General features: G+C 46.7%; 2 protein-coding genes, 1 long non-coding RNA gene and 1 other non-coding gene across 9 annotated transcripts; all 4 read left to right on the forward strand.

Moving 5' to 3' along the window:
• The first annotated feature begins 15,060 nt into the window (after window positions 1–15,060).
• SRCAP (Snf2 related CREBBP activator protein) lies at window positions 15,061–47,686 on the forward strand. 5 transcript variants are annotated; one of them, XM_028499860.2, is made up of 34 exons: window positions 15,061–15,899; window positions 17,050–17,123; window positions 17,693–17,955; window positions 19,144–19,395; window positions 20,696–20,881; window positions 21,120–21,260; window positions 22,379–22,601; window positions 22,717–22,994; window positions 23,638–23,731; window positions 23,870–23,959; window positions 24,450–24,638; window positions 24,728–25,056; window positions 25,525–25,702; window positions 26,595–26,731; window positions 26,958–27,127; window positions 27,235–27,427; window positions 29,179–29,315; window positions 29,404–29,590; window positions 31,119–31,288; window positions 31,700–31,965; window positions 32,177–32,464; window positions 32,997–33,161; window positions 33,436–33,621; window positions 33,840–34,106; window positions 34,453–35,960; window positions 39,102–39,367; window positions 39,504–39,706; window positions 41,946–42,115; window positions 42,265–42,461; window positions 42,553–42,667; window positions 42,876–42,995; window positions 44,106–44,300; window positions 44,455–44,538; window positions 44,642–47,686. In XM_028499860.2, exons 3-34 carry the CDS (start codon window positions 17,902–17,904, stop codon window positions 47,333–47,335), a joined length of 9,732 nt encoding a protein of 3,243 aa, XP_028355661.1. In that variant the 5' UTR covers window positions 15,061–15,899; window positions 17,050–17,123; window positions 17,693–17,901; the 3' UTR covers window positions 47,336–47,686. The 5 variants fall into 5 exon arrangements, with proteins under 5 accessions (XP_028355661.1, XP_054945950.1, XP_007107464.2 ...); XM_055089975.1 differs by lacking the exon at window positions 33,436–33,621 and having other exon boundaries at window positions 44,642–44,689; window positions 45,460–45,678; XM_007107402.4 differs by lacking the exon at window positions 33,436–33,621 and having other exon boundaries at window positions 15,061–15,605.
• Window positions 23,417–23,547, forward strand: LOC112064880 (small nucleolar RNA SNORA30/SNORA37 family). Its single transcript, XR_002891732.1, has one exon. It is a non-coding gene; the product is annotated as a small nucleolar RNA SNORA30/SNORA37 family (small nucleolar RNA).
• A 69-nt stretch (window positions 47,687–47,755) lies between the features above and the next one.
• Window positions 47,756–51,309, forward strand: TMEM265 (transmembrane protein 265). Of its 2 annotated transcripts, XM_028499864.2 has the most exons (3): window positions 47,756–48,342; window positions 49,397–49,567; window positions 50,844–51,309. In XM_028499864.2, the coding sequence occupies exons 2-3, from the start codon at window positions 49,400–49,402 to the stop codon at window positions 51,003–51,005; spliced, it is 330 nt and encodes a 109-aa protein (XP_028355665.1). In that variant the 5' UTR covers window positions 47,756–48,342; window positions 49,397–49,399; the 3' UTR covers window positions 51,006–51,309. The 2 variants fall into 2 exon arrangements, with proteins under 2 accessions (XP_028355665.1, XP_054946620.1); XM_055090645.1 differs by lacking the exon at window positions 47,756–48,342 and having other exon boundaries at window positions 48,349–49,567.
• Window positions 51,310–55,748: 4,439 nt separating this feature from the next.
• Window positions 55,749–58,975, forward strand: LOC129392759 (uncharacterized). The gene is made up of 3 exons (XR_008619226.1): window positions 55,749–55,813; window positions 56,150–56,262; window positions 58,839–58,975. It is a non-coding gene; the product is annotated as an uncharacterized lncRNA (long non-coding RNA).
• The last annotated feature ends 524 nt before the right edge of the window (window positions 58,976–59,499 follow it).

Here is a 59,499-nt window from a genome sequence, read left to right on the forward strand (position 1 = left end):
CGATGCAGGGGACGCGGGTTCGTGCCCCGGTCCGGGAGGATCCCACATGCCGCGGAGCGGCTGGGCCCGTGAGCCATGGCCGCTGAGCTTGCGCGTCCGGAGCCTGTGCTCCGCAACGGGAGAGGCCACAACAGTACGAGGCCCGCGTACCACAAAAAAATAAATAAATAAATAAAATAGACCATTGAGTGTAAAAACAGAAAGTGAGAACCTGAGGACTCCTACACCATGATAACCTTTTTTAAAAATTCAAAAATAACTAAAACTAAACAATATATTGTTTAATCATCATAGATAGGACAAAACTACAAAACTACAGGCAAGAAAACAATAAACACAAAGTTCCAGACAGTGGTTTCCTGGTGTGGGGAAGGGGAAGCAGCTTGAACAGGACAAAGGTAGAGCCCATCAGAAGATGGGAATTATTGTCAATATTATTGTAATATTAATAAGTAAATATATAAATAGATGAATAAACAAAAACATAAAACAAGTGGATAAAGAAATAAAAGAGGGCTATAAACAGATAATAACAATGTGTTATTAAGGATTTTAATTAATCCAATTCTTAGTACCTGAAGTCTTTTCTAAAAAAAGCATGTACCTTACGCTAAAAAACACTAGTGGGGAAAATATTCATTCCCTATGCACAGAAATTTTTATTTTTATACACCAGCCTTTCACAGGGTATCTGGGTTGGTTGGGGTAGGAGGGTCATATAGGGAGATTTTCTCTTTACTGTATACCTTTGTGTACTGTTTGAAATTTTTGTTTTACTTTGTGCATAGAATGTCTTTTCAACGAGGGTTTGTGTCAAGATGAAAAAATTAAAATAAAAACCAAACTTTTTATTCGGTAGAGTTGATGTTTCACAGGAGATGTTTTAAAAGCCTGCTAGGGACTTTCCTGGTGGTGCAGTGGTTGGGAATCCGCCTGCCAATGCAGGAGACACAGGTTCAAGCCCTGGTCGGGAAAGATCCCACATGCTGTGGAGCATCTAAGCCCGTGCGCCACAACGACTGAACCTGCGCTCTACAGCCCGTGAGCCACAACTACTGAGCCCACGTGCCACAACTACTGAAGCCTGAGCGCCAAGAGCCCGTGCTCCACAACAAGAGAAGCCCGCGAACCGCAACGAAGAGTAGCCCCTGCTCACTGCAACTAGAGAAAGCCCACGTGCAGCAACGAAGACCCAACACAGCCAAAAATAAATAAATAAATAAATAAATAATTTTATTTTAAAAATAAAATCCTGCTAATTAGTGATATTAACGAGGGAGGGGCAAAGGGGCACCGTTCGTACCCTGTTGGTGGCACTAGAAATTAGTGAGGCACCTTAGGAGGGCAATATTTAGTAGTGTCTATGGAAATCTTAAATGCACATATTCTTTGACCCAGCAATTCTCTTCCACTTTAAGAATTTACCTTATAGATTTACTTGTACAACTCAAGATATAAACGTACAACATGTCCATCACAGCATGGTACAAAGTTAGCTAGACATTATGTTATATGCACACAATTGACGGGCAGCTATTTAAAAGTAAGAGATATGGACTTCCCTGGTGGCGAAGTGCGTAAGAATCCGCCTGCCAATGCAGGGGAGACGGGTTCGAGCCCTGGTCCGCGAAGACCCCAGACGCCGAGGAACAACTAGGCCCGTGCACCACGACTACTGAGCCCGCACACCACAACTACTGAAGCCCACGCGCCTAGAGCCCGTGCTCCGCAACAAGAGAAGCCACCGCACTGAGAAGCCTGTGCACCACAAAGAAGAGCAGCTCCCGCTCGCCGCAACTCGAGAAAGCCCGTGTGCAGCAACGAACACCCAACACAGCCAAAAATAAAAATAAAATAAATAAATTTATTTTTAAAAAAGTAAGAGATAAGTCTGTATGTATTGATGTGGAAAGATGTTACACATATATTAAGAGTAAAAAGGCACGATGTAGAACAATATATACAGTATGATATCATTTCTAGGTATAAAAGACATACTCATGGAAAATTTCTGAGGAAATACAAGTAACAACACTGATTACCTCTGGGGAGTGGAATTAAGAAGGTGAAGGAAAGACATACCTTTTGGTTTATACTTCAAAGTACTGGATTTTATGTTTGACGAAGAGCAAACATTTATTACCGCGATTTAAAAAAAGACGATTTTAAGAGTTCAAAACACAATGTCAATTATATCTCAATAAACCTGGGGGGGGAGTAAAGTTCATAAATTAAGAAGAAGCAATGTATGCTCATTGCAAAAAAGTTTTTAAAGAAAATAAAGAAGAAAAGATCAACAGCTTTTGCCTTCTCATCCTCAACAAGATGATCACATTTAACAGTTTGGTATATTCTTCTAAAAATTTTTGTCTGCTTTTTTGTTTGCCTATTTAGATTTAGTTGTTTTTATGAAATGGAATCATATTACATATGTTGTTAGTCTTTTTTCACATTTTATCATATTAATAATATATACCTACAGCATTGTTTCCAAAACCATAAATAATTGTACTTTTTTCTGACTGTACAAGTGTGATTCACAAACAAAATATCTCTATAACTGTGTTGCTAAATAAGAAATGCAGGGCTTTCCTGGTGGCGCAGTGGTTGCGCGTCCGCCTGCCGATTCAGGGGAGCCGGGTTCGCGCCCCGGTCTGGGAGGATCCCGCGTTCCGTGGAGCGGCTGGGCCCGTGGGCCATGGCCGCTGGGCCTGCGCGTCCGGAGCCTGTGCCCCGCAACGGGGGAGGCCGCAGCGGACGGAGGCCCGCATACCACAAAAAAAAAAAAAAAAAAAAAAAAGAAATGCAGGTTGTAGAACAATAGGTACAGTATCCTCTCATTTTTGTTAAAAAAAGAAAAAGTCCGGAGCCCGTGCTCCGCAACGGGAGAGGCCACAACGGTGAGAGGCCCGCGTACCGCAAAAAAAAAAAAAAAAAAAAAAAAAAAAAAGAAATGCAGGTTGTAGAACAATAGGTACAGTATCCTCTCATTTTTGTTAAAAAAAGAAAAAAGAAAACGTGTGTGTGTAAGGTCTGAAAGAACAGTCGAGGAGAATAGTCATTAAACTCTGTTTAGAGTATTTATGTATGGGAGATTGGATTGAGGTTGTTTGGATTTTTATAGCATGTTGCTTTTATAATGATGATACATGCCTGTGATCAAAATTTTTTAAAATTCAGACAAACTCACAAAAAATTGAAATTATCCCAAATCCTACCACGCAGAGATAACCCCAGTCGACACATTGGTGAGCATGCTCACATTTCCTTGTCTGCCTATACAAATATATTCATCCTCTCAATTTATAATTTGCAATTATACAAAATGCACTACTCTGTACCCTGCTGTTTTCAATATGTTCCATGTCAGTACATCATTCTAATGATTGCACATTATGCCATGTAACAGCTACACTGAAATTTAATCAAGCAATCCCTCGCTGTTGAATTTTTTTAACAAAAACTTTTAAATTGTAAAATACAACATACATCAGAAGAATGTATAAAGCGTACGTACTTCTTACGAAGTAATTATAAAGCAAACATTAGTGTTACCTCTATCCTAGACACACTTAAAAATTGTTTTTAAGTTAAAAAAGAAAACTAAAACAAACACCTGTGTACCATCTCCTAGAATTAACAAACACACATTTTGTTATTTTTTTGCTTCCATTAAAAAAATTTTTTTCACTAACAAGACAACAAAATAGGATTATTTTATTCTATTCACCCTTTTTAAAGATTTCAGAACTTTATGTTCACTCTTCTGTGAAGACTTCAGTGGACCAAGCCCAATACTGACCTCAGCCCAACAGGTTTTTTTTAGGGTTTTAATGGTCTTAGCATTGGCCAGTGGGAGCCCCTTTGTCAAGATTCTTGTCTTTCCATCAAGACTGTGTTAATCTTTGAAAATGTCCTTGCTTCCTGGCTCTACAAGATGTTCCAGGCTCATCTTGTACCTTTCAGCCCTAGACACAGACTTGGCCTTTTCTGCAACCAGCCCTAGTTAGAGACCATAATCTGGGTGCTAAGGTGCATTGTTGGGGTGCAGATTTGTTAAATAAAATGCAACTTTACAGGTAAAGGCGAAGTCCTCTTAGTTCTGTGAAATGGTAATGTTATCACTTTTACATTTCCCTGATTATTCATGAGGGTGACCATCTTTTCAATATATTTATTGGTGATTTGACTTTCCTTGTCTCCCAACTACTTCTTCGCATACTTGTCTTTTTTTTTTTTTTCCTCGCCTTGCGGTTTGTGGGATCTTAGTTCCCCGACCAGGTATTGAACCCAGGCCCCAGCAGTGAAAGCTCCAAATCCTAACCACCGGACCGCCAGGGAATTCCCTATTTTTCTTTTGTTGAACCTTTATGTCATATCCAAATTTTTTTGCTTTTATAAACAACGCTGTGATGGACTTCTTTGTTCATGGATATTTGGTCATTTTTCGGATTGATTCCTTAAATAAATTTCTAAAAGTGTAATTTCTGGGGAAAGAATAGTGTTTTTTTTCATTTTTAAAATAAATTTATTTATCTATTTATTTTTGGCTGTGTTGGGTCTTCGTTGCTGCGCGCGGGCTTTCTCTAGTTGCGGCGAGCGGTGGCTTCTCTTGTTGCGGAGCACAGGCTCTGGGCGCACAGGTTTCAGTAATTGTGGCGCGGGGGCTTAGTTGCTCCTCATCATGTGGGATCTTCCCGGACCAAGGCTCGAACCCGTGGCCCCTGCATTGGCAGGCGGATTCTTAACCACTGCACAACCAGGGAAGTCCCAGAGAATAGTTTTTAATTTTAATACTTTTATTTTCTTTTTTAAAAAGCAGTCTTTTTTAAAAATCCAAATCGGGACTTCCCTGGTGGCGCAGTGTATAAGACTAAGCGCTCCAATGCAGGGGGCCCGGGTTCCACCCCTGGTCAGGGAACTAGATCCCACATGCATGCTGCAACTAAGAGTTTGCATGCCACAACTAAGGAGCCCGCGTGCCACAACTTAAGAGCCCATAAGCCGCAACTAAGGAGCCAGCGAGCCGCAGCTAAGACCTGGTACAACCAAAAAAAAAACCCAAATCAAAATGATTGTGCCCATGTACACTCCCCCTGCAGCATGTGAGTGCCTGTCTTCACACCCTTCCTAGAACCAGGCATCATGATTTTAGTTTTCCTCTTTTAGTGTTGGGGATGCTTTTGATTGCTGTGCTAACTTAAGATGTGCTGGAATCAACCCATAAAGTCTCTGTGCTTGGCTGTGTTCTCACAAGTTCCCAGTCCTCCCAGAGAGGAGAGAGGTATTCTAGCAGTTTGCCACCCTCTCCTAGGCTCCTGGGACCTCACCCACTGCACAGCTGACTTCTGGAGGCTCTTCTGGGAGGTCCCCTGGAGGAATTATTTGCTAAATCTGGCAACCCTATCCCTGGGTTCCCATTCTACTTAAACATTTTGGTGTCCATCACCTCTCACCTAGGCTACAGCAGTCGCCTTCTAATCTCACCCCTATAATCCATTCTCAACACTGGCTTCTGCTCAGAGACCTCCTGCTACACTTATAATTCCATCTAAACTTCTTCAAAACCCTACTAGATCCAAGCCTGAACCCCCTCTCCGGCCTCATCTCTTACTGTTCTCCTGTCCCCTGCAGCCTCCTGAGCCTTCTGGTTGTTTCCTGTCAGGATAAGCTGGGCAGCCTCTTTGTACTAACTTACCTTCGCTTAGAATGTTCTTCCCCCAAAGCATTCTCTGTTCAAATGTCAGCACACCAGAGATGCCTTACCAGACCGCCTTGTCCAGAAAAGCACCACCCGTGCCCCTCACTCCCTCTCCCCAACCCCGCTTTATTTTTTCATAACACAGATTACCTACCGTTATTTTATACTTTTACTTGCTTATAAATTTGTTTTTTGTTTTTCTCCAACAGGAATATCAGCTCAATAAAAACCTGAATGTTGAGTTTTTTACTGGTTTGTTTTTTCAATACTATCTTCCTGGTGCCTAGAATAATACTTGGAGCTTCATAGACCTGGATTTGTTAGGCTGTGTTGCACAGCAGTTCAGGGCACACACGTGAGCCAGTCTCTCTGGGTTCGAGTCCCTGCTCTGCTGCTTCCCAGCTCTGTCACTTGGGACAAGTTAGTTAACCATCTTTTTTTCTTACCATCTGTAAAAACGAGGATGACAATCTACTCAATAAGGTTTTGTGAGAATTAAGTGAATTAATTTGTGTAAAAACACAGGTTGGTGCTTACAGTGTTTGTCACTGTTATAAGTTTTGAGTGAATCTCACATATGTGGGTCATAGAGACAACAACCTGGCTTCCCTGGTGGCGCAGTGGTTGAGAATCCGCCTGCCAATGCAGGGACACCGGTTCGAGCCCTGGTCCCGGAAGATCCCACATGCCGCGGAGCAACTAAGCTTGTGCACCAAAACTACTGAGCCTGAGCTCTAGAGCCCGCGAGCCACAACTACTGAAGCCCACGCGCCAAGAGCCCATGCTCCGCAACAAGAGAAGCCACCGCAATGAGAAGCCCACGCACCGCAACAAAGAGTAGCCCCCACTCGCCACAACTAGAGAAAGCCCGCGCGCAGCAACGAAGACCCAACCCGACCAAAAAAAAAAAAAAGAATAAATAAAAAACAGAGAGACAACAACCAACCCCTATCCATTGATATTTAGTATGTGACTGTCACTCTTCCAGACAATGGGTATAGACATGTGCACATAAGTGAACAAGACAGATGTGACCCCTCTCTTGCCATGAGCCTTCAGGAAGTCGAGTAATTATTTCCAGTGTTAAAGTGCTGAGAGGCAAGAAAAAAAAAAAACACAGAATGTTATAGGAGATATAACGTAGTCTGAGAACCAGGGAAGGATTCTGGAGGCAGTGATGTTACCCTGTAAGCTTTGACTGGGTGGAAAGGAAAGAGAACCATGTGTGAGAAAGCCCAGAGTAGAGAAAGAGCCTATAAAGGGACACGAGTGGGAAGGCCAGCGTGGCTGGAGTGTGGAGGGCTGGGAGAGATGAGGCTGGAGGATTTGGCAAAGGCCACCCAAGCAGGGCTTTGTGGGTCTCAGAAAGGAGTTTCATGGGAACCATGAAAGGACTTGAAGTCGAGTGACTGTATCAGCTTTGAAGTTAGAGAGGTTTTCCCTGGCTGCTGTGTGGAGGAGAAACCTTCAAGTCTCTGTTCAACTGCCACCTCACCAGAGACTACCTCATCTAAAATGGCATTTCCCAGACCCTCCATCTCTGCCCCTCTCCACCTGCTTTACCACGTTATGAAGCCCTGACATTGTACTACACTCTCTCATGCCTGTTCTCTGTTTACCCCCATTGGAATGGAAACCCTGCCAGAGCTGGGACTTTAGCGGGAGGAGAGACTGGCCACAGGGAGACCACTCAGGAGGCTGGTGCAGACAGCCCAAGCCCTAGGAGGGTTAGGAACAGCTGTCTGGAGGAGGGTTAGGAACAGGAGGGTTAGGAACAGCTGTCTGGCTGGTAGAGAGCAGAAGGCTAGAGGACTAGACTCCCCTAGAAGCTTCATTTGCATATCACTTTACATAAGAATGAGAAAACAGTCATTGTCCATATCAAAGAATGGGGTGGGGAGGCAGTTAGAGATTGGTAGTGGGGCAGGGGAGGACTAAAGTCCCTGCAGTCCCAACAAGCCAGTTCTTGGTACTGTCACTGATTATAAGTCATCAAGGGCTAAGAATTGGGTGTGGGACTGGAGGGAAATGGGTAGAAATATCCATTGGAGAGAAATATTTCAGATGTAATGGAAAAGACTCAGTGGCTTGATGTGAGGTGTGAGAGAAAGGGAAGGTTTTGCCTTCCATTCTGGTTTGAACTGGGTGGATAGTGGTGGACTGCAGAGCGGATTTGTGGTTCAGATCATGAGTTCAGTTTAATTAATTAATTTATTTATTTTTGGCCACGCCATGAGGCATGCAGGAGCTTAGTTCCGCAACGAGGGTTCGAACCCGCGCCGCCTGCAGTGGAAGCCTGGATGGAGTCTTAACCACTGGACCGCCAGAGTTAGTTTTAAATGTATGCATACAAAGTGCCTGGGATGCCTGCAGGAGGAATCCACGAGTTAGATGGGAAACCAAGTTCCAAGCTGGGAATAATCCTTGCGAGTCCTTGGCTTAAGAGGTGGTCATTGGACTGCATGATGAAATCATGACAAATTACTGGAGCCTTAGGGATTAGTGTCTTTTTCTTCTCTTTAGGCAAATTATCAGAAATGCTTACGTGCAAATGCTTTCGGGTTGCAACCTGGCTTTCCCACCTCACCTAGACTGTTCTATAACCCCCATATACTTCGAATAATGAAGGGTCCCTGTAAGGGAGGGGTCTTGAAATTTTGGGGTACCTGCCTCTGCCCTTGAGAATGTGCTGGATGAGAGAAGGCAATTGAGGGAAGTATGCTGAGGACCCCCTACAATTGATGGAGGTGTCCAGGAGAAGTGGCCTGTAAGCAAGACTGAGAAGGAGCGTCCAGGGAGGTAGGAGGTAGGAGGAGACTGGGAAAGGCTAGCTTCACAGAAGGCAAGAGGAACTGCTGTTTAGAGGATCGTTATCACTAGCAATCAACTGTCTGCCAAATCCTGCTAATTCTTCCTCTGCAGTCTCTCCCTCCATATCCACTGCCACCTGCTGGCCAGTAGCCCCCATTACAACTGGGTAACAGCTCTGGCCTCTCTTATCTCCAGGCTTACAGCTATCTTTACAGCCACCCCATTCATTCTGTTAGGTTGTCCTTTGGAAAGTGGAGTCTGGACCATGCCAATTCCTGCTCAACAACTTTCAATAGCTCCCTGTAACCTCTGAACGAATCCCTTACTACCTAGCGTGGCATGCTGGGCCTTTGGCATTCTGGCTCCAGGTGACCTATCTGTCTCAATCTGTTCCCTTATAAAGAAAATAAGCTGATCTACTCACTGTCCCCCACAACCCTCAGCTTCACTGAGCCCATGTCATCTTCTTGAAGTGCCTACCCTTCATGCCTAAATTTTTCAAGGTCAGACTTGAAACGACAACTTCCCTTGGAAGTCCTCCCCACTGGATCTGACACGACCCTTGACCACTGTGGCATCAAAACGCTCTGCCCTGACTTTTTACCAAGCTCACAGCTCATTCCGCAATGAGACTAAATTCTTGAGAGCAAGGGCTATGTCGTCTTTGCTCCCGTCTCTCCCACTCACGTGTAGGAACAAGAAGTTGCAGATTCAACTGCCTTCAGGAGCCAGGCAGATATGACGAATGTGTGAGGTTGCCCAGCAAGACAATTAGAAATGGTGGGGCTTATGGCAATTAAGAACCTTCATTCTCCTGCCTAAAGTATTAATAATACTCAGAATATCAAAACATGTAAAGCACATCTGAAGGCTAAACTTGACCTGAAGATCATGAATTTGAGACTCTGAAATAGAGGTTCAAAATACACCCCTGCATTCAGCTGGTTCTTTAGAGCTTTCAAAGCAATTTTACATCAGCAACTCTATCCCCACTTTACAGATGAGGAGAGAGAGGCTCAGAGAGGTGAGGTGAATTGCTCAAGGTCACATAGTAAGGAATTAGTAGTACAAGGCTATGTTCAATCCATTCAGACTCTGGCTTGGCCTCGTCTTCTGAGGATGATGGGAGGAGGGTCTAAAAAGATGGGCATCGTTCACCTTTTTTTAAATTAAGACTTTATTTTATTTATTTATTTATTTATCCCGCTTGCGGGATCTTAGTTCCCCGACCAGGGATAGAACCCAGGCCCCTGCAGTGGAAGCACCGAGTCCTAACTACTGGACCGCCAGGGAATTCCCCACGACTTTATTTTTTAGAACAGTTTTAGGTTCACAGCATTGAGGGGAAGGTACAGAGATTTCCTATATAGCCCCTGCCCCCACACATGCATAGTATCGCCCCATTTTCAACCTCTCCCATGAGAGTGGTACATTTATTATAATTGACGAACCTACACTGACACGTTATCACCCGAAGTCCATAGGTTACATTATGGTTCACTCCTGGTGTGCATTTTATGGGTCTGGACAACTGTATAATGACATGTACCCGCCAGTAAGTATCATACAGAGTATTCTTTGCCCTAAAAATCCTCTGTGCTCCTATTCGTCCCATCTCCCCACCCCCAATCCCTGACAACCACTGATCTTTTTACTATCTCCATAGTGTTGCCTTTTCCAGAATGTCATATAGTTGGAATCATACAGTATGCAGTCTTTTTTTTTTTAATTTTAAAAATTCATTTATTTATTGGCTGCATTGGGTCTTTGTTGCTGCACGGGCTTTCTCTAGTTGCGGCGAGCGGGGGCTGCTCTTCATTGTGGTGCGCGGGCTTCTCATTGCGGTGGCTTTTCTTGTTGCGGAGCACGGGCTCTAGGTGCGTGCGCTCCAGTAGTTGTGTCGCGCAGGCTCAGTAGTTGTGGCGCGCGGGCTTAGTTGCTCCGTGGCATGTGGGATCTTCCCCGACCAGGGCTCGAACTCGTGTCCCCTGAATTGGCAGGCGGATTCTTAACCACTGCACCACCAGGGAAGTCCCAGTATGCAGTCTTTTCAGATTTATTTTTTTCACTTAGTAATGTGTTTAAGATTCCACCATGTCTTTTCATAGCTTGATAGCTCACTTCTTTTTAGCGTTGAATAATAATAGCCCATTGTCTGAATGTACCATAGCTTATTTAATCATTCACCCATTGAAGGACATTTTGGTTGCTTCTAAGTTCTGGCAGTTCTACATAAAACTGCTGTAGACATCCATGTGCAGGTTTTGTGTGGACATAAATTTTCAACTCCTTTGGGTGTTTAAAGGGAGTGATTACCGGTTTGTATGGTAAGAGTATATTTACTTTTGTAAAAAACCACCAAATTGTCTTCCACAGTGGCTGTACCATTTTGCATTCCCACCAGCAATGCATGAGACTTCCCACTGCTCCACATTCTCATCAGCATTTGATGTTGTCAGTGTTCTGGATTTGGAGTATTCTAATAGATGTGTAGTGGTATGTCATTTTTGTTTTAATTTGCATTTCCCTGATGACACATGATGTGGAGCATCTTTTCATATGCTTATTTGCTATCTGTGTATCTTTTTTGGTGAGGTGTCTGTTAAGGTCTTTGACCCATTTTTTAAAAATCGGGTTGTTTTCTTATTTTTGAGTTTTAAGAGTTCTTTGTATATTTTGGGTAACAGTCCTTTATCAGATGGGTCTTTTGCAAATATTCTCCCTCTGTCTGTGGCTTATCTTCTCATTTCCTTGACACTGTCTTTCACAGAGCAGTTTTTCATTTCAGTGAAATCCGGTTTATCAATTATTTCTTTCATGGATCATACCTTTGTTGTTGCATCTGAAAAGTCATCTTTGGACTTCCCTGGTGGCACAGTGGTTAAGAACCCGCCTGCCAACTCAGGGGACACAGTTCGAGCCCTGGTCCGGGAAGATCCCACATGCCATAGAGCAACTAAGCCTGTGGCTCCACAACTACTGAGCCTGCGCTCTAGAAGCCTGCAAGCCACACCTACTGAGCCCACGTGCCACAACTACTGAAGCCCATGCGCCTGAAGCCAGTGCTCGCAACAAGAGAAGCCACCGCAAGGAGAAGCCCGCGAACTGCAACGAAGAGTAGCCCCTGCTCACTGCAACTAGGGAAAGCCTGCACACAGCAACGAAGACCCAACACAGCCAAAAATAAATAAATAAATTTATTTTTAAAAAAAGCCCGAGCACCGCAACGAAGAGTAGCCCCCACTCACCACAACTAGAGAAAGCGTGTGCACAGCAACGAAGACCCAACGCAGCCAAAAAAAAAAAAAAAAGTCATCATTGCCACATACAAGGTCATCTAGGTTTTCTCCTGTGTTATCTTCTAGGAATTTTATAGTTTTGTGCTTTACATTTAAGTGTGTGATCCATTTTGAGTTAATTTTTGTGAAGGGTATAAGATCTGTGTCTAGATTAAATTTTTTGCATGTGGATGTCCAGTCGTTCCAGCGCCATTGGTTGAAAAGACTACCTTTGTTCTATTGTATCGCCTTTGCTCCTTTGTCAAAGATCAGTAGACTATATTTATGTGGGTCTATTTCTGGGCTCTCTATTCTGTTCCATTGATCTGTCTATTCTTTTGCCAATACCACACTGTCTTGATTACTGCAGCTTTATAGTAAGGCTTGAAGTCTGGTAGTGTCAGTCTTCCAACTTGGTTCTCCTTCAATACTGTTTTGGCTATTCTGATCTTTTGCCTCTCCATACAAACTTTAGACTCAGCTTGTTGATATCCACAAAGTAACCTGCTGGGATTTTGATTGGATTGCATTGAATCTATAGATCAAGTTGGGAAGAACTGACATCTTGATAATATTGAGTCTTCATTATTCACTTTTCATTCAACCAAAATTTCATTTGTCTAATGGAACAATCTCTTCTTCACAGGGCTGTTTGAAATGTTTTTCATACATTAATTATCTAGAGATACTGTAACGCTGTGACAATGTACCTACTCTCAAGGAGTTTATCTTTTAGTGGGAAGGGGGCAGACAATAAACAAACATACAAATAAATTAATAACTTCAGGTAAGGGTTGTGAAAAAGGCATGTGATAAAGAGCGACAGGCAGTGAAAGGGCTATTTAATGTCAGGGAACTTCTCTGAGGAGGCAACATTTGAACTAAGACCTTCATGAAAAGGGAGAGTTGGCCATGAGAAAAAATTTTATTTTTATTATTATTATTTTGGGGGATCTGAGTTCCCCGACCAGGGACTGAACCCAGGGTTAGGCAGTGAAAGCGTTGAGTTTTAACCACTGGACCGCCAGGGAATTCCAAGAAAAATTTTTAGACGGAGGGAACAATGGAGATGAAGGCTCTGGAAGCAGAAGCGAATTGGATGGATGGTTTGGAGAAGGGCATGGTGGCTACAGTACAGTGAACGAGGGGTAAATGAGGTTAAAAAAAATAGGGATCATATCCTGTAGGGTTATTTTATTGAAAAAAATTAAGTATTAAATACATGTTGTGAGATACATAACGTGTACAAATTTTACGTGCACATTTCAGTGAATGTTTACATCTGTATACACCCATGGATGTGACCTCATCCAGATCAAGATATAGGAGTCAGCAAACTTTTTTTTGTAAGGTGCCAGATAGAAAATAGTTTAGGCTTTGTGGGCTATGGTCTCTGCTGCAACTACTCAGCTCTGCTACTATAGTAGGAAAGCAGCCATAGTTGCTATGTAATGAAGAGGCATGGTCAGATTCCCATAAACCTTTAGTTGCGGACACTGAAATTTGAATTACTTGTAATTTTAACGTATCACAAAATATTTTTTCTTCTTTTTTTTCCTCAACCGTTTGAAAATGTAAAAACCATTCTTAGCTTGCCAGCTGTACAAAAACAGGTGGTGGGCAGGACTTGCCCTTTGGGCCATAGTTTACCAACCTCTGATACATTTCTAGTATCCCCCTTGTGCATCTTTCCAGTTAAAAGCTTTCTCCCCCAATGGTTATTGTTCGGATTTTTATCACCATCAATTTTGTCTGCTCTTGAACTTTATATAATTGGAATCATATGCATTAACTCTCGTGTCTGGCTTCTTCAGCTCAACATAATGTCTGTCGTATGGGAATTTTAAACCATGATACATAATTTTCATTTAAGAGAACTAAGATGATCTTAAGTGTGAGAGCATCATGATCTGATTTATATGAAAAGGTCACTCTGGTTGCTGTGTGGAGAACGGAGTAAAGGGAAACAGGAGTGGAAGTGGGAGGCCCAGTCAGGAGTAATCCAAGCCAAGAGATGATGGTGGCTGGACCAGGGTTATAGTCAACGAAAATGGAAGACAGACTTCAGACTTATCTTGAGTTTGAGCTCACATATCCAATACCAGTTATTTCTGTGTTTCATAAGGTGTGATAATACTAGTAAATTTCCTGAATAATCTTTCTAAGACTGGCATAGTGAATTGTCAGGTATAAACCATGTCTTTACCCTCAAGGGGTTAACAACAGTTTTGGGTGTGGGGTGGACAGACCATGAATCCAGATACAATGCAATCAGTTCTTTATGAAGCCCAGGAGGCTATGGGAGCCAGAAGGGGTATTAAACCAGCCTAAGGGTAGTCAAGAGAGATCATCTGGGGGTTGTGGCCCTTGGGCTAAATTCTGAAGGAAAAATATTGAAAAGGGATAAAAAAAGTATATGGGAAGGCCAAGAAATGTGAGATCTCTTGGGAGCTCAGTGTGGTTCTATGGAGTCTCAGAAATATGTAAGCTTGGCCTGGAAAGAAAGATTTTGAACTGGGCCTAAATGGATGGGCACTTACCCACTTTTTCAATCAAACAATACATCCTGGATGCTGCTGTGTGCCCTGAGGCTCCAGCATAGGACAGAGGTAGCAAACTGACACACTGTGGCTGAATCTGATGTATTTTGCCCCTCTTTGCTTTATTTACACTACCTTCCTGGTCCTCCTAGGTTTTTGAATTTTCAACCCCTGGTCTTTGCTGTAACAAAAACAGGACTTCAAATCAACGACACAGAGAGAGAATCAACTCTTTGAGTAGAATGGGGAAGAGCTCAACTGAGTGGATGAAGAGGAGCTGAATGAGAGCTTTATTTGGGAATCGGTACCTGGTTCCTAGGGTGGGCTTTAGGTGGTAAATTTTGTGAGTGTGTGTATCCTTGTGACTTAGACTGCTTGGTTATGAATCTTCGTTCTGGACTCTGTCACTGGTTAATCTATGAGCCTCAAATCATTTGTAAAATGGAGCACTGCTGGGATTAAAAGAGATAATCACTGCACAAAGTGGCCTCAATAGAAAGTATCTGTTATTATTATTATTCTATTCCGGGGTGAGGGTATCATATTCTCAAAGGGGTTCTTAACCTAAAAAGTTGGCTAACAGGTGGCGTAACGGCTTAGGAGTTACTGGGAATACCACCCTTGCGTAAAACGAAGCAGCTCTACGTAGTGGACTGTCGTGGGAATCCAGAGGCCCAGGTTCCACTGCTAACCTGCTGAAAGTACCTGAGAAATTGCTTCAGCTTTCTGCGTGATCTATTAAAAAAAAAAAAAAGTGGGGTGGATCGATGCGAGCTGGCAGCCGCAAAGCAGCCCCAGCGGCAGGTTCCGTGGTGGAGGGTAAAAGCTTTCCGCAGCGGGGCAAGCGCCTAGCCTCCGGGCGGACTACATCTCCCAGACTGCCTTGCGCTTCGGACAGCGCCCTACGCTAGCACGCGAACCTCTCCGCTCCCCGAACCTCCAGTTACTGTCTCTCGCGAGAGGACGGGCCGCGCCGGCGGTAGCGATAGTGAGCTGTGGTGGTGGCGGTGGTGTTGGTGGTGGCGGCCGAGACGGCGGCGGCCATTTTGGTGAGGCCTCGGAAGCGGCGGTGGCGGTTCGCTGCGAGTAGCGTCTCCCATTTTTCCCACCCACCGCCCGCATCTCTGTGCCGCGAGAGGAAGCAGTGGAAGCAAGGCGGTGGCAGTAACCGCGGGCCCCAGGGGAATTTAAAGGCCGCGAAGGCGGCGGCCAAGAGGGGGCCCTCCCCCCTCCTCGGCGGGAGGGGGGGTGGTGCGCACGCCCCCGAGGACGCAGGTAAGGAGAGGGAGACAAGATGGCGGACGCCCCACAGCTCCCCCTCCCCTTACGGGTGACTGCGCGCGCATCTTTCCGCCACCGCCTCCCCTCCCACCTTCCCGGGGTGCTGCGCGCGCACCTTCGGCCGGGGCCCCGGGGCCGGTGCGCGAGGCTGTCGGCGCGCGCCCATAGAGACAGGCTGAGGGGGCCCAGGCCGGCCGGCTCTGGTCCCGGGCGCGTCTCCTCTCCCCTCCCGGCCGTCTGCGCACGCGTGCCTGAGCGAGCGAGCGAGCCCTGAGAGGACGGACCCAGGTGCGCTCCTGCCCGCCTACCAACCCCAGTCCCCCCTAAGGGGCGCGCGGGAAGAGGAAGGGGGGCGTGGGACGAGTAGTCGGGGCCCGCGCCCACCATATCCAGTCAGGAGTCAGGACCTGGCGGCACGAGCCCTTCCTTATCTCAGCCTTTCGCGGTCTGGTGGTGGGGGCTCCCTGACGGGCAGGGATGAGAGGCTTCCTAGTCCTGCGACCCTTGGGTGCGTGGGTTTGGGTTCTGGCGGGAGCCCCCGGGCGGTGCGCGCAGCCGGCTCTCTCCGCCTCCAGGCGCGCACGCGCGGGCCCCTCCCCCAGTCGCGCACGTTGGGTGGGGTGGGAGTCTAGGAGGGGGCGGGACTATCTTAGGGCTAGTGGCAAGTTGGGGCAGAGGTCAGGGGTCACGCTGGGTCAGGCTTTGGGGACGGGTTGGGAGACGGTAATGAAGCTGGGGGTCGAGAGTTCAAGCTTCTTGGATTCTGGTTAGCTCGATTCCAGTGACTCTGTTGTGGAAGGTGGAGTGAATCGAAGGCTGCACCGTGGTTAAAGAATTTCCTTAAACACTGGGGAAACACTTCCGGGCCTTGTGTGGGTTTACCCTGCCTATTTCCGGGATTTGGTTCTTTGCTGTTCGGGCTTCCTTACATCTGCTCCTCTAAGGTCTCCTGCTCTAGTTCTGGTGTTTGGGGAAGTGTCATATGGCGCAGGTATAGGAGTCGCAGGGCCTGCCCTGAGGAAGGGTGGATCCTCCTATGTTTAGCCCTCACTGGAAAGGAGAGCCGGCTGCCAGGCAGCCAGCACCTTTTGAGTTTCTGGATGTGACAGCTTTTTTGGCTTTGTTAGTTTGTCCTCCATTCAGAAGTTGGAGCCTTTTACCCTTAAGCTTTTTAAACTTGTTTGGGGGGCTTCATTTCCCTGCTTCTCCTCCCCAGCCAGAATCTCATGTTACTAGGGAATTCTGTTTTCACAAAACATGATTTGTTTTTACTTTTCTGAAATGTGATTTTTTTTTTTTTTTTACTACTGTAACCCTCTTCCGCCTTTGAACTGATTTGGGTATATTTAAAAGCCTCAAAAGTTGGTGTAAAGAAGGCTTTGATGGGTGTTGGTAAATGTGGATTAGTTCCTCACTGCTGTTTTCCTCCGTGTTTCAGGCGTGATTCCCCTCAGTACGGCGGCACCGTGGAAGTACAGACTTTCACAGGGGGTGTGGTCTCAGCTCACACAGGTGAGGGCTCAAATACCATTTCATGTGCTGATGATAATGGGAAGGATGTTTGAGATAATGATTGTGGTGCAACAACAGATCTGGGATTATGGAGAGAGAAAGATCTGATCACCCTGACTCTACCAAGGAGAGTAGCATGTTCTCTTGGTTTTGGCATCAGACTGTCTAGGTTTGTCCTCCTCCTCCTACTTCCTTACTGTGACCTTATGCAAGTCTTTTGGTCTCTTTGTATTCTGATTTCCTAACTTATAAAATAGAGGAAATATTAGAACATAAGCTACGTTTATGTCAGCGGTCTTTTCTGCATAGCTCTGTTTTTGGTACGTAGAAGGAACTAAATAAGCAGTTATCATAGCATGAAAAGCATCTGGTTTATAAGGTAGATGTGAGCATTATAGAACACATCAAGTAAGTATTCAGTAAAGTATTTTACACATAATAGATGCTCAAGAAACGTAAGCTACAATCACTGCGTTTGGTTACCTTTATTTGTTAGTGTTATCCCTGTTTTTTAAGAAGATTCTTTAATCTTTCTAAATCCCATTTCTACTCTTTTTACCCTACTTTAGGTGCTCCAGAGGCCGGTGAACCTGAGTGGAGGCTGGGACGCCCTAGTGGGCCCCGGGCCCTGGAAGGCGGGTCCCGGTGGCCGGTGGCCCAGAATGAGGCCAGCTCCCAGCATGCCCTGCAGCCGGACGCCAGCCCCTCGGCCAGCAGCAGTGGTGACAACGACCCAGTCGTTCTTCAGGCATCCAAAGAGGAGCCTGGGAGTGGGACCATGCAGAGCAGCCCCTCCCCTGCTCACCCTCAGCTCCCAATCTTGCAAACACAGGTTTGAAAGTGGGGAGGGTTCCTTCTCTGCTTCTGCTTTGTGGGCTGCTGGCTTTGAGGCAGAAGAAATGTGGCAGGTCTTAGCTGTGTTTCCATGATCCTAGCTACCTGGGTAGCTGAATTTGGAGAATCTTTGATGCTCAGGTGGGCTGTCAAGCCTGTTGGATACTCATATTCTACTTGACATTAGTGTAATGTTGATCTCTAAGAGCATGGAAATTCCTTATTACCTGAAAAAAGTTGAATTAAGCCAGGTTGGAAATGGGGTTTGTGACAAAATGCTTTTAAGACTGCGTACTTTGAGAATAGCTTGGTTTCTTTTGGAACTGGAACGAGGTAAGCCTTATGGATGGTGTGTAGTATTCATTCTTCTCTCATACTGAGGGAGTGCTGGAGGTAGGAGAAGAAAATCATGACTTTTAAAAAACTGGACAGACCTAGGTTTCCTGTACAGTAGGCTTTTGATGGTTATGGGTTTGATGTTATTTTCCTGAGCAGCTGGGAAATTATGCAGCATAATGTCTTTCTTCATTTAGTTGAGGTAGGAATTTGAGTGGCACACTGTGAGGCTTGTGTGCCAGAGTGAATTTCATGAGTTCCCTCACTATCCACATTTAAGTAGAATTTGTTCTCTACTTATTGCTTATGCGGTACCTTGTAATAGGTGGATGTTTGAGAACAGTGACCAATCCTCCCTTTCCCCTCCTACCTCTCCAGTAAAGGAAACTACCGAGACTGGTGATGAACATAAAGAGGTTTAGGTGATCTTGGACTTTTTGATGCTTTTTGAATTTGGCGGTAGCTCAGATTTATTCGCATGGGTGAATCTGCCATACTTGCTGTGAAAAGGAGGGAAAAATAGGGAGTTGTTTATGTGAGTGGAATCATTGAGGTTCTGAAAAAATCATTAAAATTTGAAGTCATGTACTATAGTAGTAGTCTTGAATTTGGGAATTGTGTAAATGTCAGGCTCTAATTCCTCTTGCATGCCAAGTGTTTACTGGAAACTTGGCTTTGCCATCTTGAGTACCTTATTAAAACTTTATCCCAAATGTTGTGTTTATAAAAATGAGGTTGGTACCTCACTCCGGAGCTTTTTCTTGTGGAGATAGAATGAAGTAATATACTTAAAACCCATGGTAGAGTGCTGCTAAGCATTCATCTTATCTATCATTTCTCTCTTTTCTAGATGGTGTCGGACGGCATGACAGGCAGCAATCCTGTGTCCCCTGCCTCATCCAGTTCCCCAGCCTCTAGTGGGGCAGGTGGCATCTCCCCCCAGCATATAGCTCAAGATTCCTCTTTGGATGGACCTCCAGGGCCCCCAGATGGTGCCACAGTGCCCCTGGAGGGGCTCAGCTTACCCCAGGCTGCTGACCTGGCTAACAAGGGCCCAAAGTGGGAGAAGAGCCATGCTGAGATTGCAGAGCAGGCCAAGCATGTACGTATTGGGAAGGCCCATGAGGCTTCTTGGGAGTCTTCTTCCCTGAACTCCTATGTCCCATGGGTATTTTACATTTCTTTCCTTATCTTTGATTTACAATACAGGCTCTGCTTTGATCTTGAGCAAGTTGCTTGAACTCTGAGCCTCATTTTCTTTTTTTTAAAATAGGGATGGTGTAGTAGTGAATAGGCTGTTAAAACGTTTGTTAAAGGAGAAAATAGACACAAAAGTGCTTTGTAAGCTATAAGCCTCCTAAGATTTACTGGTTTCTGCTTCACCTTTTTCTCCTGTAGTCTCTGTTAAACTTACCAGAGGTAAATGTCGTCTCTGGGCCAGCAACATCAGCATTACCTAGGAACTTATTAGAAATGCAAATTCTTCGTACCCTTCTTCTACCTACCCATTTAAAACTCTAGGCATGGGGTCCACCACTGTCTTAAAAAGCACTACAGATGAATCTGGATGCATGCTCGAGCTTGGTCTAATATCCATGTCTGTCTTGGTGTTTCCTTGGTGACCATCAGGCCATTTAGTTTCTTGTCTCATCTGTGGCTGTTAGTTCCTTTGATTTAGTTTTTGTCAGGAGAGGACAAAAATAATGAGGGCAATTGTCCTGAGTTTATAAGTCACCTCTGTTAAATAAAAATTTCAGGCACTTTCATTTTTTTTTTATGAGATATAATCAGTGTAGAAACAGTGTTATCTTTTTGTAATACTGACCACTGTTAATCTTTTTGTGTATAATTGTTCAGTATTTTCCACAAAAAAGTACATTTCTATAAAAATATTTTTTAAAAGCAGAAACAGGATTATGTAAATTGGATTTTATAGCATATTTCTAAGTACTAACATACTCTTGTGTAAGTAGAATTCTGCGGCAGTGAAGGTCCCTTCACTGTATCTAGAGTCAGTAAGGAAGCATGCTTTCCTTGTTCTCTGGGAAGCTTCCCTTGGATATGTTTTCCTAAGTTTTGCCTATATTCATAAGGTATGGAGTGTGAAAAAATGGAAAAAGCATGAAATCTGGTGTGTGGAGTCAGACCTATTTTTAATTCCCAGTACTTATTACCTCCTATCTGTGTAATCTCAAGTAAATCACTCAATCTCCTTGATCTTTTTTTTGCTCACCTGAAGAGCATGTAATATCAACTCGTAGGATTGGTATGTGGACTAAAGACAAGCATAGAACACTCAGTCCAGTCAGTGCCTGTACATAGTCAGAGCTCAGGGATTCAGCCAGGGTCATGAGGTGAAGTATATGCCAAGTAATTTGATTGACCTAGCTCTTCCTCATTAGGAGGCTGAGATTGAGACTCGGATTGCTGAGCTGCGGAAGGAGGGTTTCTGGTCACTGAAGAGACTGCCTAAAGTGCCCGAGCCTCCCCGCCCCAAGGGCCACTGGGACTATCTGTGTGAGGAGATGCAGTGGCTCTCTGCCGACTTTGCTCAGGAGCGCCGTTGGAAACGGGGTGTGGCCCGTAAGGTATGTCCTCAGCTGGACCTACTACCTTCCATTTTGTTTTCAGGTTTGCTTTTTCTTGTTGGGTAGGTTGGTGGGAAGGGAACCAAACATAATGGTGTACAGTGCTTGTAAATGGCTTCTAGTCTCAAGAGGCAAGCTCTGACTTCCCAGGTTTCTTGGCTTTTACTTTTCTCTTTCCCCTTGACTTGGGGACGGGCCAGGGGTCTGGCCTTGGAGTGTTTTCACCTCATTCCCACAGGTGGTGCGAATGGTGATCCGGCACCACGAGGAGCAGCGGCAGAAAGAGGAACGGGCCCGGAGGGAGGAGCAGGCTAAGCTGCGCCGAATCGCCTCCACCATGGCCAAGGATGTTAGGCAGTTTTGGAGCAATGTGGAGAAGGTAGGCAGCAGAGATTGGGAAAGGGAAATGCCTTGGGGTTGACTGGTGGGTAGCATGAATGCTCAAAAGTTCTCCTCGAGAGAGTGGATAATTATTTTAGGCAACTCTGATGACATTTCTGTTGTGTGCTGGACCTTTCAAGCATTGAGTTCTACGAGGAAGAGAGAAGTACAGTGGAAAAATATGGGCCCTGCATTTGGGGATTGCTAATAGGACTTCTTGACTCCCCTTGGCCATCTGTCCTTTGCAGCCCATTCAGCATGCTTTTTCATGTGTGTGACATTTACCTGCTTAAATACCATCAAAGTTCTCGTTAACTGAAGTGTTCTCGTTTATTAAGTAATTGTTTCTTTTTTAAAAAAATATTATTTTCTTTTCTTTTATCTTTTTGGGCTGCGTCAGGGTCTTCGTTGTGGTGCATAGGCTTCTTTCTAGTTGCGGTGTGTGGGCTTCTCTCTAGTTGTGACGTGTGGGTTTTCTCTCTCTAGTTGTGGCGCCCGGGCTCCAGGGCACATGGGCTCTGTAGTTTGCAGCAAGCGGGCTCTCTCATTGAGGCGTGCGAGCTCAGTAGTCATGGTGCATGGACTTAGTTGAACCACGGCATGTGGGATCTTAGTTCCCCAACCAGGGATCGAACCCATGTCCCCTGCATTGTAAGAGGGATTCTTTACCACTGGACCACCAGGGAAGTCCCTGTAATTGTTTCTTAAGTATTACCTGGCTTCTGTCTATATTTTTTTCATTCTTGTATTCTGCCAGTTCCTTTTCTTCTTTCCACTTCAAACATTCTTTTGTATGTCTGTGGCCATTTACACATGCTTTTTCTGCTGCAGGGGATGCCTTTTTCCTCATCTTCACTTAGGGAACACCTACTTAATCTTTAAGATTCAGCTCCAGATACATTTGTAAGTCTTTCCCACTGCCTGAGACTAAGCTGGCTCTTCTCTATCCTGTGCTTCCTGTCTGCTTTCCTCAGAAGCACCCTTAAGGTCATTTAGCTCTTCCCTCCTGAAAAGCCAGCCCAGGGCCTAGCATAGAGGAGGCTTCCCTAAATGTTGAGTAAGAATACATGAGTAAAAGATTGTCTTGGTGATTCCTCCATTTCATGCTTGTGTCAGGTGGTGCAATTCAAACAACAGTCCCGGCTTGAGGAAAAGCGGAAAAAAGCCCTGGACCTGCACCTGGACTTCATCGTGGGGCAAACTGAAAAGTACTCAGACCTTCTGTCTCAGAGCCTCAACCAGCCACTAACCTCCAGCAAAGCTGGTTCCTCCCCTTGCCTTGGCTCTTCCTCTGCTGCCTCTAGTCCTCCACCCCCAGTTTCCCGGATGGATGATGAAGGTGTGTGTCCTCTTTAGCTCTGTTACTCTTCCTCATGTACCCTTTCCAGAGCTGAAAACCCACCCTGTGGCTTGCAGGGCCCCGTGGACTTTGTGACCTTGTTCTCCTGCTATAGATGGGGACTTCCAACCCCAAGAGGAGGAGGAAGAGGATGATGAGGAGACGATTGAGGTTGAAGAACAACAGGAAGGCAATGATGCAGAGACCCAGAGGCGTGAGATTGAGCTACTTCGACGTGAGGGAGAACTGCCACTGGAAGAGCTGCTCCGTTCCCTCCCCCCTCAGCTGCTAGGAGGGCCTTCCAGCCCCTCAAGAACCCCCTCATCTCGTGATAGTGACACCCGAGATGGGCCTGAAGAAGGTGGTGAAGAAGAGTCCTCTCAGGTGTTGAAGGTATGGGCAGAAGGGGATAGAAGGTGGGTTCAGAGTGGGAGCAGAGGGAGAGCCTTAAGGACTGAGTTCTTCCAGTGTATAAGGTTGGTTGTGGTTTTTAGGAGTCCTCCCTGGTCTGAGCACTTGGGCTCTCATTTGAGGATGGATAGGAAAGAACCTGGGTTTGGGGCAAGTTACGGTCTGAAATGGGCAGATTTCTGATGCGTGGAAGAGTGTACTGTACTCTTAGAATTGCTGTGTGAGCTTGAAAAAAAAACTTACTTTGGTCCTTGTCGCTTCTGTGGAATGGCCCTAATACTCACTTGCTGGTTTGTAGGTTCGGAGCTGAGATGGTAACCTTGAAGTCTCTTCTGGACCTAAGCTTTCTGTTTTTCCATGTGTCCGAGTGCATGGTGTTGGTGTTGGGGGCCTGTGTTTCTCTTCTAGCACTTTCACAGGTCCTCCCCCGGGCAGTGGGGCCAGGATTTGGTAGCTGGTACTGAAACTGAAAACCCTTGATTGTATCCTTGCCCTGGGACTGTGTCAGTGGTAACTGTCACTCAGTGGGACAGAGAGACTCTTCTGTGACATCTTATTCAACGTTGTGTCTTTCTCTTGCTGCTCTAACCGTAGGCCTTCTCCTTTTTCATCCTCTGCCAAACAGGTAAAGCCCCCACCCTCCTCTGTCACACAGCGCAACAAACAGCCTTGGCATCCAGATGAGGATGATGAAGAGTTTGCTGCCAATGAAGATGAAGGTCAGGCCTGTTCTCAGTCCTGTTGCCTCTTACCCCTTGAATTGTCTAGACCTAATATTTCAGGCTTTCTCACCTCTTCCACTTGGACTGTGTTCTGAGCCTCTGTCCCCATTGATCTTGGTTCATTCTCTTTCCTAGCGGAGGATGAAGAGGATACCATAGCAGCTGAGGAGCAGTTGGAAGGGGAGGTGGATCATGCCATGGAGCTGAGCGAGTTGGCTCGAGAAGGTGACACCAGACATTTTACTGAGTATCCACTTGGTGTCTCTGCAGAATGCCAGAGATAAAGAAATGAATAAGACACTTTTATCCCTCCTGGAGATACTCCAGATCTAGTGACAGAGACAGATTTATAGATGGTTAAAAGTAGAAAATTATGATTGGTTATGATGGAAGTTTGAACAAAGAGATGTGAGAGCTGAGTGGAGGGAAGAACTATTGGAAGAGGATAGTGGCCCTGTTTGGTCTGAACCTTAAAGGGGAGGTTCCTCAGACTGATACCGTCCTTCCCAATGGAAGGCAGGGCCATCCACAGTTCTAGCCCATGTTACGGGGCTTGGCTGAAAATAGCTGCTGCTGAAAGTAAACTCTTTTGCCTCCCCTCAGACCTGGGCCTAGCAGTGTCTGTAGAAGCTGAGGTAAAATGAACTGGCACCACTCAGACCTCCTCTTCTTCCCCATGAAGCACGTAAAGGCTTATCCTTCACTTCTCTTCCAGGTGAGCTGTCTGTGGAGGAGCTACTGCAGCAGTATGCAGGAGCCTATGCCTCTGATGCCTCTGCCCCAGGTTCTGGGAGTAGTGAAGAGGAAGATGAGGATGAAGTTGAGGCTAACAGCTCTGACTGTGAACCAGAGGGGGCCACAGAAGCTGAAGAGGCTACTCAAGAGGATAGTAGCAGTCAGTCAGGTGAATGTGTGGTCATGAGGCAAGAGCTGGGGAGGGCAAGACTGGAGGAGTAGGTATGGTGAACACTAAGCCTTGATCTTGTGCTTTAGACTCTGCTGAGGAACAGAGTGAGGATGAGGAAGATGAGCGTTCAGAAGAGGAAGAAACAAGCGGGAGTTCGGAATCGGAGGAATCTGAGTCTGAGGAATCTGAGGAGTCCCAATCACAGAGCCAAGCAGATGAGGAAGAGGAGGAAGATGATGACTTTGGGGTGGAGTACTTGCTTGCCAGGGACGAAGAGCAGAGTGAGGCAGATGGGGGCAGTGGACCTCCCACCCCAGGGCCCACCACCACTCTCGGCCCTAAGAAGGAAATTACTGACATCGCTGCAGCAGCTGAAAGTCTCCAGCCCAAGGGTTACACCTTGGCCACCACCCAGGTATTTCCAGGCCCAAGCTTCTGCTTTCTCATATATTTTTTTAAAAATTTATTTATTTATTTTTGGCTGCCTAGGGTCTTCGTTGCTGCGTGCAGGCTTTCTCTTGTTGCGGCGAGTGGGGGCTACTCTTCGTTGTGGTGTGCGGGCTTCTCATTGCAGTGGCTTCTCTTGTTGTGGAGCATGGGCTCTAGGCATGTGGGCTTCCGTAGTTGTGGCACTCGGGCTCAGTAGTTGTGGCTGGCGGGCTCTAGAGTGCAGGCTCAGTAGTTGTGGCACACGGGCTTCGTTGCTCCACGGCATGTGGGACCTTCCCGGACCAGGGCTCGAACCCGTGTCCCCTGCTTTGGCAGGCGGATTCTTAACCACTGCGCCACCAGGGAAGCCCCTGCTTTCTCATATCTTGACTCTCCTGTTTCTCAGTGACGGATTCCGCGATTCCATTGTGTTACCTCTCTTCCTACCTACTAGGTGAAGACACCCATCCCCCTGCTCCTACGGGGCCAGCTCCGGGAGTACCAACACATTGGGCTGGACTGGCTGGTTACTATGTATGAGAAGAAGCTTAATGGCATTCTTGCTGATGAGATGGGGCTAGGCAAGACGATCCAGACCATTTCCCTGCTTGCCCACTTGGCCTGTGAGAAAGGTAACTAGGGCCGGGCCCTTCTTCTTGGGTCTCCCTTGGCCAGTTTCCTGGGAAGCTTATTTAATGACTTCAGCTGTAGCACGGTGAAACAGTCTCTTGCTGCTAAGTAGCTTCATTGACTCTGGTCAATAACTGTATAGAGAGGTCATTGTAGGCACTAAGATTCCCCCCCCCCACAAATTTTGACTTAGTTGATTTACAATTTTCGGTTAGTTTCAGGGGGTACAGCAAAGTGGTTTGATTATACGTATGTATGTATATGTTCTTTTTCAGATTCTTTTTCCTTTTAGGTTATTGTAGGGTATTGAATGTAATTCCCTGTGCTATGTAGCAATGTCTTTTTATCTATTTTACATGTAGTAGTGTGTATCTGTCAATCCCATACTCCTAATTTATCCCTTCTCCCCTTTCCCTTTGGGTAACCATAATTTTGTTTTTTGTGTCTGTAGGTCTGTTTCTGTTTTGTAAATAAGTTCATTTGTATTATGGTGCTAGGATTCTTAGGAAGGGCCATTAGGACAGAATCGTCAGGGTTTTATACCTGAGTTCCAGAACCCCAAAGTTTGTATTTCCTTACCGTCTCTCATCTTTTTTAAAATTCCTCTGCCCCAGATCTCTCCGAATCTTCCTTTATTTTTTAAAACTGAGGTATAATTAACATTTAACACTATATTTCAGATGTACAACATAATGATTTGGTATGTGTATACAGTGCAGAATGATCATCATAGTAAGACTAGTTAACGTCCATCATCATACATAGTTACAAAACATTTTGTTTTTTCCTGTGGTGAGAACTTTTAAGATTTACTCTTAGCAATTTCACATGTGCAATACAGTATTTTTAACTGCAGTCACCGTGTTGTACATCTCTCATTCTTTTGCTAAACAGGTAACTGGGGTCCCCATTTGATCATTGTCCCCACCAGCGTGATGTTGAACTGGGAGATGGAGCTGAAACGTTGGTGCCCCAGCTTTAAAATCCTTACTTACTATGGAGCCCAGAAAGAGAGGAAGCTCAAGCGGCAGGTTTGCTTCCCCATGTGATTGCTCCCTTCCCCTATTGATGTTTCCTATACTTTTAGGCCCTTTCCTCAAATGAGTTCCTTTCCCTTCCCTTTCTGTTACCCCATTCTGCTCCTGGGACTTTACTCCTTTCTCCCAACCTGATTTCTGTCTCTTGAAGATCTTAGGATGTCTTCTTTTTGCTCTTTCTTTTCACCCCACTTTCTGCTACTTTCTCCTGATACTGCAGGGCTGGACCAAGCCCAATGCCTTCCATGTATGTATCACATCTTACAAGCTGGTGCTGCAGGACCACCAGGCCTTCCGCCGCAAGAACTGGCGCTATCTCATTCTGGATGAGGCTCAGAACATCAAGAACTTCAAGTCTCAGCGCTGGCAGTCATTGCTCAACTTCAACAGGTGGAGATGGAGATGTCTGAGATTCATCGGAGGGTTGACTTGGCCTGACGGGTGGGATGCTTGGACAGTTGGGACTTTGCTGACCATCCTCCCCTGTCTCTTTGCAGCCAGAGACGCCTGCTCCTGACAGGAACACCCTTGCAGAACAGCCTCATGGAACTGTGGTCCTTGATGCACTTTTTGATGCCCCATGTCTTCCAGTCTCATCGCGAGTTCAAAGAATGGTTCTCTAATCCCCTAACTGGCATGATTGAGGGCAGCCAAGAGTACAATGAAGGTCTAGTCAAACGCCTTCACAAGGTAGGGCCTGTACCAGTTTGTCAAGGGCATTGGGAATGGCAAGAAACTAAGGGCAATATCCAGAAAACCCTTAGGAAGAGGGAAGTCAGTGCTAGGCTGAATTTACCCAGTTGTCAAGCTGCAGTGTTCCGGTGACTAACTCATTGCCAGATTGAGTGACCTCATCTCAGTCATCATTCTGCTTGTTTTCGTTAATGGTAGCATTTCTGTTTTTATTCCTTGAGTAGAATGATAATGCTGATCAGTTCCTGGCTTGGGTTTCTCTTTACCTGACTTTCCACAACTACATATTTTTGTTGTGTTCTCTTTTTCTTTTCTTCTTTTATTTTTTTTATTTTTTTATTTTTGGTCTTCTCTGGCTCCTCTTCCTTTGTCCAGTGTCCAGCTTTATCATCTCTCAGCATTCTGATCTTTACTTTTTGTCACCCAGTTTACTTATCTCATCGGCATACTGATTTATATAATTCCTTGACTCTCTAGACCACTCAACCTGTATTTAAATTTCTGATAATGTCTTTAATGAAAGTTCCTCTTTTTAAAAAATTTTATTTATTTTTGTTATCTGCCCCCAACCCCTTTGATCCCCATGTGATGGACATTTTTATACAGAAAACAATAAAAATTTCCCTCTCAGCTTGGTGCCTTTAGCCTGACATCTTTGGAATGCAAGGGGCACTTCCCTTTCTCCTTAGCCCCTGGGGCTCAGCCCTGCCTTGGCAGCTGTCGCCTACCCTGCCAGAAAGTTCCTCTTGAACTCACTCTGTTATAAGCCAAACATCTCAAGCCTTATAGCCTATTATTTCTACTCCATTTTGGTTAATCACACCATCATTTTGGTAAATCAAACTATCAGTAGAAACCAAGAAGTCTTCCTTACCTTTTTTTTTTTTTTTTGGCGGTACGCGGGCCTCTCAGTGTTGTGGCCTCTCCCATTGCGGAGCACAGGCTCCGGACATGCAGGCTCAGCCGCCATGGCTCACGGGCCTAGCTGCTCCACGGCATGTGGGATCTTCCCAGACTGGGGCACGAACCCGTGTCCCCTGCATCGGCAGGCAGACTCAACCACTGCGCCACCAGGGAAGCCCTATACTTCCTCCTTTTTAAAATTTTAAAATATTTTTAATATTATTTGTTCCCATTTTATTGAGATATAATTGACATATAGCGCTGTATAAGTTTAAGGTGTACAACATAATGATTTGACTTATATACATCATGAAATGATTACCACACTAGATTTAGTGAAACTATACCTTTCTTTATTTTTCTCTTTTTTCACTTCTTCCATGTCAACTTGATGACTGTGTCATATCAGATTTTATCTCCTGAGATCTCAGATTTGCCTTTGGTTTTCTATGCTGCTGTCAGTGCCACAGATTTGTTCTCAGCTTCTTGGCTGGATTTACTTTCACAATCTTGTAAATTTACAGTTACTCCTTGGAACTGTAGTTTGACTCATCCCTTCTGCTTAGTTAGTTGCTCTGTCCTCAGTGCTTTCTTTGTCACTTCTTGTGTTGTGGTATTATCTTTATGTTCGTCTCTTTCATTATAGTAAATTCCTTGAGAGGAGGGCTTGCATCTGATTCACCTTGGTGTGATTGGTTCCTGGCATGCTGCATGGCTCTATGAGTGTTTACTGATGGGCTAAGCCAGCGCTCTGCTGGTCATCAGGCCAAGACCCAGGTAGAGGGTCTAGGCTGGGGCATAGTGCCCGCTGTTCTTCTGTCAGCCTCCTGCTTATTTGCTTTTAGGTTTTGCGGCCTTTTTTGCTGCGCCGAGTTAAGGTGGATGTTGAGAAGCAGATGCCCAAAAAATATGAGCATGTTATCCGCTGCCGGCTCTCCAAGCGCCAGCGCTGTCTCTATGATGACTTCATGGCACAGACCACGTAAGGGAGGACTGAGGGTGGTCCTGGGACCCTACAGTGGAGCGGAGGTGACTATCAAGATGTCCCATTTATTTCTCCTTTCTTCCAGAACTAAGGAGACACTAGCCACGGGCCATTTCATGAGCGTCATCAACATTTTGATGCAGCTGCGAAAAGTCTGCAATCATCCAAACCTGTTTGACCCTCGACCCGTTACCTCCCCCTTCATCACTCCAGGCATCTGTTTCAGCACCGCCTCTCTGGTGCTAAGGGCCACTGATGTCCACCCTCTGCAGGTAAGCAGTTGCCTCCAAGGTTATTGGCCCTACCCAACCCTGCACCTCTTTTCTTTAAGCTAGAGTCTGACCTTTTGCATCCTTACTTCCCCTGTCACCTCAGCACTATTCCAGTTTCATCGTTTTCTAACTGTGTCACTTTGGGCAAGCTAATTATTAACCTTTAACCCTAAATTTGCTTGCCCTTCAAAACTGGGGTTTTAAGGCCTATTCTGCAGTATGTTTGTGAGAATTGTGTTAATATTTTTAGAATTACCTGGCATATTAATAATGCTTAAATATTTTAACCATTTCTAAGCATATGGTACAGTGGCACTAAGTACATTCACATAGTTGTACAGCCATCACTATCATCCATCTTCAGAAATTTTTTCATCTTTCTAAACTGAAACTCCATACCCATTAAATAATAACTCCCCATTTTCCCTCTATTCCCAGCACCCGGCAGCCACCATTCTACTTTCTGTCTCTATAAACTTATTATTCTAGGTACTTCATGTATGTGTGATCATACAGTATTTGTCCTTTTGTGACTGGCATATTTACTTAGTAGAATATCTTCAAGCATGTGTCAGGATTTCCTTGGTTTGGGTAATATTCTATTGTACACGTATTTGTGTATGTGTATACATGTATGTGTCTGTGAGTACGCACATGTGTACATTTACATACATAGAGACAAATACCACGTTTTGTTTATCTGTTCATCAGCGGACACTGCAGTTGTTTCCACCGTTTGGCTACTGTGAATAATGCTGCTGTGAGCATAGGTGTACAAATACGTGTTTAAGTCCCTACTTTCAATTCTTCTGGGTATATATACCCAGAAATGGAATTGCTGGATCATATGATTATTCTATTTTTAATTTTTTGAGGAACCGCTATACTGTTTTCTATAGCAGCTGCACTATTTTACATTCCTTTCCAGCATTTTGCAAAGGTTCTGAGTTCTCCACATCATTGCCAACACCTGTTTTCTGTTTTTTTGATAACGGCTGTCTCAGTAGGTGAGGTGATATCTCATTGTGATTTTTATTTTGATTTCCCTAATGATTGGTGATGTTGAACATCTTTTCATGTGCTTATTGTGTATTTCCTCTGGAGAAATGTCTGTTCAAGACCTTTGCCAATTTTTAATTTTTTTTTTTGGCCATGCCGTGGGGCCTGTGGGTTCTTAGTTCCCTGAGCAGGGCTCAAACCTGGGCCCTCAGCAGTGAAAGTGCAGAGTCCTAACCACTGGACCTCCAGGAAATTCCTGCCAGTTTTTAAATTGGATTGTTTGGTTTTTTTTGTTGAGTTGTAAGACTTTGTGTGTTCTGGATGTTAGCCTCTTACCAGATACATGATTTGCAAATAATTTTGGTCCTAGTCTATGGGTTGCCTTTTCACTTTATTAATAGTGTCTTTTGATGCAGTCTAATTTATCAGTTTTTTTCTTTTGTTGTCTGTGCTCTTGGTGTGATATCCAAGAAATCATTGCCAAATTGGCTCCTTTGACACTATGCTCTTGTGTTCCTTCTTATGTCAGCGGATAGACATGGGTCGATTTGATCTCATTGGCCTGGAGGGTCGTGTCTCTAGATATGAGGCTGACACATTTCTACCCCAGCACCGCCTTTCCCGCCGGGTTCTGCTAGAGGTGGCTACTGCTCCTGACCCCCCACCCCGGCCCAAGCCAGTCAAGATGAAGGTCAACAGGTACCAGGGCCGAGGAATAAGGAAGTGGGTTCCTAGAAAAAAGTGGCTGCAGCTGGCTGGGGGGAATTGGGGTGGAAAGGAAAGAGCTGGAGGCTAGGCTGGAATGTTCATGTGGATGGATGAAAAATACTTGGAGGGATCGGGGGATAGAATAACCAGAAGATGGTTTTGGGAGAGGCCCTTGTGTTTGTCACTGATTTTTTTCCCCTCCTTGCTCTGCTTCGTGCTTTTTTTTTTGCTGTGTGCTTTTTGGTTATCGGATTTCTTTCCCTCTTTCTCCACTGGGTGTTATCTTTCCCTTCTTTGCTTTTATAATCTGTCTGTTTTTCTGCCTCATCTTCCTTATTAATTTCTTTTCCTACTCTTCACTCTCCCTTCTTTCCTACCCATCCCCTTGTTTTTTCCTTGTAGGATGCTACAGCCAATGCCCAAGCAAGAAGGCCGGACAGTGGTGGTGGTGAACAGTCCACGGACTCCCCTGGGCCCTGTCCCAGTCCGACCCCCTCCAGGACCTGAGCTCTCAGCCCAGCCCACCCCTGGCCCAACCCCCCCAGTCCTGCCAGCACCACTGATGGTGTCAGCCTCGCCTTCCGGGCCCCCACTCATTCCGGCATCCCGGCCTCCTGGCCCTGTTCTTTTGCCCCCACTGCAGCCAAACGGTGGGCCTCTCCCCCAGGGTGAGTTGCAAGGGAGCCAGGATGCTGGGGGGTACTTCAGGCAGATTGTTCGGATTGGGGGAGAAGTAATGAAATTAGTGTTTGAGGAGTTGGGTTGGAGACAGGGGTGTGGTGTTTGATGGGCTACAAGGGATTATGTATGGAGGTTTCTAGGACTAGGCTGAGGCTTTAGTCAAGGTATATCTGACAGGTGTTTGCTTTGTGTTTACAGTGATGCCATCCCCTCTGGGGGTCTTGAGTGGGACCTCACGACCTCCCACGCCAACCCTATCCTTGAAGCCGGCCCCACCTGCTCCTGTTCGCCTGAGCCCTGCCCCGCCCCCAGGCTCCTCCAGCCTATTGAAGCCCCTTACAGTGCCACCAGGCTATACCTTCCCTTCTGCTGCTGTCACTACCACCTCTACCACCACAGCCACGGCTCCCACCACGGCAGTGCCAGCTCCTACTCCTGCTCCACAGCGCCTCATCCTGTCTCCCGATATGCAAGCTCGCCTGCCCTGTAAGTTCCCAGGGCTCTGTGAGGGTGAAGGACTTGAGATGGGAGGAAAGCCTATATGCCATGGAGCTGGAGAAGAAAAGCTCGGGACCATGAGTGTATCAAATTCTAGGTAGCTAACGTATGTTAGGTATTTTGCCAGGCATTGGTAATTCATAATCAAGTAAGAGCCCTCAAGTAGTTCACAGTCTCTAGTTGGGGAGATGACCCATAGATGAATAAATAGTGGTAAGCCTAGCAGTAGAAAATTATTTGGGGTAAAAGGGCAGTGTAGAGGATGCAGGTGGTGATTAGCTCAGTATGGTGGAAAGCTGTTAGAGGTTGTAAAGGAGATTGCCAAGCAAACAGGTGGGATTGGAAGGAGTAGCATGTCAGAAGCTCAAAGGCTGTAGGTGGAAGCTAAGCTTACTGGAACATGGCAAGTTGGGGGGCGGGGAGGGTTGGAGAAACTGGAGACTTGTACCTCATGAAGGTGTGTGAAGTGAGGTTGAGCCGAGTGAGCCCCATGCACATTAAGCCTCTTCTTTATTCATAGCAGGTGAAGTGGTCAGCATCGGGCAGTTAGCCTCACTGGCACAACGGCCAGTGGCTAGTACAGGGGGAAGCAAGCCTCTCACCTTCCAAATCCAGGGCAACAAGCTGACTTTGACTGGTGCGCAGGTGCGCCAGCTTGCTGTGGGGCAGCCCCGCCCGCTGCAAAGTAGGTAAAACCCACCCCCTGTCCTGCCTTTTTCCTCCTCTTCTTTGTCCCTTTGTTTTTGTGGCTCTTTTCAGATGTCAGCCTTTATGTTTCTTTCCCTACCTTTTGGTGGGTGGGGCCAAGGGGAATGGTTGGAGGGGGTCTTTTGATCAAGATAGGTATGAGTTTATTCTGGAGAAGTTACTCCCTCTTCGTTCTTTCTCTCTTCTCTTGCCTCTGCCCTCCTCCGGCTGATAGCTGCTTCTTTCTTTCTCTCTCTCTTCCCTTAACCCAGGGAATGTGGTGCACCTGGTGTCAGCAGGGGGGCAGCACCACCTCATCAGCCAGCCTGCCCATGTGGCCCTCATCCAGGCCGTGGCCCCGACCCCTGGCCCTACCCCTGTCTCTGTGCTGCCTTCTTCGACCCCCAGCACCACCCCTGCCCCCACTGGCCTCAGCCTTCCGCTTGCTGCTAACCAGGGTGAGGCTTCTGGCCTTCCTACTTAACTTAGCCCTGCTGGCCTTGGTCCTTCCAGGCATGCCCTGGGCTACTGTCTGTCTAGCCTTTCCTCAGTGTTGTTTTCCTTTGCCAGTATCTCTGATATCTGTCTGCTACCCTCTCCTGCCCTTGGACTTCTTCCATCCTTTGGGTCTCTTGTTTCTTTTCTACCTTCCCCTCAATCTAGCTTCCTCTTGCAGTGCCACCAACCATGGTGAATAATACAGGCGTGGTGAAGATTGTAGTGAGACAGGCCCCTCGGGATGGACTGACTCCTGTTCCTCCATTGGCCCCAGCACCCCGGCCTCCGAGCTCTGGGCTTCCAGCTGTGTTGACTCCACGCCCCACATTAACCCCTGGCCGGCTACCCACACCTGCTCTGGCTACTGCCCGGGCCCCCATACCCACGTCCACTCTGGTGAGGCCACTTCTCAAGCTGGTCCACAGTCCTCCGCCTGAAGTCAGTGGTGAGTGAGTTCAGGTGGCTGAGGCCAAAAATTTTTGCCAGGAATGGAGATAGGGTGGCCCGGGGGGTTTCTAAGTCACAATAGATCCTTTCGTTATCAGTATACTGATTTGCATTAGCCCCCAAAATGGTCTGCTGAGCCCTTGCCTAATTCCAAGATACGTAAGTTGGAACTCTGGAGGGAAAGGAAATGTTAAATTGTTAGATTCCTTGAATCTTTGATCTCATAGTGTGGGAGTGAAGGTCTTCTGGGAAACAGGTGAAGCATGGGGATAAGGGAAGGGGTGGGACAGGGTAATGGAGCAAAAAAAAGAATTTGGGGGCTAACTTATCCTCTGTCTCCACAGCTTCAGCACCCGGAGCTGCTCCCTTGACCATCTCTTCTCCTCTCCCCGTGCCATCCTCGCTCCCTGGGCCAGCCTCTTCTCCAATGCCAGTTCCCAACTCCTCTCCCCTTGCTAGTCCTGTGTCTTCTACAGTCCCAGTTCCAGTGTCACCTTCACTCCCCATCTCTGTCTGCACAACGCTTCCATCCCCAGCCTCAGCTCCACTCACCATCCCCATCTCAGCCCCCTTGCCTGTTTCGGCTTCGGGCCCAGCTCTGTTGACTAATGTGACTCCAACACTGGCACCTGTTGTCTCAGCGGCTCCTGGACCTCCCTCTTTGGCACCAGTTGGGGCTTCTCCGTCAGCGTCAGCCTTGACTCTAGGTTTGGCCACAACTCCATCCCTGTCCCCATCTCAGGCACCTGGTCACCCTCTGTTGTTGGCTCCAGCCTCTTCACATGTTCCAGGGTTGAACTCAGCCGTGGCCCCAGCATGTTCACCTGTCCTGGTGCCAGCTTCTGCTCTGGCCAGTCCTTTTCCGGCAGCATCAAATCCAGCTCCAGCTCAGGCTTCCCTTTTGGCTCCAGCACCTACCGCATCTCAGGCTCTAGCCACCTCTCTGGCTCCCATGGTGGCTCCACAGACAGCAATCCTGGCTCCTTCTCCAGCTCCTTCTCTGGCTCCTCTTCCAGTCCTGGCTCCATCACTAGGTCCTACTCCTGTCTTGGCTCCATCACAGACTTCGGTTCCACTTCTGGCTTCATCATCTACTCCAGGAACTCCTTTAGCCTCAGCTTCCTCACTAGTGCCAGCCCCAGCTCCTGTGCTGGCTCCGTCATCAGCTCAAACTATGGTATCAGCCCCAGTTCCATCACCTCTCCCGAGTCCGGCTTCTACGCAGACACTGGCTTTACCCCCAGCTTTAGCATCCACTCTTGGCGGATCGTCTCCATCTCAGACACTCTCTTTGGGAACTGGGAACCCCCAAGGTTCTTTTCCAGCTCAGACATTGTCATTGACTCCAGCAGCATCCCTAGTACCAGCTCCAGCCCAGACACTGTCTTTGGCACCAGGACCACCACTGTGTCCATCTCAGACGCTGTCTTTGGCTCCAGCAACCCCTCTGGCTCCAGTTTCTCCGATGGGCCCGGCCCCAGCTCACACACTGACTTTGGCTACAGTGTCGTCATCTGCTTCACTCCTGGCCCCAGCTTCAGTGCAAACACTGACCTTGAGCCCTGCCCCAGTGCCGGCGCCCACCTTGGGCCCAGCGGCAGCTCAGACTCTGGCACTGGCCCCAGCCTCAACACAGGCCCCAGCTTCCCAGGCATCTTCCCTCGTGGTTTCGGCAACCGGTGCCACTCCCTTGCCTGTCACCATGGTATCCCGGCTGCCTGTTTCCAAGGATGAGCCTGAGACACTGACATTACGCTCTGGTCCCCCCAGCCCTCCCTCCACTGCTACCTCGTTCAGTGGTCCCCGACCTCGACGCCAGCCCCCACCACCACCTCGTTCCCCTTTCTATCTGGTAAGTTTTACTGCCTCAAAGGAGAGGGAACAGGAAATTGAATTTCTTTGGAGTGTTGCTACAGAGTGGATGGAACAAAATAATGTCACCTTTATCTTGGTAAATTACAAAGCCTAGTTTTGTGGACCTAATACTTGAATGTCACTGGACAAAGCCCTTCTCTGGGCCTTTACTCTTATCTGTAAAATGGGAAGAATAATCCATGTCCTACTTTTCACAGAGGAGTAATTGAGGACATAATGTGCTTTTAAAACTATTAATCACTGATGTGTTCAAGGCTTTCTTGTTACATTTGGTCTCTTTGGTTCTTGCTTACTCTTTTGAGTTAGTGTTGGCATCTAATTGCCCCATTTTACAGATGAACCTAGCCTACTAAATGATGTTTTAAAATTTATATAACTTGTGAGAACACAGATGTGCTGACTCCATTGCTTTCTCTTCTTCCCCACAAGAGGCAGTCCTCAGAGACAGGAGGATTTTTCTCAGTTGCTAAAACTGTCACCATTAAGTATTTGAACATCTAGGGGAGAAAGGACACCACGGAATACAGTTCCCTAAAGATCATGAGTGTTTGACTTTGACGGTCATTTGCTGTAGTTTTTTACCTCCATGGTGATTAAGTGGGCAATAAAAAGAACTCTGTCCCGTCATGAGCTTTCTGGTAGCCATTTTTTTCTGTCATATATATAGTTGTATATATATTTGGTGAAATAAAAGTTGCAACTCAGAGTAAGTAACCCAGGACCTAATAATGAGAAAGATCTAGTGAGTCCTTCCAGGCCCTCTTGTCTTTTTATCACTCTGATAATAGAGCTGCTTCGTATTCTTGGCCCCCATCCCCCACCCTCCATCTTTGCCACTTGCCCCCACCTTTGGTCTTTCTCTAATGCTGCCAGGTTGGTCTGGCTCTTTGGAAGTAGAGAGAAGAGAGCCTAGATCCTAGCCCAAGGGTGCATGCACCCCATGGTCTGTGTTAAATTTTCATTGCTCTGCAAGTAGGTAGCAGCTTCTTGATACTTTTTCTTTAAACAGTTTGAGATATAAATCACATACCATACAGTTCACCTATTTAAACCATACAATTCATTGGCTTTTAGTATATTCACAGAGTTATGCAACCATGACAATCATCAACTTTAGAACATTTTCATGACCCTAAAAAGAAACCCCACACCCTTAACCATCATCCCTGACCTTTCCGTCCCTCCTAGCTCTAAGTAACTTGTATCTGTAGATTTACTTATGGAGTCATATAATATACGGTTTTTTGTGACTGGTTTCTTTTACTTAATATTTTTGAGGTTCATCCATGTTGTGCTATAACTGACATATATATATGTATATATATCAGTACTTCATTTTTAAAAAATTGTTGAATAATATGCCATTGTATGAATATACCACATTTTATATATCTATTCATCAGTTGATTGGGGAACATTTGGTTTGTTTCTTCTTTTTGGCTGTTATGAATAATGCTGCTGTGAACATTCATGTATAAGATTTTGTATCTTTTCATATTTTCGGTTATATTGGATGTAAATTTAGGAGTGGAATTAACTGGGTTATGGTAACTATGTTTGACTGTTTGAGGAACTGAAAAACTGTTTTCCAAAGTGGCTGTACCATTTTACATTCCCACCAGCGCTTGTGAGGGTTCCAGGTTCTCAATATCTTTGCCAAAAACTTGTTATTATTTGTCTTTTTTGATTATAGCCATCCTAGTGGGTTTGAAGTGGTATCTTGTGGTTTTTAAATATTTATTTGGTTGCGCCGGGTCTTAGTTGCAGCATGGGGGCTCCTTAGTTGCGGCTCCAGGGCACTGCAGTTGCAGCTCGCCGGCTCCTTAGTTGTGGCATGCGAACTCTTAGTTGAGGTATGCATGTAGGATCTAGTTCCCTGACCAGGGATCGAACCTGGGCCCCCTGTATTGGGAGCACAGAGTAGAGTCTTATCCACTGCACCACCAGGGAAGTCCCTTTTGTAAAGGTTTTGATTTGCATTTTCCTGATGGCTAATGATGTTGAGCATCTTTTCAGTGGTTGTTAGCCATTTGTATATCTTCTTTGAAGAAATGTCTATTCAGATCCTTTCCCTTTTTTAATTGGGTTATTTTATTCTTTTCCTTTTTGTTATTGAGTTGTAAGAGTTCTTTATATATTCTGGATACAAGTCCTTTTTCAGGTAGATGATTTGCAAATATTGTCTCCTTTGCTGCTACTTAATGAGAGCTGGCCTTAATGATTTTTCCCTCTGCTAGGATGCTTTCCTTCCTCACTTAGACCACCAGGAGCCAAGAGGTCAAGCTTAAGGTCGCAGTCAGGAAGGGAGATTTGGGACATTGCTTTTTCAGGACCATCTTGTAGGGTCCAGTCTCCTTCATTATTTGTTCATTCTAATAACATATTTATTGAGAGCCTACTTTGTGCCAGATACTGAGTTGGATACTGGATGATTACAGTGAGGGGCTTACAGTTTAGTGGGTAGATGTTAATCAAAGAATCCTATACATGTAAAACTACAAGTGTGATAAGTGCTACAAAAGAGTTAGGTGGTTTTATAGCCTGTGAAACTGGAAGCACAAAGATGGGAAAGGATTGGGTCAAAGTCATACAGTTATCCTGTCAGCCAGGGCACTCCCCTTTTCTCTCTCGGGGTTACCTAGATGTCTGCTTAGCTGTTCCCATCCCACCCCATTCCAGTCTGACCTTTGACAAAAACCTGCCATGGATTTGATTAGCCTCTCTGTGTCCTGGTCAGTGATTTGAGGAGGGATTTTAATAATTGTTTTGGATCTACTGCAAGAAGATAAATTAACTTGGATATTCTGGATTTAAGTGTTATATGGGAAAACTCACGCAAATCATCCATTCTATAAGTTTGTCAAACATATGGATCTTAATTTTGAATATTCAGGCATCTGCTTTGGTAGCATACAGGGAAGATCAGTTTTCTTTTGCGGAGAAGTTATTTCATTTAACATTGGGAAAAGAACTCCCATTATTGACAATTTGGAAGAACTAAAATAGTGTTTCGTTGAATCTTATGGTTTCCACAGATTATGTTTAATTCTGGGAGGAACTGCCAGGTTTTCTATAAGGACGCTGATCACTTTTTCTGTTTTTCTCCTCTTACCCTCAGGACTCTCTGGAGGAAAAGCGGAAGCAGCAGCGGTCTGAACGCCTGGAACGGATTTTCCAACTTAGTGAGGCTCATGGGGCCCTGGCACCCGTGTATGGGACTGAAGTCTTGGATTTCTGTACCCTGCCCCAACCTGTTGCCAGCCCCATCAGCCCTCGTTCTCCTGGCCCCAGCCACCCCACCTTTTGGACTTATACCGAGGCTGCCCACCAGGCTGTACTGTTTCCCCAGCAACGCCTAGACCAGCTGTCAGAAATCATTGAGAGGTTGGCAGGGCTAAGTGCTAATGGGAAGTGGGTCTTGGGGCCTCTGAGTGGATATAGTGGTTAGGGCTGGTAAAGGTGCTAACTTCTGGGGCCATTCAGAGTTCCACATTTTATACTGCTTGCCTTCTTTTTACAGGTTCATCTTTGTCATGCCTCCTGTGGAGGCACCTCCCCCTTCCTTGCACGCCTGCCACCCACCTCCTTGGCTGGCCCCACGTCGGGCAGCCTTCCAGGAGCAATTGGCTCGTGAGCTCTGGCCCCGGGCTCGTCCTTTGCACCGTATTGTGTGTAACATGCGTACCCAGTTTCCTGACCTGCGGCTTATCCAGTATGATTGCGGTGAGTTCATTGGCCAGTGAGGGTCTCTTGACCTGTTTTCTTGTCTTAGCCTGAAGATTGTTATGTCAAAGGGATGCTGTACATAAGGTCTCTGGATTTCATTAAACATTAGATAGTCTTAAAAAAAAAAAAACACATTAGATAGTCTTTTAGGTTATGCTTCTGGGTGAGATGAAGAAATGTAGGCCTCATGATAGATTCTTGGCATTCATGAATTTGACTTTGATGAAAGTTGAAAATGTTTGCTAACTCATTTATTCAGTGATTATTTTGTGAACATGTTACATCATTTGGAATACAATGGCAAATGACATAGCACAGCGTGGAGTTTTCAGATTTATGGGGAAAGGTGAGTGGTGGTATAAGACTGCACAATAAATAGTAGATTTTGGGGAATTCCCTGGTGGTCCAGTGGTAGGACTCCACACTTTCACTGCTGAGGGCACAGGTTCCATCCCTGGTTGGGGAATTAAGATCTCGTAAGCTATGTGGCCAAAAAAAAAAAAAAAGTAAATAGTAGATTTTGTTTTGGGGGAAGATTTGAACAGGATGCTTGTCTTTTGAATAGTATCTTATTGGTTAGAAGGAATTTGGCTGCAGGTAACAGAAAACCAACCAACGGTGGCTTAAACCACAAGATCATATATTGTTTACTAAATGAGAAATGCCGAGAATGGTGGTATATGGCTGGTTCAGCAGCTTAGTGGTGTCTTCATGGACCCAGGACTTTACCTACTATCCTTAGCTTTTATCTTTTTATTCTCCGGGTTATTTCTTTATGGTCTTAAGATGGCTGCTATAACTCCAGGGAGCACACCAATCAAGCAGGAAGCGGGGTTGAAACAAAACACTTCTCGCAAGTCTTTCATTTTTTTTCTGGGAAAGAAAGCCCTCCCAGTTGACTTTGATTCAAAATTCATTGGCTCAGATTGGGCCATATGCCCATCCTTAGAGTAATCACTGACAAAGGGAAAAAGGAACTGTGGCTTATTTAGAACAATAAGGATGCATCTTCTGGGGTTGGTTTGGGGTGCGCCTTCTGTGGGAATCAAGGGATCTCTGCCAGGTATCCATAGGATTAATCGGGTTCTGTTAACCGAGAATGGCTGTTGGACAGTAGTGAATAGTTTCTGCCACAACTGTGCACAGGTATTTCTATAGTAACATGTTTGCAGATTTCTTTCTTTTTTTTTTTTTTTTTTTTTTTTGGCAGTACGCGGGCCTCTCACTGTTGTGGCCTCTCCCGTTGCGGAGCACAGGCTCCGGACGTGCAGGCTCAGCGGCCATGGCTCACGGGCCCAGCCGCTCTGCGGCATGTGGGATCCTCCCGGACCAGGGCACGAACCCGTATCCCCTGGATCGGCAGGCGGACCCTCAACCACTGCACCACCAGGGAAGCCCCTGCAGATTTCTTAAATGTCTTAGAACATAAGAAAGTCAGCAGAATTTTTATTAATGTGTTCAATAAATATTTTAGTAAAATAATTTTATAACATTTGAAACCATTCAGAATAGGTGAATTGAAAGTCTTTGTTAAAAGTGTTCAAACTGATTGAATCACTATTTTCGTGTTTGATGGGAGATTAAACTAGATAACCTCATAAGATCCTGCCTCTCTGGTTCTTATCTCAGTGACCTTCCATCCAAGTGAGCTATGACATCAATGGATTTGTTGATGTTTATCTTGTGAATGGCTTGTGCTGCAGCTGGTATAACTCAGTGTAGTACTTGAAGGTCTTTTCTTGCTCATACACCATTGAGGATTTCTTTTTTCCCCCTGAGGGTCTGTATTACCGTACCCCTAGTTAGACTGAAAGAAGTCAGATCCAAGACAGGAGCAGACTGAAGAGGAAGAACCCTTAAGGGAAGAAAATATATAAAGTTAAATACTTTTGATTCCCCTGGGTTAATCAAAACCCTGGCATAGGGGCTTCCCTGGTGGCGTAGTGGTTGAGAGTCCGCCTGCCGATGCAGAGGACACGGGTTCGTGCCCCGGTCAGGGAGGATCCCATGTGCCCCAGAGCGGCTGGGCCCGTGAGCTGTGGCTGCTGAGCCTGCGCCTCCAGAGCCTGTGCTCCGCGGCGGCAGAGGCCACAACAGTGAGAGGCCCGCCTACCGCAAAAAAAAAAAAAACAACCCTGGCATAAAACTTGATCTTTCAACTACACAGGCTTCCAGTGCTGTGTTTTTCCCACTCCAGTTTATAGCTAGTTCCCTGTACCCCTTCATATCTCTTTAGGAAAGTTGCAAACGTTGGCAGTGCTGTTGCGACAGCTCAAGGCGGAGGGCCACCGGGTGCTCATATTCACCCAGATGACCCGAATGCTGGATGTGTTGGAGCAGTTTCTCACCTACCATGGCCACCTCTACTTGCGTCTGGATGGGTCTACTAGAGTTGAACAGAGACAGGTAACCCAGGCATCTCCGGCCCTTAGAGGCACGCCTCAGCTCTGTCTCCTTTTTCCAGGGCTCAGAGTCCCAGGAGGGGCCCCCACTAAGTCTTGGTCTGTTTTTGGGGATATGTCTCCCAATACTATCTTTTTTTCCTTTTCCTCTAGGCCTTGATGGAACGATTCAATGCAGACAAACGCATATTCTGCTTCATCCTTTCAACTCGGAGTGGGGGTGTGGGCGTGAACCTGACGGGGGCAGACACTGTTGTTTTTTATGACAGCGACTGGAATCCTACCATGGATGCTCAGGCCCAGGATCGCTGTCACCGAATTGGCCAGACCCGAGATGTCCACATATATAGGTATTGCCTAGTCTCCTCTTACCTTTCCCTTTGCTAATAGGGTTTTATTGATGTATTTGGCTGTTTATACATGTCCTTTATCACCCCCTAGGCTTATCAGTGAACGGACAGTGGAAGAGAACATCCTAAAAAAGGCAAACCAGAAGAGAATGTTGGGAGACATGGCAATTGAGGGAGGCAACTTCACCACAGCCTATTTTAAACAGGTACTAAGATCTTCCAGTCTGTGCAAGAGAGAACTGCTATGCCTGTAGAAGTTACTACTGCTTATTAAAAAGGATGCTTTGGCCTCCACAGATCTGCCTCTTCAACTAGTGGTGCTTCTGATACTACTAAGAGCTATCAGCTTCATAGCTATAGACCTGGGACCAACATTCCGTTGGCTCTGACACTTTTCATATGTTCTTTCCAAAGCAGACCATCCGAGAGCTGTTTGATATGCCTCTGGAGGAACCATCTGGCTCATCTATACCCTCTGCCCCTGAAGATGAGGAAGAGACTGTGGCCAGCAAGCAGACCCATATCCTGGAGCAGGTGAAAAAAGAGTGGGCAGGGACTTCACCGGCCGTCCAGTGGTTAAGACTCTGTGCTTCCACTGCAGGGGGCACGGGTTCCATCCCTGGTCGGAGAACAAAGATCCCGCCGAAGAAAAAGAGTGGGCGGTCCCTAGAGTAGAGCTAATGGTTGCAGTGTGTGTTGTCTCTCAGTCTTTTGAGTTTGTCCAAGGGGAAGGAACTATTTCTGCTGCCTCCCAGATTACAGTTGGCCTTTGATAGTTGTGAGTAGATTGCTTATTGGCTCACATGATTTCATAGATAGAACACAGGATATGGAGTCCACGGTTCTAGGTTTGAACTCCAACAGTGCTTCTTAATAGTGTTCGTTAAGCCACATCCATTTAATCTTCTGAGCCTCACTTCCTACTTTTCTGAAATGCTAAATTAGAAGGAAATAACTGAAGGTTAAATAGCATAGTGGATGTAAGAAGTGCTTTGTATTTGGTGTAAAACTCTCATTTCCCAAACATTAATGCATACTAGAATCACTTGGAAGGCTTTGAAAAAGATTGATTCCTGGGTCCCATCTCACAGTCTACTTAAATCATGATTTTGAGTGGTGAGCTCTGGGCATTTGTATTTTTTCAGAAGTAGACAGATGTTTAGGAACTATAGGTGTGCATTATCATGGAGAAATTTTCCCCTACCAAGTGCCTTCCTCTCATGCTCTAGGCTACTTCCCTCAGTGACTTTGGTGTGATCTCCCTGGATATTCATCTCGGGAATGATCATATGTTAATCTGTTGTCATGAGGCATCTCAGTGCAGAAAAGAACTGTGGATTATTTTGTATTCAAAACTTCCGGGATTGCTTTTTTAAAGAGATTTGAGGCTTACTTGAATGGAAAGTAAGTGGAACTAGAGGTCTCTAAAACAGTTATTTTGTCCCTGGTGGCACTCCTGGTTGAATCTTTTCCATTCTATGTGGACCACGGTGTTGCTTTGGTAATTTGGGGGGCCCAGAAGAGAGTTGAGTTCTGATGTAAATCTGGTTTGGTGTAAACGTGGCCTTAAACATTTGCCAGAATCAAATCACAGGCTGTAAAATTCTTTAATTCTCATGGTTATTCTTCCCCACACCCTCATAGGCATTGTGTCGGGCAGAGGATGAAGAGGATATCCGTGCGGCCACCCAGGCCAAGGCTGAACAGGTGGCTGAGCTTGCAGAATTCAATGAGACTGATGGGTTTCCTGCTGCTGATGGAGAGGAGGCTGGTCGGCCTGGGGCTGAAGATGAGGAGATGTCCCGGGCTGAGCAGGAAATTGCTGCCCTTGTAGAACAGGTCAGTGGGATCCACTAGTTCTCAACCTCACCCTCCACAACTCCTTCCTCTGGACTCTGCGACCTTCTTTCTGTCTTCTCTGGTGAAAATAATCAAGGGTGATGGGCCCTGGGCACCAGGTCCCTATGTTCATCATCGCTCCTCTTCCCCACAGCTGACCCCCATTGAGCGCTATGCCATGAAATTCCTGGAAGCCTCACTGGAGGAGGTGAGCCGAGAGGAGCTCAAGCAGGCAGAAGTGAGTATGGGGGTGGGGACAGAAGTGGAAAGTGGCTGCTTTCCACCAACCCCCCATGCTCCTTGCCTCCCTCTGACCACTCCTTGGGCTCTGTTTTTGGTAGGAGCAAGTGGAAGCTGCCCGCAAGGACCTGGACCAAGCGAAGGAGGAGGTGTTCCGCCTACCCCAGGAGGAGGAGGAGGGGCCAGGGGCTGGGGATGAGGTTTCCTGTGGGACTGGTGGAGGCAGCCACCGGCGCAGTAAGAAGGCCAAGGCCCCCGAAAGGCCAGGGACTCGCGTCAGTGAGCGTCTTCGTGGAGCCCGGGCTGAAACTCAAGGGGCAAACCACACTCCTGTCACATCCACGCATCATACCCGCAGCACCTCCACACCCCCCCGCTGCAGCCCTGCCAGGGACCGAGTTCCCCGGCCAGCGCCTAGGCCTCGACCCACTCCAGCTTCAGCTCCTGCTGCAATTCCTGCCCCAGTCCCTGCCCCAATCTCTGCCCCAATCCCCATTTCAGCCCCAAATCCAATAACCATGCTTCCTGTCCATATCTTGCCTTCTCCCCCTCTTCCTTCTGCACAGATTCCTCCCTCTTGTTCTTCTGCCTGTACCCCTCCTCCTGCCTGTACCCCTCCACCAGCTCATACCCCACCTCCAGCCCAAACTTCTCTCTTAACTCCTTCCTCCCCTCTCTTGCTTGGTCTACCTTCTGTGCCCATTTCCCCACCAGTCACCAACCTCCCCTTGGGCATGGGGCCTGAGGCAGAGCTGTGTGCACAAGCAATGGCATCTACTGAGTCCCTGGAGCTGGCTGATATGGCCAGTTCCGAGACTTCCCCAATTACTCTTGTGCCCCCTAAGGATCTGTTGCCAGTTGCTGTTGAGATCCTGCCTATGTCAGAGAAGAACCTTTCTCTCACCTCTTCTGCACCTAGCCCAAACCTGGCAGCTGGCAGCGTCCCCAACGGTCAAGAGCAGGAGGTGCCCGAGCCTGCCGAGGCGACCATCCTCTCAGTGCTGCCTGATGGTGAGGAAGTGGCCACGTGTCTGAGTGAGAGCAATAGGCTGGAGCTCCCACCCTCAGCAGCATCTGATGAGCTACTTCAGGAGCCACTGGAGGCTGACAAGAACTCAGAAGAGCTGGTGGAGACCCAGACCCCAACATCTACCCCAGAGAAACCACAGGAACTTGTTTCAGCTGAGGTCACAGCCCCATCAACCTCATCCTCGGCCACCTCCACACCTGAGGGTCCTTCGCCTGCCCGGCCCCCTCGGCGTCGCACCAGTGCCGATGTAGAAATTAGGGGTCAGGGGGCTGGTCGGCCAGGGCAGCCTCCAGGTCCCAAAGTGCTTCGCAAGCTGCCAGGACGGCTAGTGACTGTGGTAGAGGAAAAGGAACTGGTGAGGCGACGGCGACAGCAGCGGGGAACTGCCAGCACCCTAGTGCCTGGGGTCTCTGAGACTGGTGCCAGCCCGGGAAGCCCATCTACCCGCAGCATGTCGGGGCCAGAATCCTCACCTCCCACCAGTGGTCCCTGTGAAGCTGCTCCCCTATCCACACTGCCCACCCCAACCCAGCAGCCCTTCATAGCTCGCCGTCACATTGAGCTGGGGCTGACTGGTGGGGGCAGCCCAGAAAATGGAGAAGGGGCACTACTTGCCATCACCCCTCCTGCTGTGAAACGTCGCAGGGGGAGGCCCCCCAAGAAGAACAGGTCTCCAGCAGATGCTGGGCGAGGGTTGGATGAGCCACCGTCATCCACCTCTAAGGGAAAAACCAGTGGGGCTGACTCAGTCCCTGGGGCTGAGACCCTTATTGTTGCGGAGCCTGTCCTGGCACCCCAGCTTATTCCTGGGCCCCAGCCTCTTGGACCCCAGCCAGTTCATAGACCCGAGCCTGTCATCCTATCACCTGTGGAGAAAAGAAGGCGTGGGCGGCCCCCTAAGGCCCGAGATTTGCCCATTCCTGGGACCATTTCCTCTCCAGGGGATGGCAGCTTAGAGAGCCGGACACAGCCACTCCCGATACCGCCACCCGTGCCACCACTCCCACCACCACTCCTAGCCTGTCCCACTGCTACTGTCGCCAACACTGTCACCACTCTCACCATTTCAACATCCCCACCCAAGCGGAAGCGGGGCCGACCTCCCAAGAATCCACCATCACCTCGGCCCAGCCAGCTCCCTGTCTTGGACCGCGACAGCTCTCCTGTCCTTGAGAGCTGTGGATTGGGGAAGCAGCGGCAACCCCAGGGCCAGGGGGAGAGTGAGGGTAGTTCATCTGATGAGGATGGAAACCGCCCCCTCACCCGCCTGGCCCGCTTACGTCTTGAAGCAGAAGGAATGAGGGGACGAAAGGGTGAAGGGTCCATGGTAGTGGCTGTAATTCAGGATGATCTGGATTTAGCGGATAGTGGGCCAGGCGGGTTAGAATTGACACCTCCCGTGGTCTCATTGGCTCCAAAACTGCGCTCGACCCGGCTGCGTCCAGGGTCTCTAGTTCCCCCACTAGAGACTGAGAAGGTGCCTCGCAAACGGGCAGGGGCCCCAGTTGGCTGTGGTCCTGGGCTGGCAAAGCGGAGCCGCCTGCAGCCCCCAAGTCCCCTGGGGCCTGAGGGTTCAGTAGAGGAGTCTGAGGCTGAAGCCTCAGGTGAGGAGGAGGAAGGGGATGGGACCCCACGGCGCCGGCCTGGCCCCCGCCGGCTTGGTGGGGCCACCAACCAAGGGGACCAGCGTATCTTGCGCAGCAGCGCCCCTTCCCACTTGGCTGGCCCTACCATTAGTCACAGAGGCCGTAAAGCCAAGACGTGAGTGGGCTGCCCCCCTTCACTTAGGCTTTCTGCCATGGCCCCTCTCCCTCCATGACCAGGCCTGACTCTGTTAACCACTACTTGAAGTCTTTTGAGGGGGGGAATCCTCCAGGGAGACATAGGGGCCTTCTCCCTTCTTTCCACCAAAGTAGGGGGTAGGCAACTGGTTGTCATGGAAACGGGGCTCTTCACATATCCCCTTCCCTTCCACCCCACATGGCTGGGCAGTGTTAAGGGTGGCAAGATAGTCTTTGTCCCCACCCCCTTGTACTTGATTTCCCCAGCTATCTTTCACAGCCCCCCACCCTTAGGGGAAGGGGGAGGGGCTTCTCTCTACAATGAGTTTTTTTCTTTTTTTTTCTTTTTTTTTTTTTTTTTTTTTTTTTTTTTTTTTTTTTTTTAAGAAGAAAAAAATAATAAACTTAGTTTCTGTATGAGCATCCGCGTAAGGAGGCTTCTGATTTTCTGGTCTGGTGGAGGGTTGGGTGGGAACTTGGGTATCATTTTTCTCTTCTCTCTTGCTCTTGCTAAGACCCTAGTACCTGATCTCTAACTCAGAATTATGTATCTTTGAGGCAGAAATCTCCACGCAAGAAGAGGGAAGAATGGCAAATCTTATCTGGTAGGGTACCTTTCCCTAAAGTTTCAATTTTAAGTCATTCAGACTCATACTTTTCCTCTTCTCCCTTCTATTCCCTTGGTTGCTGGACTTTCCTTGGGAACTATCTGATGCCTCAGACTTTTCCCTGCTTTAATCCCTCTTGCTCAGGTGCTTTCACTCCCTTTCCAGAAGGCAGGCATTCTACCTCCAGTTACTCCATCTAGCCAGACTGGTTTGAATCAGCCACACCCCCTTCCAAGCTTCTGGGGCTCTTCGGATGGTGGCTGGCCACCCAACCCCACCCCTGGGCTTGGCTTGGAGCCCTGAGTCAGCTCCATCTCCACCCAAGCCAAATCAAACCTGAGGCAGGAGCCGAAACTCAACAGTTCCTCAAGGCCTATAGCCAGGTAAGAGTCCCCGTTTGTTTTTACATTTTCTCTGATCTCAATTCCCTGGACCCTCTCCTTGTGTTCTCCCCTGATGACTGCACTGTGTTTACCTCATCTCATTTCTTTCCTCATATCCATTTTCCTGCAGCTTTGTGGTACATATTCTTGGCTCTTGTCTTGCCTCTTCTCTTTAACCTTTCCTATCCTTTGTTACTTGTGTTCTGAGAACTGCAAATGTTTTCATTTTGTCTAGGGTGAAGGGGAATGGTTGGGAATGAAGGTAGAAAGGCAGTTTGATGCCAGGGCTCTGAGGGCTTGGGAAATAGGGAGATGAGAAATGATTAAGTAGGGCATCATTATGCAGGTTTCTGTGTGGCTTATGAGGTCATTTGGACTCAGTGTTAATCTGATTGTGTTGTATGACCTAGGTTAAATGGAGAGAGGAGGTGGAAGGGAGTCAGCCTAGCCAGGGAGGCTTTGATTTGGGGAGGGTGAGGTGTTTCTGAAGTTGAGTTTCCTCAGCTACAAAGAGAGCTTAGATGGGTACTTTTCCCCTCCTTTCCCCCATCCCCAGGACTGTGTCTTCACATGAAATCGCTGATTTCCTTAAAGTGGAGTACAGGACCTAGGATGCCATTCTCTGATTCCTCCTTAATATTTGAGGGCAGCCTCTAAGGAACTTCAGGGGCCTTTGAAATACAGTTTAAAATCACTGAATTGGGTAGTCTCAGACTCCTAGCAGTTTTTGAGATTCTGTGTTTTTCTACTGCCTCTCAGCATGCACCTGTCATTTTGCTTTTCCCCACTTGCCAAAACAGTAAGTAATACAGATAATGCTACATTCACACCAGCTTGCCTTTAAAGACTGGGAACCTTAGGCTGAGGAAAAAGGATTCCAGACACACATTTCCTCTCAGTCTATGAGTCACTAGGGGAATTCCTCAGGTAAGGCAGCATTCCTGAGAGTTCGACTAGGCCATGACATGATCAGAGAGACGGGTAGAGTCTGAGCAAGACTCTACTAGGGGTTCAGTTGTTGGGCTTACAAGTATCTTGACTGTATCGCCCACAGGTGATGGAGGACGAGGAGAAGGCAGTGGAGAGCTTGGTGAGCAACACGGAAGCTGCTCGTTCTCCATCCCCCATTCACTGCTGCTCGCTCCGCCTCCGCTACTTGGCAGCTACTAGCATTATATGTGGCTGCTCTTGCCTGGGAGTCGTGGCCCTTGTGTTTGCCATCAAGGTGAGGAAAGCAGTTCCTATGGGAGCAGGGGTGTGGGTGTAGTAAGGCAATGGTTCTGTATACCTGATCTATCTACATTGATCAAACAGTTAATAAAAAGTACCTGCCAGAGCCTGGCTGTGGGCCTGGTGCCAGAAATAGGAATAAGACGTGGTTCCTGCCGTCAAAGGGCCCACAGTCTAGCAAAAGAGATGGCTGTGAAAATAGGTAGTTATTAATGGAATACAGCTCATCAGTACTATGATAGAGGGAGTACAGGGTATTCCAGGAGCTATGTATGTGTATATATATGTATGTAAGTACATGTACGTGTATAATAGAGTAGGTGACAGGAAGGGCATCCTAAGGGAGTAAAAAGAAAGTAATCTTAAAGGATGAGTGAATAAGGGTAAAAGCACATTCCAGGCGAAGGGAGCACAGGCAGCCTATACAAAGGCAACCTGGACTATTAGTTCAGCATGAATGAACCAGTAAGGAATAGTGAGAGATGAAGCCAGAGGATCCAGATTCCCAAGAGCCTCCAGTGCTGTGCTTAGGAGTTTTAGCTTTATCTGGGAAGTACTGGGGAGCCTTTCAAGGATTTTTGCAAAGGAGAATGACATGGTGAGATTTGTGTTGCAGTAAGGTGCACTCTCAAGGCCTATAAAGAGGATGAATGGGAAGGGGCAAGACTCAGGGCAGCTGAGCAGTAACTAGAACAATCTATAGGAGTTCAGAAGAAGCTATGAAGTTTTTGAGAGGGCTTCACCATTTCAAAACATCTAACAGAAACCGCACGTGTACCTTTTGGAATTTCCTCGACCCTAGTTGTATTTTTATCAGAAACGGTTTTCTTATCATCATAATTTCTGGATTTCATTAGGGCAAAATCATAAAAAGAATCCTTAATGAAAAAGATGAGGCCCATTGGGCTAATGAGAATGGAGTGTTGTTTGGTTGGACATGAGTGAAATACTCCAAGACTGCTCACTGTTTCTTGCCAAGAATTCCAAATTCTGAATGAATCTGAAATGAGTAGAAAAGGATGGGGAATAAAATGAAAAGTATTTTCCCATATGTGATCTTCTGAGCAAACAACAGCCATCCTGAAAAGGAGGCAGAGCAGAGTGGGTACCTTACTTTGCAGTTGAGACATGAGAGTTAGAAACTGGAAAGGGAGGTGGAGGGTTTGGGTGTGAGATTTTGAGCCAAGACGAGGATGTAGGATTGGAGTGGGGCAGAGGGCATTTGGGGGCAGAAGCAGGGGGAGAACCTAACCAAAAACCTGCCCCCACAGGCGGAAGAGCGGCATAAGGCAGGCCGGTTGGAGGAGGCAGTGCACTGGGGGGCCCGGGCCCGGAGGTTCATCCTGGCCAGCTTTGCCGTCTGGCTTGCTGTCCTTGTTCTGGGCCCGCTGCTTCTATGGCTGCTCTCCTACGCCATCGCCCAGGCTGAGTGACCCTAGCTGGCCTTTGCTGAGAGTCAGCCGAGACATCCTGAATCCTGCAATGCGGCATTGCTAGGGTCTGGTGCCAACAATGGTACTTCCTGGCTGGAAGGATGGTGCCTCTCTCAAAGGGCTTTGGAAGAGAGAGGCAGCAGCTGAGACTGATGAGGGGAGGTCAGCCTGCTCTGTTCTTTCAGTGCCCACCATCCCCTATTCCCCCCAATCTCCTCCATCCTAGGGGCCTCTAGGAGGTGGGGTTGAAGCCCAGGCCTGATTTTATTAGTATTTGTTTTGTAATAAAAATCTTTTTTAGTGGCGAAATGCTCCTGTCTAATTGTTCTTCCCCTGCTTTTCCCTGGGCCCTTAGTGAGAGCCAGACTGGACATCTGACTGATGGCAGAAGCCTGCATCTCCCCTTACCTAGGAGCTTCAAGAGGAGGAAAGGATTTTTTTCCCCCTTTTCCTTCTTCTTCTGGAAGTTTCCCTTCTTGGAAAGACCCAAGCTTCTCGCTTACCTATCAACAGAGACCCTTAGGCCACAGAGGAAAAGTCGTAGCAGCAGCTACTGGTTATTGAGTGCTTACTATATTCCAGGCTGTGTGCTAACCATTTTATATTTCTTAACTTCTTCAGTCCTCAAAATCACTCAGTAGTAGGTACTACTGTTTTTATTTTATAGTTGAGAAAACAGGCACAGATTATCCAAGGTCACACAGCTAGTAAGTGGCAGAGCTGGAATTCAACCTAGACAGTTCCAGAGCTGAGAGAGGAGTGAAAGGATTGGATAATAGCAACCACCACCCTGTATGTAGAAACTTGTATGATTATAATGAATTTTCATATCCTTTATCTTGGGCCTTGTGATAATATTTTAAACATTTTTAAAATTGTGAGGTACATAAAGCAAAATATCCAAAACAGAATATATAGCTCAATAAGTTAACACAAAGAAAACATCTGAAAAACCACCATTCAGTCAATTTAACCAATTTAAACATTGCCAGCACTCCAAAGCCTCCTTTATACCCTTCCCAATCACTACACGTTCGTTTCTTCCCACAAGTAACTTTCTGTTTGTTACCCACAAGTATTCTGACTTCTAACAATGTAGTTTAGTTTTGCCTGCATTTGAACACTATATAAATGGAATCATATGTATTCTTTGTATGTCTTGCTTCTTTTACTTAACATTGCTTGTGAGATTGATCAATATTTGGTGTAGCTGTAGTTTTCATTACTGTATAGTATTCCATTATATGACTAGATTACAAGTTACCGATTTTCTGTTAGTGGACTTTTGGAATGTTTCCCATTAGGATATTATGAATCATGCTGCTTTGGACATTCTTGTACATGTTTTTTGAAGTACATGTACCCTGGGAATGAAATTTTGGGGTTATTTCACCAGCAGAGAGACCAACAGAGCACCTAAAGGAATTAGATGTTGCACACTGAAGATTCAAGGGGAAGGAGGGGCACATGATGGTTGTTTTCAGTGTTCCAAAGTGTTTCAGGAAGGAAAAGTGAAGGGAATCCATTGTTGGTCCAGAGGTTAGAACTACAGCAATGGGTAGAAGCCATATAAGCAGCAGTGGTTCTGAACCTTGACTTCACAATGGAATCTCCTGGGGAGCCTTAAAAAGTAACTTATGCCTGAGCTTTACCCTCCCAGAGATTCTGATTTAATTTGTGTGAGGTGCTGCCTGGGCAGGATAACTCATTTTAGACAGATTTTTTTACAAAAAATTTTTAAAGCTAGTATTTGATTAATTAGCAGCTTCAGTTTACTAGAATATCCCATTTCCCCAAACTGATTACATGAGGTCTTGCTATTTTTTAACTCTTTATTTTGAAAAAATTTCAAATCTATAGAACAATAACAGTACAAGGAACTCATGTGTACTCTTACCTAGATTTATAATGTTTAACACTTCACCACATTTGCTTTATATCTTTCTAAATATACATAATTGTTACTGCTGAATCATTTGAGGGTAAGTTGAAGGCCCTTCATCTCTAAATACCTCATGATCTATATCTCCTAAGAACAAAGATATTCTCTCACATAACTACAGTACAATTATATAATTCAGAGAAGTTAACTTCAGTACAATATTATCTTCTAATATGTAGTCCATATTCAAACTTGCCAGTTGTCCCAATAATGTCCTGTATAGCAATTTCTGCTTTAGGGTCCAGTGTGGGAACACTTACTGCATTTAGTTTGTCATATCTCTTTAGCATTCTTCAATTTTTAGTAGGTCCTCACCCTTTTTTTTTGTCTTTCATGACATTTTTGAGGTGAGGCCATTTGTAGAATGTCTCTCAATTTGGGTTCTTATGACTGAATTCAGGTTATGCATTTTTGGCTGAAATATTACATAAGCTGTATGTCCTCAATACATCACATCGAGAGGCATATGTCAATTTGCCCTTTTATTGGTGGAGGTAACATTGACAACTTGATTTTAAGGTAGTGTCTGTCAGATTTCTGCAGCGGTAAAGATACTTTTTTTCCTTTGTAATTAAAAAGTTATCTGTATAGGGACTTCCCTGGCGGCGCAGTGGTTAAGAATCCACCTGCCAATGCAGGGGACACGGGTTCAAGCCCTGGTCCGGGAAGATCCCACATGCCGCGGAGCAACTAAGCCCGTGCGCCACAACTACTGAGCCTGCGTGCTGCAACTATTGAAGCCCACGAGCCTAGAGTCCATGCTCTGCAACAAGAGAAGCCACCACGGTGTGAAGCCCACGCACCGCAACGAAGAGTAGCCCCCGCTCACCGCAACCAGAGAAAGCCCGCGCGCAGCAGCGAAGACCCAACGCAGACAAAAATAAAATAAATAAATAAATATACAAAAAAAAAAAAGTTATCTGTATAAATACCTCAGCAAATGTTTACCAGTAACTTTAATGCCCTTTTTGCCCAAGTCAGTTATTCTGAGGCTTACAAAATGTTGATGTTTTAACTTTATCATTCTTTCTATACTTATTAGTTGGCATTCTACTATAAAGGTCTTTTTCTCTTTCATTTATTTACAATTTTTAGTGTCAGTATGGTCTCAGATTGTTTTTAAATTCAATTTGTTATACCCATTACTGTCATTAGCCTTCTTAAATTGTTTCGTTGAGGTATAATTTGCCTACAGTAAAGTACACAGATCTTATGTGTGCCGAATGGTGAATGTTTTTACACGAACACACCTGTGTAATCACCGCCTAGGTGAATAGAACATTTCTAGTACATCAGAAGGCTCCCTCATAGCCCTCTCAGTCTCATTATCCTTTTTGTCCCTGATTTCAACCTGGTTCTTGTGTCTAAGTCCCCATCTTTCTTCACTTGCTTTCTGGCACAAATTATTCCAGGCTCATCTTGTACTTTCTCTGCTCCAGCCTGGGAATTGCCCATTTCTCCCAAGGAGCCCTGGTTTCTTTTATTGAGGACTGTTACTTTGAAATCAGTATCTAGACACTAGCTATGCTCACTCTACTGGGACATTATTGCTTCTAGGCCCTTTCAGAGGTTAGAGCTAGAAAATATCTAATTTTATCTATCTTAAGTCATTTCTTAAAATCATACCTCCAATTTCAGTCAATCATAAGGTGCTCTCCTTTCCCTATTCCAAATTCCATATTCCCGCAGTAAGAATCTAGGCTGCCAACTACATCAATGTTTATTCACTTGCTCAATTTCAAAATAATTATCCCATTATGCTACCAAACAACAAGTCTACTAAGTAAAGATTTCTTTGCAACTATTTTGTCTTTAGATTAATGGTTATAAGGTCAAAGTACTCTGTTAAAAAGTTACTTGGATTCGTTTTTCTCCTCTTACATGCTTGCAATCCCAAAGTGACATTTCTAAGATAGTTAGAAGATTAAATGAATTCATTCTCTGCCTCCTGGAACACAGCCTCCACAAGGGTAGGGACCTTATTTTTTTTCATTGCTATTAGTCTAACTCTTAGACGCTCAACTAATATTTGTTGAATGAGTAAGTGAATGCCAGGGTTGAGCTGTGCACTGAGAAGATTTATGAAGTGAGTCGCTCCTGGCAGACTCTCATAACCTGGTAGGCTTCGAACAAAGTGTGATATTCCCCAAGGCTTTCGGGAGGTGGTGGTGGAAGACTGGGAAAATGTATAACCCCAGATGGTAAGCCCTGGGGCTTTGGAGGTATTCCAGACTCGGAGCAGCCACAGAACGAGAAAGCCTCTTCTGGCTGACGGGCCGTGGCTCGTACAAGTTCGTACCAAGTAGCCAAGTTGAGGTCCAAGCTGCATGCTCTGCCACTCAAAGCAGGCGCTTTGGACTAGGCAGCTAATATTTTTAAAAGCCGAATTCAGATAGGGATTCTGAGAGACTGAGGGGACATGCCCAAGTCCGGAAGTCGGAGGCGCAGCGAGTCCCGCGTCCCAGCTACCCGGAGGTCACACTTACCGGTAAATCTAACTTCCGAGTCCCGTTTCAGGCCTCCAGCCCCACTGGTCAATAAGCTCCACCCCCTGCTGGCCCCAGCAGATGCCGTGCCCTGATTGGCCGTATCTGAAGCCCCGCCCTAGCGTCGCAACCTCAGGTAACTCCGAGCTCCAACTCCCGCGCCAGCCTCGGGACTCTCGGCTTCTTATTGGACTAGCAGTTTCCAATCGGAAGGGCTTTTGAACCTCAGTCCTCGGGTGGCGCTGGCCATTGGCGGACAGAATGGGGGCGGGGCCTGAGGTCGTCGCCGGTACTGCCTGTGGATAAGGTAAGGGACTAGAGGCGAACCTGGCGACAGGGCGGCCTCGCGTCGACTCTGACTTCTCTCCCCGCCCCCGCGGGTGAGCCCGCGCGAGACCCCGCGCCCCATCCCAGCGCCCGTGCAAGTGCGCCTGCGCAGCAACAGCCAGCAGCCCGAATACCCCTTCCCCTCTTCCTCCGCACCTTTTCCCTTCCTCTCCCCCGCCCCCCTCCCTGCCTTGCCTTGCCATCCCGTCCCGACCCCTAAGGCCCTTTCGTGGGGTCTCCCTAGTCCCTGTCCTTCCCCCACCCCGTCCCCATCCCACAGGATCCTGGCTCCCCAGCCGCAAGGGCTGCGCTTCCGCGAGCCGCGATGTTCGTCCTCTCAGAGCCTGTGGGCCTCCCTGCCTTCACTGCCCTCCGTTTCCTCCACACAGGTCCCCAGCTACTTCAAAATGACGCTGGACGTGGGGCCGGAGGATGAGCTGCCCGACTGGGCTGCGGCCAAGGAGTTTTACCAGAAGTACGACCCTAAGGACGTCATTGGCAGGTGAGCCCACGGCAGGGAAACAGAGGTCCGGAGAGGTCAGGTCCTAGCCAGGGTTCCCTCTGAGGGCTGTAGAGTTCTAAATGGGAAGGGTCAGTGGTGAGTGGAGGAACATTTGGTGACTAGACTCTTATTCTGAGTCAACCCCCATTTTTTCACGAATTCATTCATTTATGTGTTCAACAAACATAATTCAAGCACCTACAGGGTGCCAGACACAAAAGTAAACATGGGGAGTGTAGAAGAGATGTTTATGCCCTGGAGGTACTCCAAGTGATGCGACTGAAAGAGACACATGAACATATAAAAAGTATCAGGCTGTGTAAAAAGTGCTGCTGGGTCTCAGAAAACCACAGCTTCCCAGAAGTGGTGATATTTGGGTCCTGAAGGATGAGTAGGAGTTCAGCACACACCAAATAGAAGGAAGCCGTCACCTGTAGAGGCAGTGGCTGATACATTTATTCATCAAGGTTTTCTAAGCATGTACAATGTGCTGGGTGCACTGTGCTAGGCACTGGAGATGTTAAGACCCACACCTTAACATCTTATAAGATTTCTGTTCTCCTGGAGTTTATGTTCTAGTGGTAGAGAGAGACAATAAACACGAAAACAAGTTAAAGTTCATTGTAAGTGCTAGGGAGAAAATAAATAGAGTTATGGAACAAGAGTAATTAATGGAGCTGAGACTTGGGCGATGAGAATGAACAGGTCATGAGCTGAGGCAGGATATATTCCGGGCAGAGGGCAGAGGGAACTGCCGTGTTCAAAGGCTCAGCATAGGAAAGGGCCTATTCAAGCAACAGACAGAAGATCATAGTGACTAGAATGTTGTAAGAGTGGGAAAAGGTGGAGGAAATTAAGTTGGAGAGGTAAATAGAGGATGGATTATGTGGAGCCTTGGGCCAGGATAAGGAATTTTTTTAAAAATAAATTTATTTATTTATTTATTATTTATTTTTGGCTGTGTTGGGTCTTCGTTGCTGCCTCGGGCTTTTCTCTAGTTGCGGCGAGTGGAGGCTACTCTTCGTTGCGGTGCACGGGCTTCTCATCGCGGTGGCTTCCCTTGTTGTGGAGCACGGGCTGTAGGCGCGTGGGCTTCAGTAGTTGTGGCTCGTGGACTCTAGAGCACAGGCTCAGTAGTTGTGATGCACGGGCTCAGTTGCTCCACGGCATGTGGGGTCTTCCCGGACCAGGGCTCGAACCCGTGTCCCCAGCATTGGCAGGCAGATTCTTAACCACTGCGCCACCAGGGAAGTTCCAGGAATTTTTTTTTAAGATTTTTTTGATGCGGACCATCTGTTTTTTGGGGGTTTTTTTTGCGGTACGCGGGCCTCTCACTGTTGTGGCCTCTCCCGTTGTGGAGCACAGGCTCCGGACGCGCAGGCCCAGCGGCCATGGCTCACAGGCCCAGCCGCCCCGCGGCATGTGGGAGCTTCCTGGACCGGGGCACGAACCCGCGTCCCCTGCATCGGCAGGCGGACTCTCAACCACTGTGCCACCAGGGAAGCCCATGATGCGGGCCATCTTTAAAGTCTTTATTGATTGTTACAATATTGCTTCTGTTTCATGTTTTGGTTTTTTGGCCACAAGGCACGTGGGATCCTAGCTCCCCAGGGATCAAACCCGCACCCACCCCCTGCATTGGAAGGCAAAGTCTTAACCACTGGACTGCCAGGGAATTCCCTAGGATAAGGAATGTAAAGTTTATTCTGGTGATACTGGTGGTTTCCAGTAGGGTAGTACTATGATCTGATTTACATTTCTGTGATTTGGGGCCTAGGAACTTAACCTTTCTATGCCTCAAAGTTTCTCCATTGTAAATGGGAGAATTAAAAAAAGAGCCTACCTTGTAGGTTGCTGTGAGGACGGAAAGAGTTAATATGATTCTCTTAGGACACGTCCTGGCACATGGTGAGTGCTCAATACAGGTGTGTTATTACATTTAAAAAGATCATTCTGGCTCTTATGTGGAGAGTGGATAGGAGAGGGGCAAGAATGGAAGCATAGAGACCAGCTAGGAAGCTATTGATTCATTCAGGCTAGAGATGGTGATGGTTTAGACTAGAGTGGTAGTGGTAGAGATCGAGAGAAGTGGATAATTTAGGTGATGGCTTGAAGGGAGACTTGATACAATTTCCTGAAGGATTGGATATGGACCACAAGGGAAAGGGAAGAAAACAAGAATAAATTCTAAGGTTTGGATTTGAGTGCTTGAGTACCGTTTACTGAAATGAAGAAGACTGGGGAAGATCAGTCTGGAGGGAGGTGTGAACAAGTCAACAGTTCCACCAACTGGAGCTGTCCAGTGGGCATGTGAGTCTGGAACTCAAGCAAGAGCGCTGGGCTAGAGCTGTTAACTCGGGAGGCATCAGCATATAGATAGTAGTTGGCAAGAGAAATGTAGAGTAGTGAAAGAGGCCTAGGCTCAGACCGTGGGGCATGTCACCATTAAGGAGTTAGAGGAGGAGCCAGCAAGGGAAACTGTAGAGATGCCATCTGTGAATTAGAAAGAAAAACACAAGAGTATGTTTGGGACTTCCCTGGTGGCGCAGTGGTTAAGAATCTACCTGCCAATGCAGGGGACATGGGTTCGATCCCTGGTCCAGGAAGATCCCATATGCTGCAGAGCAACGAAGCCCATGCACCACAACTACTGAGCCTTCATTCTAGAGCCCGTGAGCCACAACTGCTGAGCCCACGTGCCACAACTACTGAAGCCCGCGCGCCTAGAGCCCATGCTCCACAACAAGAGAAGCCACGGCAGTGAAAAGCCCGTGCACTGCAACGAAGAGTAGCCCCCCCACTTGCTACAACTAGAGAAAGCCCACGCGCAGCAACAAAGACCCAATGCAGCCAAAAATAAATAAATAGATTAATTAATTAATTTTTTTAAAAACCCACCAACTTTAAAAAAAAAGGAAGAGTATGTTTCTGGAAGGTTGGCGTGGTCTGCTGTGACACATGCTGCTGAGGCCAGGAAATCCAGTGGGGTTGTGACCGTTAGATTTGTTCAGACTCCTTTTAGATAGCACATGGAGATGTCAAAAAGGTTGGAATCAGGAATTCTAGAGAGAAATCAAGGCTTGAGACAGCGTAGCAGGCAGGAAGCATTTACACATAGTTGGTATTTAAAGCCCCTGGGGGGAATTCCCTACAGTCTAGTGGTTAGGACTCTGTGCTTCCACTGAAGGGGGCATGGGTTTGATCCCTGGTCAGGGGACTAAGATCCCACATGCTGCG

This window comes from Physeter macrocephalus, chromosome 14, assembly GCF_002837175.3.
Source record: "Physeter macrocephalus isolate SW-GA chromosome 14, ASM283717v5, whole genome shotgun sequence".
NCBI classification, from domain to species: Eukaryota; Metazoa; Chordata; class Mammalia; order Artiodactyla; family Physeteridae; genus Physeter; species Physeter macrocephalus.

Bases quoted from the DNA above. Each gene is read 5' to 3' on its own strand.
- SRCAP (XM_028499860.2), top strand. From the start codon at position 17,902: ATGCAGAGCAGCCCCTCCCCTGCTCACCCTCAGCTCCCAATCTTGCAA. The intron at 29,591-31,118 runs GTAAGCAGTTGC...TTCTTATGTCAG, and splicing joins CTGATGTCCACCCTCTGCAG to CGGATAGACATGGGTCGATT. The intron at 44,539-44,641 runs GTGAGTATGGGG...TGTTTTTGGTAG, and splicing joins AGGAGCTCAAGCAGGCAGAA to GAGCAAGTGGAAGCTGCCCG.
- TMEM265 (XM_028499864.2), top strand. From the start codon at position 49,400: ATGGAGGACGAGGAGAAGGCAGTGGAGAGCTTGGTGAGCAACACGGAA. The intron at 49,568-50,843 runs GTGAGGAAAGCA...CTGCCCCCACAG, and splicing joins CCCTTGTGTTTGCCATCAAG to GCGGAAGAGCGGCATAAGGC.